General features: G+C 38.2%; 3 protein-coding genes across 3 annotated transcripts; 1 reads left to right on the top strand and 2 right to left on the bottom strand.

Annotated features, from left to right (window-relative positions):
• The first annotated feature begins 25,657 nt into the window (after window positions 1-25,657).
• Window positions 25,658-38,530, top strand: LOC100370302 (uncharacterized). Its single transcript, XM_085503983.1, has 4 exons — window positions 25,658-25,702; window positions 26,029-26,145; window positions 35,051-35,501; window positions 36,843-38,530. Exons 1-4 carry the CDS (start codon window positions 25,658-25,660, stop codon window positions 37,685-37,687), a joined length of 1,458 nt encoding a protein of 485 aa, XP_085360109.1. The 3' UTR covers window positions 37,688-38,530.
• Window positions 38,531-40,472: 1,942 nt separating this feature from the next.
• On the bottom strand, window positions 40,473-42,888 carry LOC102808000 (N-acylneuraminate cytidylyltransferase-like). Its single transcript, XM_006813670.3, has one exon. It carries the CDS (start codon window positions 42,756-42,758, stop codon window positions 41,580-41,582), a length of 1,179 nt encoding a protein of 392 aa, XP_006813733.2. The 5' UTR covers window positions 42,759-42,888; the 3' UTR covers window positions 40,473-41,579.
• A 2,323-nt stretch (window positions 42,889-45,211) lies between these two features.
• Window positions 45,212-54,649, bottom strand: LOC100370152 (doublesex and mab-3 related transcription factor 3, truncated-like). Its single transcript, XM_006813666.3, has 2 exons — window positions 54,063-54,649; window positions 45,212-46,384 (listed from the first exon to the last, which is right to left on the bottom strand). Exons 1-2 carry the CDS (start codon window positions 54,532-54,534, stop codon window positions 45,324-45,326), a joined length of 1,533 nt encoding a protein of 510 aa, XP_006813729.2. The 5' UTR covers window positions 54,535-54,649; the 3' UTR covers window positions 45,212-45,323.
• Window positions 54,650-72,089: the final 17,440 nt, after the last annotated feature.

Below are 72,089 nucleotides of genomic sequence, written 5' to 3'. Positions count from 1 at the left end.
GTATTCATATGGAGACTGTAAACCACACACCTGTATTAATATGGATATTGTAAACCACACACTTGTAGTCATATAGAGACTGTAAACCACACATTTGTATTCATATGGAGACTGTAAACCAAACACTTGTATTCACCTGGAGACTGTAAACCACACACTGTTATTCACCTGGAGACTGTAAACCACACACTTGTATTCATATGGAGACTGTAAACCACACACTTGTATTCGTATGGAGACTGTAAACCACACACCTGTATTTATATGGATATTGTAAACCACACACTTATAGTCATATAGAGACTGTAAACCACACATTTGTATATATATGAAGACTGTAAATCACACACTTGTATTGACCTGGAGACTGTAAATCACACACTTGTATTCATTTGGATATTGTAAACCACACTTGTACTCATATGGTGACTGTAAACCACACACTTGTATTCATATGAAGACTGTAAATCACACACTTGTTTTGACCTGGAGACTGTAAACACACTTGTATTCATATGGAGACTGTAAATCACACACTTGTATTCACCTGGAGACGGTAAACCACACACTTGTATTCATATGAAGACTGTAAATCACACACTTGTATTTACCTGGAGACTGTAAACCACACACTTGTATTCACCTGGAGACTGTAAACCACACTTGTATTCATATGGAGACTGTAAACCACACACCTGTATTTATATGGATATTGTAAACCACACACTTGTAGTCATATAGAGACTGTAAACCACACATTTGTATTCATATGGAAACTGTAAACAAAACACTTGTATTCACCTGGAGAGGTAAACCACACATCTGTATTTATATGGATATTGTAAACCACACATTTGTAGTCATATAGAGACTGTAAACCACACATTTGTATTCATATGGAGACTGTAAACCACACACTTGTATTCATGTGGAGACTGTAAGCCACACACTTGTATTCACCTGGAGACTGTAAACCACACACTTGTATTCATATGGTGACTGTAAACCACACACTTGTATTCACCTGGAGACTGTCAACCACACACTTGAATTCATATCGAAACTGTAAACCACACACTTGTATTCACCTGGAGACTGTAAACCACACACTTGTATTTACCTAGAGTCTGTGAACCACACATCTGTATTCACATGGAGACTGTAAAACTCATTTGTATTCATATATATATTGTAAACCACACACTTGTATTCATAGGATATTGTAAACCACACACTTGTAATCATTTGGATATTGTAAACCACGCCTGTATTCATATGGTGACTGTAAACCACACATTTGTATTCGTATGGAGACTTTAAACCACACACTTGCATTCACCTGGAGACTGTAAACCACACACTTGTATTCACCTGGAGACTGTAAACCACACACTTGTATTCACCTGGAGACTGTAAACCACACACTTGTATTCATATGGATATTGTAAACCACACACTTGTATTCATATGGATATTGTAAACCACACACTTGTATTCACCTGGAGAATGTAAACCACACACTTGTATTCACCTGGAGAATGTAAACTACACACATGTATTCACCTGGAGACTGTAAACCACGCTTGTATTCATATGAAAACTGTAAATCACTCACTTGTATTGACCTGGAGACTGTAAACCACACATTTGTATTCACCTGGAGACTGTTAATCACACACTTGTATTCACCTGGAGACTGTACATCACACACCAGTATTAACCTGGAGACTGTAAACCACACACTTTTATTCATATGAAGACTGTAAATGACACACTTGTATTGACCTGGAGACTGTAAACACACTTGTATTCATATGGAGACTGTAAATCACACACTTGTATTCACCTGGAGACGGTAAACCACACACTTGTATTCATATGAAGATTGTAAATCACACACTTGTATTTACCTGGAGACTGTAAACCACACTTGTATTCATTTGGAGACTGTAAACCACACACCTGTATTTATATGGATATTGTAAACCACACACTTGTAGTCATATAGAGACTGTAAACCACACATTTGTATTCATATGGAAACTGTAAACCAAACACTTGTATTCACCTGGAGACGGTAAACCACACATCTGTATTTATATGGATATTGTAAACCACACATTTGTAGTCATATAGAGACTGTAAACCAAACACTTATATTCACCTGGAGACTGTAAACCACACTTGTATTCATATGGAGACTGTAAATCACACACTTGTATTTACCTGGAGACTGTAAACCACACACTTGTATTCTTTTGAATATTGTAAACAACACTTGTATTCATATGGTGACTGTAAACCACACACATGTATTCATAGAGTGACTGTAAACCACACACTTGTATCCATATGAAGACTGTAAATCACACACTTGTATTGACCTGGAGACTGTAAATCACACACTTGTATTTACCTGGAGACTGTAAACCACACTTGTATTCATATGGAGACTGTAAACCACACACCTGTATTAATATGGATATTGTAAACCACACACTTGTAGTCATATAGAGACTGTAAACCACACATTTGTATCCATATGGAGACTGTAAACCAAACACTTGTATTCACCTGGAGACTGTAAACCACACACTGTTATTCACCTGGAGACTGTAAACCACACACTTGTATTCATATGGAGACTGTAAACCACACACTTGTATTCGTATGGAGACTGTAAACCACACACCTGTATTTATATGGATATTGTAAACCACACACTTATAGTCATATAGAGACTGTAAACCACACATTTGTATATATATGAAGACTGTAAATCACACACTTGTATTGACCTGGAGACTGTAAATCACACACTTGTATTCATTTGGATATTGTAAACCACACTTGTACTCATATGGTGACTGTAAACCACACACTTGTATTCATATGAAGACTGTAAATCACACACTTGTTTTGACCTGGAGACTGTAAACACACTTGTATTCATATGGAGACTGAAAATCACACACTTGTATTCACCTGGAGACGGTAAACCACACACTTGTATTCATATGAAGACTGTAAATCACACACTTGTATTTACCTGGAGACTGTAAACCACACACTTGTATTCACCTGGAGACTGTAAACCACACTTGTATTCATATGGAGACTGTAAACCACACACCTGTATTTATATGGATATTGTAAACCACACACTTGTAGTCATATAGAGACTGTAAACCACACATTTGTATTCATATGGAAACTGTAAACAAAACACTTGTATTCACCTGGAGAGGTAAACCACACATCTGTATTTATATGGATATTGTAAACCACACATTTGTAGTCATATAGAGACTGTAAACCACACATTTGTATTCATATGGAGACTGTAAACCACACACTTGTATTCATGTGGAGACTGTAAGCCACACACTTGTATTCACCTGGAGACTGTAAACCACACACTTGTATTCATATGGTGACTGTAAACCACACATTTGTATTCACCTGGAGACTGTCAACCACACACTTGAATTCATATCGAAACTGTAAACCACACACTTGTATTCACCCGGAGACTGTAAACCACACACTTGTATTCATATGGTGACTGTAAACCACACACTTGTATTCACCTGGAGACTGTCAACCACACACTTGAATTCATATCGAAACTGTAAACCAAACACTTGTATTCACCTGGAGACGGTAAACCGCACATCTGTATTTATATGGATATTGTAAACCACACATTTGTAGTCATATAGAGACTGTAAACCAAACACTTATATTCACCTGGAGACTGTAAACCACACTTGTATTCATATGGAGACTGTAAATCACACACTTGTATTTACCTGGAGACTGTAAACCACACACTTGTATTCTTTTGAATATTGCAAACAACACTTGTATTCATATGGTGACTGTAAACCACACACATGTATTCATAGAGTGACTGTAAACCACACACTTGTATCCATATGAAGACTGTAAATCACACACTTGTATTGACCTGGAGACTGTAAATCACACACTTGTATTTACCTGGACACTGTAAACCACACTTGTATTCATATGGAGACTGTAAACCACACACCTGTATTAATATGGATATTGTAAACCACACACTTGTAGTCATATAGAGACTGTAAACCACACATTTGTATTCATATGGAGACTGTAAACCAAACACTTGTATTCACCTGGAGACTGTAAACCACACACTGTTATTCACCTGGAGACTGTAAACCACACACTTGTATTCATATGGAGACTGTAAACCACACACTTGTATTCGTATGGAGACTGTAAACCACACACCTGTATTTATATGGATATTGTAAACCACACACTTATAGTCATATAGAGACTGTAAACCACACATTTGTATATATATGAAGACTGAAAATCACACACTTGTATTGACCTGGAGACTGTAAATCAAACACTTGTATTCATTTGGATATTGTAAACCACACTTGTACTCATATGGTGACTGTAAACCACACACTTGTATTCATATGAAGACTGTAAATCACACACTTGTTTTGACCTGGAGACTGTAAACACACTTGTATTCATATGGAGACTGTAAATCACACACTTGTATTCACCTGGAGACGGTAAACCACACACTTGTATTCATATGAAGACTGTAAATCACACACTTGTATTTACCTGGAGACTGTAAACCACACACTTGTATTCACCTGGAGACTGTAAACCACACTTGTATTCATATGGAGACTGTAAACCACACACCTGTATTTATATGGATATTGTAAACCACACACTTGTAGTCATATAGAGACTGTAAACCACACATTTGTATTCATATGGAAACTGTAAACAAAACACTTGTATTCACCTGGAGAGGTAAACCACACATCTGTATTTATATGGATATTTTAAACCACACATTTGTAGTCATATAGAGACTGTAAACCACACATTTGTATTCATATGGAGACTGTAAACCACACACTTGTATTCATGTGGAGACTGTAAGCCACACACTTGTATTCACCTGGAGACTGTAAACCACACACTTGTATTCATATGGTGACTGTAAACCACACACTTGTATTCACCTGGAGACTGTCAACCACACACTTGAATTCATATCGAAACTGTAAACCACACACTTGTATTCACCTGGAGACTGTAAACCACACACTTGTATTCATATGGTGACTGTAAACCACACACTTGTATTCACCTGGAGACTGTCAACCACACACTTGAATTCATATCGAAACTGTAAACCAAACACTTGTATTCACCTGGAGACGGTAAACCGCACATCTGTATTTATATGGATATTGTAAACCACACATTTGTAGTCATATAGAGACTGTAAACCAAACACTTATATTCACCTGGAGACTGTAAACCACACTTGTATTCATATGGAGACTGTAAATCACACACTTGTATTTACCTGGAGACTGTAAACCACACACTTGTATTCTTTTGAATATTGTAAACAACACTTGTATTCATATGGTGACTGTAAACCACACACATGTATTCATATAGTGACTGTAAACCACACAATTGTATCCATATGAAGACTGTAAATCACACACTTGTATTGACCTGGAGACTGTAAATCACACACTTGTATTTACCTGGAGACTGTAAACCACACTTGTATTCATATGGAGACTGTAAACCACACACCTGTATTAATATGGATATTGTAAACCACACACTTGTAGTCATATAGAGACTGTAAACCACACATTTGTATTCATATGGAGACTGTAAACCAAACACTTGTATTCACCTGGAGACTGTAAACCACACACTGTTATTCACCTGGAGACTGTAAACCACACACTTGTATTCGTATGGAGACTGTAAACCACACACCTGTATTTATATGGATATTGTAAACCACACACTTATAGTCATATAGAGACTGTAAACCACACATTTGTATATATATGAAGACTGTAAATCACACACTTGTATTGACCTGGAGACTGTAAATCACACACTTGTATTCATTTGGATATTGTAAACCACACTTGTACTCATATGGTGACTGTAAACCACACACTTGTATTCATATGAAGACTGTAAATCACACACTTGTTTTGACCTGGAGACTGTAAACACACTTGTATTCATATGGAGACTGTAAATCACACACTTGTATTCACCTGGAGACGGTAAACCACACACTTGTATTCATATGAAGACTGTAAATCACACACTTGTATTTACCTGGAGACTGTAAACCACACACTTGTATTCACCTGGAGACTGTAAACCACACTTGTATTCATATGGAGACTGTAAACCACACACCTGTATTTATATGGATATTGTAAACCACACACTTGTAGTCATATAGAGACTGTAAACCACACATTTGTATTCATATGGAAACTGTAAACAAAACACTTGTATTCACCTGGAGAGGTAAACCACACATCTGTATTTATATGGATATTGTAAACCACACATTTGTAGTCATATAGAGACTGTAAACCACACATTTGTATTCATATGGAGACTGTAAACCACACACTTGTATTCATGTGGAGACTGTAAGCCACACACTTGTATTCACCTGGAGACTGTAAACCACACACTTGTATTCATATGGTGACTGTAAACCACACACTTGTATTCACCTGGAGACTGTCAACCACACACTTGAATTCATATCGAAACTGTAAACCACACACTTGTATTCACCTGGAGACTGTAAACCACACACTTGTATTTACCTAGAGTCTGTGAACCACACATCTGTATTCACATGGAGACTGTAAAACTCATTTGTATTCATATATATATTGTAAACCACACACTTGTATTCATAGGATATTGTAAACCACACACTTGTAATCATTTGGATATTGTAAACCACGCCTGTATTCATATGGTGACTGTAAACCACACATTTGTATTCGTATGGAGACTTTAAACCACACACTTGCATTCACCTGGAGACTGTAAACCACACACTTGTATTCACCTGGAGACTGTAAACCACACACTTGTATTCACCTGGAGACTGTAAACCACACACTTGTATTCATATGGATATTGTAAACCACACACTTGTATTCATATGGATATTGTAAACCACACACTTGTATTCACCTGGAGAATGTAAACCACACACTTGTATTCACCTGGAGAATGTAAACTACACACATGTATTCACCTGGAGACTGTAAACCACGCTTGTATTCATATGAAAACTGTAAATCACTCACTTGTATTGACCTGGAGACTGTAAACCACACATTTGTATTCACCTGGAGACTGTTAATCACACACTTGTATTCACCTGGAGACTGTACATCACACACCAGTATTAACCTGGAGACTGTAAACCACACACTTTTATTCATATGAAGACTGTAAATGACACACTTGTATTGACCTGGAGACTGTAAACACACTTGTATTCATATGGAGACTGTAAATCACACACTTGTATTCACCTGGAGACGGTAAACCACACACTTGTATTCATATGAAGATTGTAAATCACACACTTGTATTTACCTGGAGACTGTAAACCACACTTGTATTCATTTGGAGACTGTAAACCACACACCTGTATTTATATGGATATTGTAAACCACACACTTGTAGTCATATAGAGACTGTAAACCACACATTTGTATTCATATGGAAACTGTAAACCAAACACTTGTATTCACCTGGAGACGGTAAACCACACATCTGTATTTATATGGATATTGTAAACCACACATTTGTAGTCATATAGAGACTGTAAACCAAACACTTATATTCACCTGGAGACTGTAAACCACACTTGTATTCATATGGAGACTGTAAATCACACACTTGTATTTACCTGGAGACTGTAAACCACACACTTGTATTCTTTTGAATATTGTAAACAACACTTGTATTCATATGGTGACTGTAAACCACACACATGTATTCATAGAGTGACTGTAAACCACACACTTGTATCCATATGAAGACTGTAAATCACACACTTGTATTGACCTGGAGACTGTAAATCACACACTTGTATTTACCTGGAGACTGTAAACCACACTTGTATTCATATGGAGACTGTAAACCACACACCTGTATTAATATGGATATTGTAAACCACACACTTGTAGTCATATAGAGACTGTAAACCACACATTTGTATTCATATGGAGACTGTAAACCAAACACTTGTATTCACCTGGAGACTGTAAACCACACACTGTTATTCACCTGGAGACTGTAAACCACACACTTGTATTCATATGGAGACTGTAAACCACACACTTGTATTCGTATGGAGACTGTAAACCACACACCTGTATTTATATGGATATTGTAAACCACACACTTATAGTCATATAGAGACTGTAAACCACACATTTGTATATATATGAAGACTGTAAATCACACACTTGTATTGACCTGGAGACTGTAAATCACACACTTGTATTCATTTGGATATTGTAAACCACACTTGTACTCATATGGTGACTGTAAACCACACACTTGTATTCATATGAAGACTGTAAATCACACACTTGTTTTGACCTGGAGACTGTAAACACACTTGTATTCATATGGAGACTGTAAATCACACACTTGTATTCACCTGGAGACGGTAAACCACACACTTGTATTCATATGAAGACTGTAAATCACACACTTGTATTTACCTGGAGACTGTAAACCACACACTTGTATTCACCTGGAGACTGTAAACCACACTTGTATTCATATGGAGACTGTAAACCACACACCTGTATTTATATGGATATTGTAAACCACACACTTGTAGTCATATAGAGACTGTAAACCACACATTTGTATTCATATGGAAACTGTAAACAAAACACTTGTATTCACCTGGAGAGGTAAACCACACATCTGTATTTATATGGATATTGTAAACCACACATTTGTAGTCATATAGAGACTGTAAACCACACATTTGTATTCATATGGAGACTGTAAACCACACACTTGTATTCATGTGGAGACTGTAAGCCACACACTTGTATTCACCTGGAGACTGTAAACCACACACTTGTATTCATATGGTGACTGTAAACCACACACTTGTATTCACCTGGAGACTGTCAACCACACACTTGAATTCATATCGAAACTGTAAACCACACACTTGTATTCACCTGGAGACTGTAAACCACACACTTGTATTTACCTAGAGTCTGTGAACCACACATCTGTATTCACATGGAGACTGTAAAACTCATTTGTATTCATATATATATTGTAAACCACACACTTGTATTCATAGGATATTGTAAACCACACACTTGTAATCATTTGGATATTGTAAACCACGCCTGTATTCATATGGTGACTGTAAACCACACATTTGTATTCGTATGGAGACTTTAAACCACACACTTGCATTCACCTGGAGACTGTAAACCACACACTTGTATTCACCTGGAGACTGTAAACCACACACTTGTATTCACCTGGAGACTGTAAACCACACACTTGTATTCATATGGATATTGTAAACCACACACTTGTATTCATATGGATATTGTAAACCACACACTTGTATTCACCTGGAGAATGTAAACCACACACTTGTATTCACCTGGAGAATGTAAACTACACACATGTATTCACCTGGAGACTGTAAACCACGCTTGTATTCATATGAAAACTGTAAATCACTCACTTGTATTGACCTGGAGACTGTAAACCACACATTTGTATTCACCTGGAGACTGTTAATCACACACTTGTATTCACCTGGAGACTGTACATCACACACCAGTATTAACCTGGAGACTGTAAACCACACACTTTTATTCATATGAAGACTGTAAATGACACACTTGTATTGACCTGGAGACTGTAAACACACTTGTATTCATATGGAGACTGTAAATCATACACTTGTATTCACCTGGAGACGGTAAACCACACACTTGTATTCATATGAAGATTGTAAATCACACACTTGTATTTACCTGGAGACTGTAAACCACACTTGTATTCATTTGGAGACTGTAAACCACACACCTGTATTTATATGGATATTGTAAACCACACACTTGTAGTCATATAGAGACTGTAAACCACACATTTGTATTCATATGGAAACTGTAAACCAAACACTTGTATTCACCTGGAGACGGTAAACCACACATCTGTATTTATATGGATATTGTAAACCACACATTTGTAGTCATATAGAGACTGTAAACCAAACACTTATATTCACCTGGAGACTGTAAACCACACTTGTATTCATATGGAGACTGTAAATCACACACTTGTATTTACCTGGAGACTGTAAACCACACACTTGTATTCTTTTGAATATTGTAAACAACACTTGTATTCATATGGTGACTGTAAACCACACACATGTATTCATAGAGTGACTGTAAACCACACACTTGTATCCATATGAAGACTGTAAATCACACACTTGTATTGACCTGGAGACTGTAAATCACACACTTGTATTTACCTGGAGACTGTAAACCACACTTGTATTCATATGGAGACTGTAAACCACACACCTGTATTAATATGGATATTGTAAACCACACACTTGTAGTCATATAGAGACTGTAAACCACACATTTGTATTCATATGGAGACTGTAAACCAAACACTTGTATTCACCTGGAGACTGTAAACCACACACTGTTATTCACCTGGAGACTGTAAACCACACACTTGTATTCATATGGAGACTGTAAACCACACACTTGTATTCGTATGGAGACTGTAAACCACACACCTGTATTTATATGGATATTGTAAACCACACACTTATAGTCATATAGAGACTGTAAACCACACATTTGTATATATATGAAGACTGTAAATCACACACTTGTATTGACCTGGAGACTGTAAATCACACACTTGTATTCATTTGGATATTGTAAACCACACTTGTACTCATATGGTGACTGTAAACCACACACTTGTATTCATATGAAGACTGTAAATCACACACTTGTTTTGACCTGGAGACTGTAAACACACTTGTATTCATATGGAGACTGTAAATCACACACTTGTATTCACCTGGAGACGGTAAACCACACACTTGTATTCATATGAAGACTGTAAATCACACACTTGTATTTACCTGGAGACTGTAAACCACACACTTGTATTCACCTGGAGACTGTAAACCACACTTGTATTCATATGGAGACTGTAAACCACACACCTGTATTTATATGGATATTGTAAACCACACACTTGTAGTCATATAGAGACTGTAAACCACACATTTGTATTCATATGGAAACTGTAAACAAAACACTTGTATTCACCTGGAGAGGTAAACCACACATCTGTATTTATATGGATATTGTAAACCACACATTTGTAGTCATATAGAGACTGTAAACCACACATTTGTATTCATATGGAGACTGTAAACCACACACTTGTATTCATGTGGAGACTGTAAGCCACACACTTGTATTCACCTGGAGACTGTAAACCACACACTTGTATTCATATGGTGACTGTAAACCACACACTTGTATTCACCTGGAGACTGTCAACCACACACTTGAATTCATATCGAAACTGTAAACCACACACTTGTATTCACCTGGAGACTGTAAACCACACACTTGTATTCATATGGTGACTGTAAACCACACACTTGTATTCACCTGGAGACTGTCAACCACACACTTGAATTCATATCGAAACTGTAAACCAAACACTTGTATTCACCTGGAGACGGTAAACCGCACATCTGTATTTATATCGATATTGTAAACCACACATTTGTAGTCATATAGAGACTGTAAACCAAACACTTATATTCACCTGGAGACTGTAAACCACACTTGTATTCATATGGAGACTGTAAATCACACACTTGTATTTACCTGGAGACTGTAAACCACACACTTGTATTCTTTTGAATATTGTAAACAACACTTGTATTCATATGGTGACTGTAAACCACACACATGTATTCATATAGTGACTGTAAACCACACACTTGTATCCATATGAAGACTGTAAATCACACACTTGTATTGACCTGGAGACTGTAAATCACACTTGTATTCATATGGAGACTGTAAACCACACACCTGTATTAATATGGATATTGTAAACCACACACTTGTAGTCATATAGAGACTGTAAACCACACATTTGTATTCATATGGAGACTGTAAACCAAACACTTGTATTCACCTGGAGACTGTAAACCACACACTGTTATTCACCTGGAGACTGTAAACCACACACTTGTATTCATATGGAGACTGTAAACCACACACTTGTATTCGTATGGAGACTGTAAACCACACACCTGTATATATATGGATATTGTAAACAACACACTTATAGTCATATAGAGACTGTAAACCACACATTTGTATATATATGAAGACTGTAAATCACACACTTGTATTGACCTGGAGACTGTAAATCACACACTTGTATTCATTTGGATATTGTAAACCACACTTGTACTCATATGGTGACTGTAAACCACACACTTGTATTCATATGAAGACTGTAAATCACACACTTGTATTTACCTGGAGACTGTAAACCACACACTTGTATTCACCTGGAGACTGTAAACCACACTTGTATTCATATGGAGACTGTAAACCACACACCTGTATTTATATGGATATTGTAAACCACACACTTGTAGTCATATAGAGACTGTAAACCACACATTTGTATTCATATGGAAACTGTAAACAAAACACTTGTATTCACCTGGAGAGGTAAACCACACATCTGTATTTATATGGATATTGTAAACCACACATTTGTAGTCATATAGAGACTGTAAACCACACATTTGTATTCATATGTAGACTGTAAACCACACACTTGTATTCATGTGGAGACTGTAAGCCACACACTTGTATTCACCTGGAGACTGTAAACCACACACTTGTATTCATATGGTGACTGTAAACCACACACGTGTATTCACCTGGAGACTGTCAACCACACACTTGAATTCATATCGAAACTGTAAACCACACACTTGTATTCACCTGGAGACTGTAAACCACACACTTGTATTTACCTAGAGTCTGTGAACCACACATCTGTATTCACATGGAGACTGTAAAACTCATTTGTATTCATATATATATTGTAAACCACACACTTGTATTCATAGGATATTGTAAACCACACACTTGTAATCATTTGGATATTGTAAACCACGCCTGTATTCATATGGTGACTGTAAACCACACATTTGTATTCGTATGGAGACTTTAAACCACACACTTGCATTCACCTGGAGACTGTAAACCACACACTTGTATTCACCTGGAGACTGTAAACCACACACTTGTATTCACCTGGAGACTGTAAACCACACACTTGTATTCATATGGATATTGTAAACCACACACTTGTATTCATATGGATATTGTAAACCACACACTTGTATTCACCTGGAGAATGTAAACCACACACTTGTATTCACCTGGAGAATGTAAACTACACACATGTATTCACCTGGAGACTGTAAACCACGCTTGTATTCATATGAAAACTGTAAATCACTCACTTGTATTGACCTGGAGACTGTAAACCACACATTTGTATTCACCTGGAGACTGTTAATCACACACTTGTATTCACCTGGAGACTGTACATCACACACCAGTATTAACCTGGAGACTGTAAACCACACACTTTTATTCATATGAAGACTGTAAATGACACACTTGTATTGACCTGGAGACTGTAAACACACTTGTATTCATATGGAGACTGTAAATCACACACTTGTATTCACCTGGAGACGGTAAACCACACACTTGTATTCATATGAAGATTGTAAATCACACACTTGTATTTACCTGGAGACTGTAAACCACACTTGTATTCATTTGGAGACTGTAAACCACACACCTGTATTTATATGGATATTGTAAACCACACACTTGTAGTCATATAGAGACTGTAAACCACACACTTGTATTCACCTGGAGAATGTAAACCACACACTTGTATTCACCTGGAGAATGTAAACTACACACATGTATTCACCTGGAGACTGTAAACCACGCTTGTATTCATATGAAAACTGTAAATCACTCACTTGTATTGACCTGGAGACTGTAAACCACACATTTGTATTCACCTGGAGACTGTTAATCACACACTTGTATTCACCTGGAGACTGTACATCACACACCAGTATTAACCTGGAGACTGTAAACCACACACTTTTATTCATATGAAGACTGTAAATGACACACTTGTATTGACCTGGAGACTGTAAACACACTTGTATTCATATGGAGACTGTAAATCACACACTTGTATTCACCTGGAGACGGTAAACCACACACTTGTATTCATATGAAGATTGTAAATCACACACTTGTATTTACCTGGAGACTGTAAACCACACTTGTATTCATTTGGAGACTGTAAACCACACACCTGTATTTATATGGATATTGTAAACCACACACTTGTAGTCATATAGAGACGGTAAACCACACATTTGTATTCATATGGAAACTGTAAACCAAACACTTGTATTCACCTGGAGACGGTAAACCACACATCTGTATTTATATGGATATTGTAAACCACACATTTGTAGTCATATAGAGACTGTAAACCAAACACTTATATTCACCTGGAGACTGTAAACCACACTTGTATTCATATGGAGACTGTAAATCACACACTTGTATTTACCTGGAGACTGTAAACCACACACTTGTATTCTTTTGAATATTGTAAACAACACTTGTATTCATATGGTGACTGTAAACCACACACATGTATTCATAGAGTGACTGTAAACCACACACTTGTATCCATATGAAGACTGTAAATCACACACTTGTATTGACCTGGAGACTGTAAATCACACACTTGTATTTACCTGGAGACTGTAAACCACACTTGTATTCATATGGAGACTGTAAACCACACACCTGTATTAATATGGATATTGTAAACCACACACTTGTAGTCATATAGAGACTGTAAACCACACATTTGTATTCATATGGAGACTGTAAACCAAACACTTGTATTCACCTGGAGACTGTAAACCACACACTGTTATTCACCTGGAGACTGTAAACCACACACTTGTATTCATATGGAGACTGTAAACCACACACTTGTATTCGTATGGAGACTGTAAACCACACACCTGTATTTATATGGATATTGTAAACCACACACTTATAGTCATATAGAGACTGTAAACCACACATTTGTATATATATGAAGACTGTAAATCACACACTTGTATTGACCTGGAGACTGTAAATCACACACTTGTATTCATTTGGATATTGTAAACCACACTTGTACTCATATGGTGACTGTAAACCACACACTTGTATTCATATGAAGACTGTAAATCACACACTTGTTTTGACCTGGAGACTGTAAACACACTTGTATTCATATGGAGACTGTAAACCACACACTTGTATTCACCTGGAGACTGTAAACCACACTTGTATTCATATGGAGACTGTAAACCACACACCTGTATTTATATGGATATTGTAAACCACACACTTGTAGTCATATAGAGACTGTAAACCACACATTTGTATTCATATGGAAACTGTAAACAAAACACTTGTATTCCCCTGGAGAGGTAAACCACACATCTGTATTTATATGGATATTGTAAACCACACATTTGTAGTCATATAGAGACTGTAAACCACACATTTGTATTCATATGGAGACTGTAAACCACACACTTGTATTCATGTGGAGACTGTAAGCCACACACTTGTATTCACCTGGAGACTGTAAACCACACACTTGTATTCATATGGTGACTGTAAACCACACACTTGTATTCACCTGGAGACTGTCAACCACACACTTGAATTCATATCGAAACTGTAAACCACACACTTGTATTCACCTGGAGACTGTAAACCACACACTTGTATTTACCTAGAGTCTGTGAACCACACATCTGTATTCACATGGAGACTGTAAAACTCATTTGTATTCATATATATATTGTAAACCACACACTTGTATTCATAGGATATTGTAAACCACACACTTGTAATCATTTGGATATTGTAAACCACGCCTGTATTCATATGGTGACTGTAAACCACACATTTGTATTCGTATGGAGACTTTAAACCACACACTTGCATTCACCTGGAGACTGTAAATCACACACTTGTATTCACCTGGAGACTGTAAACCACACACTGGTATTCACCTGGAGACTGTAAACCACACACTTGTATTCATATGGATATTGTAAACCACACACTTGTATTCATATGGATATTGTAAACCACACACTTGTATTCACCTGGAGAATGTAAACCACACACTTGTATTCACCTGGAGAATGTAAACTACACACATGTATTCACCTGGAGACTGTAAACCACGCTTGTATTCATATGAAAACTGTAAATCACTCACTTGTATTGACCTGGAGACTGTAAACCACACATTTGTATTCACCTGGAGACTGTTAATCACACACTTGTATTCACCTGGAGACTGTACATCACACACCAGTATTAACCTGGAGACTGTAAACCACACACGTGTATTCATATGAAGACTGTAAATGACACACTTGTATTCACCTGGAAACTGTACATCACACACTTGTATTCACCTGGCGACTGTAAATCACACACTTGTATTCATATGAATACTGTAAATCACACACTTGTATTCACCTGGAGACTGTACATCACACACTTGTATTCACCTGGAGACTGTACATCACACACTTGTATTCACCTGGAGACTGTAAACCACACACTTGTATTCATATGAAGACTGTAAACCACACACTTGTATTCACCTGGAGACTGTACATCACACACTTGTATTCACCTGGAGACTGTAAACCAAACACTTGTATTCATATGAAGACTGTAAATCACACATTTGTATTCACCTGGAGACTGTACATCACACACTTGTATTCACCTGGAGACTGTAAACCACACACTTGTATTTACTTGGAGACTGTAAACCACAGACTTGTATTCACCTGGAGAATGTAAACCACACACTTGTATTCACCCGGAGACTGTAAACCACACACTTGTATTCGTATGGAGACTGTAAACCACACACCTGTATTTATATGGATATTGTAAACCACACACTTATAGTCATATAGAGACTGTAAACCACACATTTGTATGCATATGAAGACTGTAAATCACACACTTGTATTGACCTGGAGACTGTAAATCACACACTTGTATTCATTTGGATATTGTAAACCACACTTGTACTCATATGATGACTGTAAACCACACACTTGTATTCATATGAAGACTGTAAATCACACACTTGTATTGACCTGGAGACTCTAAACACACTTGTATTCATATGGAGACTGTAAACCACACACTTGTATTCATATAGTGACTGTAAACCACACACTTGTATTCATATGAAGACTGTAAATCGCACACTTGTATTGACCTGGAGACTGTAAATCACACACTTGTATTTACCTGGAGACTGTAAACCACACTTGTATTCATATGGAGACTGTAAACCACACACCTGTATTAATATGGATATTGTAAACCACACACTTGTAGTCATATAGAGACTGTAAACCACACATTTGTATTCATATGGAGACTGTAAACCAAACACTTGTAATCACCTGGAGACTGTAAACCACACACTGTTATTCACCTGGAGACTGTAAACCACACACTTGTATTCATATGGAGACTGTAAACTACACACTTGTATTCATATGAAGACTGTAAACCACTCACTTTCATTCACCTGGAGACTGTAAACCACACACTTGTATTCATATGGAGACTGTAAACTACATACTTGTATTCATATGAAGACTGTAAACCACGCACTTGTATTTACCTGGAGACTGTGAACAACACAAATGTATTCACCCGGAGACTGTAAACAAGGCACTTGTATTTACCTGGAGTCTGTGAACCACACATCTGTATTCATATTGAGACTGTAAACCACACATTTGTATTCATATGGATATTGCGAACCACACACTTGTATTCATAGGATATTGTAAAACACACTCTTGTCATCATTTGGATATTGTAAACCACATTTGTATTCATATGGTGACTGTAAACCATACATTTGTATTCGTATGTAGACTGTAAACCACACACTTGTATTCAGTTTGAGACTGTAAACCACACACTTGTATTCACCTGGAGTCTGTAAACCACACACTTGTATTCACATAGAGACTGTAAACAACACACTTGTATTCTTATGGAGACTGTAAACCAGGAGCTTGTATTCGTGTGGTGATTGTAAACCACACACTTGTATTCAGATGGGGACTGTAAACCACACACTTGTATTCATGTGGAGACTGTAAGCCACACACTTGTATTCACCTGGAGACTGTAAACCACACACTTGTATTCATATGGTGACTGTAAACCACACACTTGTATTCACCTGGAGACAGTCAACCACACACTTGAATTCATATCGAGACTGTAAACCACACACTTGTATTCACCTGGAGACTGTAAACCACACACTTGTATTCACCTGGAGACTGTAAACCACACACTTGTATTCACCTGGAGACTGTGAACCACACACTTGTATTCATATGGAGACTGTAAACCACACACTTGTATTCATATGAAGACTGTAAACCACGCACTTGTATTTACCTGGAGTCTGTGAACCACACATCTGTATTCACATGGAGACTGTAAAACTCATTTGTATTCATATAGATATTGTAAACCACACACTTGTATTCATAGGATATTGTAAACCACACACTTGTAATCATTTGGATATTGTAAACCACGCTTGTATTCATATGGTGACTGTAAACCACACATTTGTATTCATATGGAGACTGTAAACCACACACTTGTATTCACCTGGAGACTGTAAACCACACACTTGTATTCACCTGGAGACTGTAAACCACACACTTGTATTCACCTGGAGACTGTAAACCACACACTTGTATTCACCTGGAGACTGTAAACCACACACTTGTCTTCATATGGATATTGTAAGCCACACACTTGTATTCACCTGGAGAATGTAAACCACACACTTGTATTCACCTGCAGACTGTAAACCACACACATGTATTCACCTGGAGACTGTAAACCACGCTTGTATTCATATGAAAACTGTAAATCACACACTTGTATTGACCTGGAGACTGTAACCCACACATTTGTATTCACCTGGAGACTGTAAATCACACACTTGTATTCACCTGGAGACGGTAAACCACACACTTGTATTCATATGAAGACTGTAAATCACACACTTGTATTTACCTGAAGACTGTAAACCACACACTTGTATTCACCTGGAGACTGTAAACCACACTTGTATTCATATGGAGACTGTAAACCACACACCTGTATTTATATGGATATTGTAAACCACACACTTGTAGTCATATAGAGACTGTAAACCACACATTTGTATTCATATGGAAACTGTAAACCAAACACTTGTATTCACCTGGAGATGGTAAACCACACATCTGTATTTATATGGATATTGTAAACCACACATTTGTAGTCATATAGAGACTGTAAACCACACATTTGTATTCATATGGAGACTGTAAACCAAACACTTATATTCACCTGGAGACTGTAAACCACACTTGTATTCATATGGAGACTGTAAATCACACACTTGTATTTACCTGGAGACTGTAAACCACACACTTGTATTCTTTTGAATATTGTAAACAACACTTGTATTCATATGGTGACTGTAAACCACACACTTGTATTCATATAGTGACTGTAAACCACACACTTGTATTCATATGAAGACTGTAAATCACACACTTGTATTGACCTGGAGACTGTAAATCACACACTTGTATTTACCTGGAGACTGTAAACCACACTTGTATTCATATGGAGACTGTAAACCACACACCTGTATTAATATGGATATTGTAAACCACACACTTGTAGTCATATAGAGACTGTAAACCACACATTTGTATTCATATGGAGACTGTAAACCAAACACTTGTATTCACCTGGAGACTGTAAACCACACACTGTTATTCACCTGGAGACTGTAAACCACACACTTGTATTCATATGGAGACTGTAAACTACACACTTGTATTCATATGAAGACTGTAAACCACTCACTTTTATTCACCTGGAGACTGTAAACCACACACTTGTATTCATATGGAGACTGTAAACTACGCACTTGTATTCATATGAAGACTGTAAACCACGCACTTGTATTTACCTGGAGACTGTGAACAACACAAGTGTATTCACCCGGAGACTGTAAACAAGGCACTTGTATTTACCTGGAGTCTGTGAACCACACATCTGTATTCATATTGAGACTGTAAACCACACATTTGTATTCACATGGAGACTGTAAGCCATACACTTGTATTCATATGGAGACTGTAAACTAAACACTCGTATTCATACGAACAATGTAAACCACACACTTGTATTCACATAGAGACTGTAAACCACACACTTGTATTCTTATGGAGACTGTGAACCAAACAATTGTATTCATATGGAGATCGTAAACCACACACTTGTATTCATATAGAGACTGTAAACCAGGAGCTTGTATTTGTGTGGTGATTGTAAACCACACACTTTTATTCATATGGCAGAGGTTTGAATAACCAGGGACACTAAATATGCAGATTCTGTAAACCACACACTCGTATTAATATGGATATTTTAAACCTTATACTTGTATTCACTTAGAAACTGCAAACCGTAAATTTGTATTAACATGGAGATTGTAAGCCACAGACTTGTGTTCATACGTAGATTGTAACAAACGTGTGTTCATATGGAGACCTTAAGTCACATACGTGTGTTCATATGGATATTGTTAACATGCACACTTGTATTTCCACGAATACATTCTTCTCACAAAATTACACAGTGTTTGTGTAGACTGGCCTATACACCCCACACTCTTACATTTGTATTCACATAGAGATCTATGGGACCTTAAACTACATACAAATGTACATTAAATTACATTGTATTAAATTCCATGAAATTACATTACATTCCGTTGAATAACATTGTTTTTCTTTCTTTTCCTCCACTTAATACTGTACGCCATTTCCCCCTTTTCTATTGTTTTCTGTGTCTGCATCATGTAATGCTAACGTTACGTATGAAGTATTCTAGCATGCGTATAGCCAGGATTCGGCATTTTGAATGGACAATGATGCGTTTGTTGTGAGAGTCGTGATGGGAACCCTCAGTGAGAATTGGACGGAGTTTTTGCATGGGGCGGAGTTTAGCATCATAAAATATTCAATATATAAATTTGTTGAATTCTGTAATTTGACTGCGATTCGCTCTAAAATAAAATTAATTGTCACTTTTAATAAATGATGTTCGATTTATATCGAATAAAGTTGCTGCACCAAGTAATTTGCCGTTTAGCGGCTCGGGGTGTTGCACTGCATCCTCCACCGAGTGCATGCTACGCTACAAAAATATTTCTACAAGTATATTTCTATAAAAAGTTTGGTCAGATCTCAATAATGAAATTAAACAGTTTGGTACTTCGTAGTAATTCAACCGAAACAGTAATTCCCACCATGACTCTAGACAACCCAATGAATACCTGAGAATATGACAACTTCCATTATTTGAAATATCACATATACATGCCATCCATTTTGTTAGACACGCCCTTCTTTGTACGCATGTGTAGATTTCCACAGATTATATTGACTGATGACAAACGGATCAATGTTATGTCATACGTGAAATTTATTGTATGTACAATACAAACTATTTTGGTCGCCAAAATTTACGAATCTACACCTTTCCGTAAATTGGTAATTTTCTACCTGTTGCCAAAGTAAAGACTGTGCATGAAGATGTACGCACGTAGGGATGGTAGAGCAAGTCTTGTATTTAGTTGGTAACCGTGAATACATATAAACGTAAATCACTCGATTAAAATGAGACACGCTTTCATTTCTATTGATAAAATACTAGTAGATTTTGAACGATTCAATAGAGCAATAGAGACTCTAGACTTGTTTCTGTCCCCCTCAATAGTCTTCCACTTTCAGTCTGTCTCGACATCGCATTCTCTCAACTACGTAGCCATGATAACAGGAAACTGAGAAACAAATCTCGTGGCTTTCTCGTACTCAGCGAGATATCGGAGGTCATTTCCGTCTGAGGTCATTTATTTACAGCGAGGCTGCAAAAATTTATAAACGCACATAATTATTTATATTTATTTTATATTTAGAGACTTTAAACCTAACAATTTTGCTCATATTTGTTTTAAACTTCACATTTTTTAATATATTAAGGTAAAAATACGTGTATTCTGTAAAAAAAAAAGTTCTTGACATGCGTTTGGATCTGATAACTCTACTCGCAGAGTATCGAATTATTAGGATATGTAAGTAATTATTGATGACGAATATAGTTTTCTACTGAGCTGCTTATGGGGGGCGATTACACCGAGAAACAGAGTAACATTAGACAGTAGACGAGGCCATCCAATCTCGATACATTTTATAAGAAGTATTAAATTCAACAAGCCATTAAGGTTACCTAATTCCCAGGCAGGACAATGTTGCCACCCATCGGACTGAAGTAAATGAAAATGTCATCGAAGTAATTGTATTGCTTTCATTTTACACATAAACATTTGTCACCGATATCACATTATATACTTTTGATTTAGCATGTAGTGTCTGTTAACAGAGATTCTGGTATGTTTATGGTCCAGTTCGGAACCGCACGCCTTCGTGTGTTCGGCTCACAACGTCATTATTAAGGGTGTATCCATATAAATGCTTGTCTCCGGATTAGGAGAGTTGTCACCGTGAAGATATCAGTGCGGTAATGTTTGGATGTGCATAACTATTTCACATGATGAGTTTGTTTCTAATATGGCATATCTATTTTCTTCCGATATCATGTTAATTTATTTTCGAACCGGGTGTGTACAACGGATACACTCATTGGGTAAGCATTTGTGGTTATAATGTAAACCCTCAAACCGCTATCTTCTATTCATCTTCCATTTAAAATGACGCTGACGTATTATTGAGGTACATTGAATTCTGTATAGCCTGGATTGTGTGAGAGGTACCCCGGGGTTCTTACGTCAGACGCTAATAGTATTATAGTATGTAACAGTAGCAGTAACATGAACAAATTTTGTTCTGTAAATTGTTACTTTAATACCAGGATGATCAAGCTATTGTGTTTTTTTTTGTAAGTGAGATTCCAGAATTAAAAATTTCGTAAACTTTTAAAGTGTAGTTCTCTTTGCGGCTTACAATTTATTATTTATTCGATGGAATTGTAAACTTCGCAATACGCATGCCCATTGGATTACTGGTACGTACTAATAATTCGAATTACATGCGCAAATGTTTAGTTTATTGTTTTTTGAATACTGGATTTTAAATTGCATTGCAGGTTACCAGATGATATACAAGGTCTTTCGAAAATGCGAGGATTTTTCAATAAATCGGGAAAGGGTACGAACAGAGTTTATTTACATTGCGCAAAAAAGTCCCCCTTTTCTAATTACTGTCTTCCAATCAGAGCACTTTCGCGACGTTTGGTGAATGACAAATAAGGCGAGCATTTTACCGGTGTGGAAATGCGCATGAATTTATTCTGATTGTAAAAAAAATAAATTATACAGATACCAGGTCACCACGTGGTTATTTTTGCATTACGGTCGAAACAGGTGCGAATCATAGTTCCATCAATATTTGATTGGCTCCACGTGCGGCTGATACAGCCATAATTCTCAAATCAATATTAGAACTACACATATAATCATTATAATTTACCATGCTTGTTTAAATGCTAACACTTTTTTGTAGATAATCAAGAGCAATCGCCATGGTGACAGGAAACGCCAATTAACATACCGTTGTAGTTATATACGTCGACGGTTAATAACTGCAAGAAACCACCCCGCGTTGAAATCGACTATCAATCGTTTCTTTTATTAGTTAAAAATTAACATTCTGCCATTTATCCATGTCAATTGCAATGCGACTGTAATACGAGCCAGTGACATTATGTCATATGTTGTGTACGGATCTCACGGGTGAAGATCCCGCCAAGACGGGGCGATATTTAATATCTAATGATATATCCCCTCTCAGTGGGAGGAGAGTCGTTTGTTTTCCTACACACTACCAGTATTTCTCGTAGTCCTAATTGAATTCTGTACTAGATTTTGAGTTGGGCGTATCGACTTACGCATACCGGCACACGCCGTTGAAACACGACGTCATTGATAGCCCACACTGACATTTTTATGATAATTACACGCTTTGTATTGTGGGTAATAGCTTCGGAAGCTCAGTGTGAGATTATTTGATTAGTTGCATTAAAACCAATTATTGTAAGTCGGTCCAACTTTGCCTCCTTATAAAAACGCTTGTTATCACGTGAGCGAAATCATAAAAATTACATCTCTTTATTTCTCATATTTCTTTTTTTCTCAATCCCGAATTACGTCGTGACCCGGGCGGGGCAGACGTGGTAAAATACATCGTTTTTATGATTTCTTCAGTTTCAGTCTCGTTTTCCGTGGAAATGTTCAAATACAAGTTAACTCAAATAAAACAACAATGATGGCAAGGAATTAACTTGAACAATCCCCACACTGGTCAGAAAAGTGTCACTAGAATGTCAAGTGCTCTAAACTTATACACAATTAACTGTACTCACATGATTCTATTTTCGTTTCGTTGCATCGCACATTTTTACTTTGTTCCGTTGTATCTATCACGCCCCCCCCCCATTCAAATGAATAATTTCTCATAAAATTTGAACTCCACTTGTAATGATATCTCAGAAAAGCTATTTTTGCAGTCCCCAATCCCGTAATCGTCCTTATATTCCAGGAGAATATGATATATTTCGTAGTATGGGGTCACTATCTCTTCAATACATCGGAATGAAATAACAATTAAGTAAATATTGGATTACAAATACTATTAAGACATTCGCGGACTGTTCGCACGTATGTGGAGGCAATGATACACATTGGGAAATTGCGAACAATGTCAAATCAATCATAATAATCTCCGACCTCAACGAAAACAATTACTGGAGACGTTCTCCGTGTATTCGAGGTAAATGTTGGCGAGTTTCCACGAGACATCGATGTTTATATGGCCAATCTGTTAGTACAAATACTTCACATCATACTAACGGACATCAACATGTTGTGGCGGGTGGTATATTGGACAGAATTCAACGCGATTTTGTAGTTAGTGACGCAAATCGACCATATGGTTCTAAGTGATGTCAGACAACAACAAAACGACGGGTGGCAAAATAATAATGTCGATAGTTGTTTGTATTCACATTTTAATCGGAGAAGTCAAAACTGAAATTAATTTTTAAATTACTGCATTGTGCGGTTTAACAGTCGAGTATTTTCCACTCGCATCGTATCGTTGCAAATTGGTTCGTCTCCTCCAAGCATGTACGATAAATTTGCCAACCAGCAACTTATTGAAGTACAGCAAATATATATCCTTGCATATGCCACGCCCAGACAAGACACCCACTTGGGAATGACGAGCTGTGATCTGCCGAAATTATAGTTAAGAATTCGCCCGAGCACAAATGAAAATAAAAAGAGAATCGAATTAAACAAAGCTATGCACAGTCAGCCAGCATCTAAATGTCCCAGAGCTACGATGATTGAATCGAAATTACAAGGACGCATCAGTGCTGATTGTTTGGTACCTCCCAGCTACAAACAACACCACTTTTCACGGCGTTCCTTCTGGGATGGTGGTAGCAGTCGGGGCACATCAAAGAACAATCAACTCCAATATTGCTATTTTCATTTCAAATCGGATATGGGATAAATATCAAAGTCATCAATTTGTGTTCGAAAGCTGATTATATTGAGGACGAGACGGCGATGGAGACAGCTGCAACAGATGATTGTATTACCTAGTGCGTAATGGGAGTTTTAATAAAGATGTTGAAACTGAAAAGTTGGTGTAAGTTTCAATGTCTTCATAAGGGAAAATTACCGGGCTGCTCATGAAGGTGGTGGTAGTGCTGCTCCGATGATGATGATAATAATGATGATGATGATGATGATGATGATGATGATGATGATGATGATGATGATGATGATGATGATGATGATGATGATGATGATGACGATGACGAGGCAAATTAAAACGACCACTTACATGATGAATACAGTTTCGCACGGATTACAACTATTAAAACTACCTACACAGGAAAAAAGAACCCAAGAAGATATTTTTTCACATATCGTGTTAGTTTTGGATGCATGTCGCTGCGTTTCTCTCTCCCGTTCTGTTTTTAGTTTTCAGGATCGAGTTCCCCAGTACGTGTGTTTGGTACATAGTATTGGTCTCATCCCTTCGGTGCCTCGACAGTAAACAGAAACCACCGACTGACGATATTTGCTCAATTTCTATTTCCTCGCCGAGTATCATTTGCCGCGACGACAATATCAATTCAATGAGAACCAGATCCGATAATTAAAAGTTTAATTGGGAGTGTCAATTTCTAGTGATACTTTTAATTACGTGTAGGTACGATTTCGAACTGAGGTCATTTAAGGTAAAATGGGATTAATCACATTTACTTGCTTCCGAAGACAGCTGTTAGTATAGATCATCGCGAAAGATGGTTCCTGATTCGGATAGCGGCGTCAACTTTTTATTTGAAATCCAGTGAGATGTATCACTGACTTGTAGAATTATATTTACTATACTGAAATGTGTTGCAAAAATGAAGTTGGCGTTCTCTTTTTCTTCTTCGTCACCTGTCCCAAATAATTTCGGGTTAGATCGGCGCTATTCCTTCTAATCATAATAGTTATGTTTGTGGAGAAAACACGTAAAAGACAACATTTTCGACCAACCCAAACCCAGTAAATGCAAAGAAAGGAACCTAAGCTTGTTTAGGTGTGCTAACTAGCCTAATGTAACATTTCTTAATTTGATTACTTTGTTGGAGCTTTTCGTGTATTGTTGTAATTTTTAGAAATTTGGCTCGATGATAGCATCTTGTGGAAGATGTTCTTCTCGCAAAATGTCATAATTAGAAAGAAACTAACAAAAAATAGTGTTCGTCATCTTTGCATACATTACACAATGTTTAAGAAGCATTTACGTTACGCTGTTCACACACTTCAATATCAAAGGAGAGCGTAAAGCACCGAAAGCGGACAAAAGCGGACACGTGCGTTTTCGGCTGAAGCACGCAGTTTGTGTTCGAAAGCGGTGACGTTACTCTTGTTTCGAATTATGAGAGAAAATCGCATTGTTTACTATTTCCGGTGATCTCATGAAATTAAAATAGTTTTTAGTGAAAGTGAACCACGTGTGCCTTCCCAGAGAATCTAAATTACATAGCATAATATACAATTGTTTTGTATTGATTCGCGTCGAATACAATGTTTTAAGTGAAAGTACACACGGCTGTAGACCGATGATTAGAGGTGGTTGTATGTACCCATCTGAGTCCAAAATGCTTGATGCTGTTTGTAGTTTTCTTAAATATGTCTTCAGTTTAAATAAGCAAGTCGTGTGTACATTTATATTAATATTCACATAAAATATCATCAAACGTGTTTTAATCAGATGGGTAAATAAAACCAATCGTAGGCTTTGGTCTATTACATTCCCCAATGACCAACAACTCATATTTCAGAAGCATAATTTTAAATTTTATAAAACCAGAAAATGTTATTTATACTGACAACAATTTAGCTTAGAGTATTAAAACACTGCAGTCGAGTTATAAACGTCTGAATAACGTTTTTGTTTGTTTTTATTTAATAGTGTTCTCATTTTAGTTCCTGAGTCCGTGCGACATAGTAATGTGGCGTACAACTGAGCTGGTTGTTTATACTTCAAAGCCAATCTCATCCGTATTTGCACTTTGATTTTATCAGTATAATTAATACTGTAATTGTCTTTGTTTAGACACTCCCGCACCGACGAACTCAACCAAACGTTGATGTGTAAGATACAAAGGGCTGACCATTAGAAACTCGGGGCGATGACAGAATTTACAGCAAATTCATTGCAGACAAAAATAGTACAAAACTTAGTAAAGGAAAACAAATATATTGCACAATTTTTTCTGCCATCATCCCACCGAGAGTTTCTAAAGGTCCACGCGTTCGTACTTCGTGGTTGCTTCTACTCAACTTGCGCTTCTCATTGTCTCTGGATCTACCATACAAAGCTGCTTGTCAATTTCTCCCCGCGTGGTGAGATTTATGCAGCTTTCACGCTCCAAAGAGATATATAACAAGATAGCGTGAACCGTCAAAACGAAACGATTGGAGAGGGGGGTATTTAGTTATGGAGAGGGATGTTGCTAGCAATAAGAATAGGTCCCATGTCTTTTGCATGATGGGGAAACGCTTGTATATAATTGAGTTTTCGGGCTGATTTGTGATTTCATTAAAAATCGATTGCTAAATTATTTCCTATAACTTTCTAATTGTAAGTCTAAAGAAAACAAATTGAAGTATCCTATTAGATTTTCAATGTCTGTATTTTGACCACTTTGAAATGGTTCCAATTTAAGTTGTGAGGAAATCGCAAAGTTATTGTTTCCATAGAAACAAGTTCGGGTTCCACAATTTTCATTTTTTTTTGTCATTTAATGGTGATAACATTCACTCGGTAAAAAATCAAAAGCGTGTATCGTTTTTAAATATTCCACATTTTCACTATTTAACCGCGTCCACATGATAACAGACTGAAAGATATTGTGACTTCATCGACGACACATGAGATACATGTGTATGAGTAAGGACTTAGGGGCACGGCCCTCGTAATCCACAAACACTATTTTGACCACTTTGAAATGGTTCCAATTTAAGTTGTGAGGAAATCGCAAAGTTATTGTTTCCATAGAAACAAGTTCGGGTTCCACAATTTTCATTTTTTTTTGTCATTTAATGGTGATAACATTCACTCGGTAAAAAATCAAAAGCGTGTATCGTTTTTAAATATTCCACATTTTCACTATTTAACCGCGTCCACATGATAACAGACTGAAAGATATTGTGACTTCATCGACGACACATGAGATACATGTGTATGAGTAAGGACTTAGGGGCACGGCCCTCGTAATCCACAAACACTAGCATGCACAACGATACTTATGAAATAGAATGTATTTTTTAATTCGTAAGTAATTTCTGCAACAAAAGTTACAGTCGCATTTTCACTACCAGGAATCACATACGTTGCGGGGCACTTATGTATTAACGATAATAAGTTACATACGATTCGTTCAAGAACTCGGCGCTTTGCACTAGCGGACTAAAATCTACCAACCCAGCACATCAACCAAAGTGGCCTGTCGGGGTTTTTTATCGCGATTTTCAATATACTGAACAGGCAGCAAGTCGCGTTCATAGAACGGACAAATGGGATAAGTCTAGAACACAGCGATATTGTAGTACAGAGAGTGGAATAAAGAGCCGCAACGTTCTGGAGTTGCAGACACACCTCTCCTTTTGGACTCGCCGATTAACCGATTAAATTCTCACTTACGTGACCACACGGACTTTTAATGTGACGAGATGATAAATTAAATGAAAATGAAACTCCATATGCGAAAAGGTATATTCCATTTAAAATGAAAATCGTTAATCATTAACTCTGATCACTTTCTTTTCAGTCCGCGAACACCGAGCGATTCGACGTGGATATAATGAATACCCTCGATGCCATTACCCGTATAACAAGCGTGTGGTATCTTTAGAAGCCGTATTACTATCAGACAGTCTAACTTCAATTATTTCTCTGCCTATATTGTTACAATTCTCTCTGATATCACTGACGTTCCACGCGTTTTCTGTGTCGGTAGGCCAATTTTCAACCTCGCAGTATTTCAAACATGCATTGCCGCTCCATACTCTGGGTATCGAATTCGGGGTCGGTATAACTCTAAGCAGACCTCGGAGCGCAGCGCTCGTAATAAACCGCGGCAGTTTTCGACCATGTCTCGTCGCGTTGTAATGATGAAACGATGGAAACATGTTACGTATACCGCCTGCAGTGAGAGCGTTGATCTTGTTTTACACTTATGTGTTCCTTATTTAAAGTCAGTATGTAAGAAATAGCGAATATTGAAAACGCCAAAGTCGTCGTGTCGCGTCGTGTTCGGTGCGGGTCCCATATGACACATACAACACGTGTAAAATACGTTTGTCAGTTTTACATATTATCGCAAGAACACGAAATATCAACGCGACCGGGAAATTCACGGTGACCCGTTGCTAGTTTCAAGTTAGCTGCAGCACTTTTTACGTTTACAGATACACGTATTAAATCAACTTACTACTATTGGCATATAAACTCGGAATTCTCCAATCATTTCTTGCATTTAAAGATGAGACTCATGTTCGAGCAAAATTTACTTTTTGTACTTCTCGAAATCTACATTCAGTCAGCCTTCTTCATTGTCTAAAATAGCAGATATCCTATGAAACACGTACAAAAAATAGGTCCAAATCATCTAAAAATGTGGAAAGATTTTGCTTAATTTGTGTATTTGCATATAATTTGCATAATTAATGACAATCAACAAACGTACACACACTCTGTGGAATCATTCTGTACATTTAACTTTTTTGCAGACCATTAATCTACTAATGCTACTGTTGTTATTGCCATTTGAAAACACAGTATGTAATGACTGACGTAGACAATTGTGCACATTAGAATTTTCTGACCTTTCTGATCTCCAATAATTAAGAAAATTTACAATAATTTAAGAGCAGCAATGAATTGTCAGAAATTGTCGCACATGATTTTTTATACATATTCGCTAATATACGCCTCAAATATTGTATAACAATTCTAAGACAAAAGAAATTGTGCATCAATGACAAAGTCCGTAATTTTATAAAATCTGAAATCGAAAATTTGATTGACTATAACTGATAAACGAAGAAAAATTAAAATATTCTGAGACCGAAGTGTTTATAATGTAAACAGTGACAATTTCTTCTTTTAATTAAAACGTTAAATTCTTTTAAGTGAAAAATCCAAATATGAACACTGAGTTAAGGAAAAAATAAACAAACAAGAAATACGTGGTTCTATTCGAAAATAAATATAGTTTTGAGAAACTTGAATTATAATGCTGAAAGAATATAGGTTTGAATGAAGCGTTATCCTCGAATCCAGCCTTGAGTTTCAACACTACTACTCAGTGACTACTACTATTCTTTCTCAACAACCCCGCCTCCTTTTGATAACAGCACCGCGCTCCTCTTCCATCAGGGGTAGTTCCAGGATTGCCGGTTATCGATTTCCGTGCGAAGTACAAATCTCTCTGCAGTTCAATGTTCTCAATATGTTAACATGACGAAATACAGTCAGTCACTCGCGGCGTGGCGCATGGTGCATTTTGCCACCAGAGCAAATTGTCATGTCGCGGGTGCGTGACCCTCTCAGCATTATCCTTCCGAAATCTTAAAGTAGTCCATACTCTGGGTATCAAATTCACTACACAGTAACGTATTCCAGACAACGGCATCGTAATTAACTCTCTCTCTCTCTTTCCAAATGTTCCTGTGAAACCAATGCTAAGTAATGGGCCCCTTACTATCAAGATTTCAGCGCCGGCCGCTAATCGTATACAGCCTTCGACGTACACATTGGCGTGCCGGACGACTTACAAATCACGACACAGTACACTAGAACATACAAGCATTTATGCTGTTTTAAACATCAACGATCTTCTAATTTGTTTGGCCGGCGTGTTCGATTTTCAGTAAATATCAACACACAAGATTCTAGGCTGTTTTACTACCACGATTTCAACATGACTTTGCATATTCATATTAAAGTATGACCTGTATTCCATAGCTCTCGAATACTTTTATATCATTCACAGTTCCGACTCGCTCCAACTAATATACAACTTCAAACGTTTATTGACAAAATGTATTCTTTTTAATACTAAAAACGAAAATATCGAAGTTAAAATTTTAGAAGTTCGTTCTTTCGTACATATTAGGCGCGATAACACAATTTCTCCCGATATTCTGTGACGGAGCTAGTACTAAGCAGAAACAGACGTGAAACTGAAGACACAGTGTCTCATGGGAAACGCGAAAATAAATAAACCATATTTTATTAGGGGGAGTTCACTTTAGATTATCAGCACGTGACTGACAAATAATACGATGTTGCGTTTAATTGGCCGGTGAAATATTCAAATGTTTAGCGGAATGTCGAATTTCTAAATAGAAAAGCTGAAAGATGGAAAGAGAGGCTTCTGCAACAGATTCTCTCAGCCAATGAGAACGCCCGATGAGGGGGTGTATCGTGGAGACGCGACAAGTCGGGTCGTTGGGAATTCTAGCTGATTTTGCGGATATACCTCATAACGAACCGCATCGTGTGATTAACTGTGGTATAGTAAGCGTCGGACGCTAGTGTTAAGATTATTGGTGAGGACGTTTCTCCCCCTACAGTATAGCGGCGTTAAAAGGTTTGTGAATTGTTGTTCAACACTCAGCGTTTTTTGTGTTTCTAAATGTACAGTATAACTGTAGCTTTTTATGCACGGTGTTTACAGGAACGGTCAAGACCTGCGTGCCCGTACATCAAGGTCTAAAACTTCCTCGCCCGGTAGAGTATCACTTTGAAATCATGGTTGTGTCCATGAAGGACACGCTTCCATGCGTTCAAACGGGGGGAATTGACACCGTGATGTGGATTTGTTTATACACCAGACAGTTACAGTAGCAAGCTTACCGTCTCGGGGAAGTGGTTCCCCCTAAGGCTACGTGTCCAAGTTGAGAGTTATATGTTTAATGCACTAGTTTGGCTGAGTGGTGCGGATACTCAACCAGTCAGGTATAGAATCTGGCGAGCATAAATAAAGTATCTTACAGGTTTTGAAACGTTTCGCCGCAATGGGCGGAATTATTGGCCATTTCCACAAAACACGACCAGATGCAATTTCATCGATAGAAATTAATCTATGTTTACACAGGTTCACAGCTGGACCTGTTGTTGGCGTTGTGAAATATGGCCTAGTGTTGAAGATTATGGGTCACGCATATGCATGCAATATATGCAAACACTAGGTCAAATCGGTGAAGGCGGACCATACCGTCTACGTCAACGGTAAAATAACTAAAGCATGGCTTTTTTAAATAAAAAATGGTTCACTGCACAATCTCAAAGTAACACTTATATAATTGTGTACATTTTGGACAAGCATCGTGAACAGGGTAGAGAAGGCAACAACCGTGTCACTAATAATTTTGAGTACGACGACATGTCTCTTTGAGCGTAATGCCCTGTTCGAGAAATGCCAATAAATTAAAACTCATAATTTTGCAGCTGTAATCCGATGATTTCTTCAATTTAGACGATACCCTATCAAACCGACCCACCAAATGTTCTCTCGGTGATTGTTATCCTTATTTTATTTACCTCCCGATGCGCTGACCGACGGAGCCGGCTGTGATCACCAATTCGTGGGCTGTTCACTCATCTGTGTTCTACGGTTGGTCAATAATCACATAAAAGCCCCGAACATTAAAACGCAAAACGCGGGTGTTGTTTTAGCTTATTTGTTGAATGGTCCAAATATGCTAGGGACATGTTCGTACTTCGGCGTACGGATGGATGCCTCGAACCCTTTACGTGCCACGTTTTCTTCTTGTTCTAGCTTGGAGACACGTTTCGCGTTCTTTTTCTGAGATGTGTTATACTGAAATGCCCGTAACGTTTTGTAATCAACGCATCGCCCGATCTCCTGCTGCCAACTTGAAATGCCACTGACTTGTTCTTGTTTAATCGATCGATTTCACGATTGAGATATCATTGAAATATCAAACCGAAAAACTTCTAGCGGAAAAATTGACGGAATTCCTACGTATTTGGGCGCTGTAGTTAATAGTATTATAAGGAACGTGTGTTCAGACATTAACGTTGAATGTGTATAGCCACGGTCGTCGCGCCGCGTTCTGTTAGATACAGGACCCATAGCGACGTACACCGTGACAACGCGTGTAAAATACATTGTTTGTTTACATGAATTTCGAACACGCGCTGCGCGACGACCACCGCGCTTTAAGAACAAACAAGAGTAATTTTGTTCGTAATAATTGTTGGTGATAACGATAACATTAGCATGTACGACTATTCTCAGATCGAATACGTATGGCAATCATCACCACCGTGACTAGAAAACGCAGTTAGTCAAAATTATATTTCAAATATGTTTAAATTTATTTAAGGCGACGATATAACTAATAAATTTAACAATAAGTTTGCTTTTGTAAGATATATAACCCAGTAGTTTAGATGGGAGACTTCCTCCGTTTTTTTTTTTTTGGGGGGGGAGGGGGCAAATTAACGCCTTCACCAAGTATTAACCGCTCATTGTATCCAATGATAACTGAGAAGTTAGTGGATTTATCTGATAAATTTAACCGTGTTTTTATTCTCCGTTTACTCCAGGGTCCAGGGTGGTCTTCAAGCCTGGAGGGGTCAGAGTGACTGATTACAGTTGCATACCGCGTTTCAACGCGCCTGGTTTGACACAACCTCCAATATTAGTGTTGGCTCATCTAAGACAGGGAGAGCAACTTAGAGTAGTTCGTTGAACGTATTGACAACGCAATTTTAGGACTACATGCAAGCTGACTTACCACCGTGTATTTGGTTTGTGGACATAGAAGAAGTTTCGTCGAAACGAACTGTGCTGTTGAAGACTCGTTTGCATACTGCTGAACTGGCGTGCATATAGGACAATATATTATTTGGCTCACCGAAATAAGCGAATACTAAAGTGCGTCACGTAAGAGACCTGTTTAGCTAATGTGGAAATAGAAAGCAATACATATTGCAGCGAGAACTGTGGATTATAAATTGATACTTGTAAAATCACAGAGGATCAAAGAAACATCAGTTTGGCATTTAGTGCATTTGACTTAGAAGGCGGTTACACAAACGATAAACTGTTCGCGTCACCAGCACAGTCACCAGGCAACACATCGCGGAAGTCGGTCGATACTGGGGTAAATCAACTCGACATTATACATCTTTCCCATGTTCAGTGCGATGACAAGTGTGGGACTTCAGGGAACTGCGTACAAAATAGTTCCGACCGAATTTGAAAACGCGAAAAAGAAAAACGAGAACTCAAATAGCGGCATGTCCGTCTCCGGTACCAATAACGACCATGGCAGTGGTACCGTGATTCATCGCCGGCTTCTCCGAACACCGAAGTGTGCTCGATGTCGTAATCACGGCGTCGTCTCCTGCTTGAAAGGACATAAGCGGTACTGTCGTTGGAGGGACTGTCAGTGCGCCAATTGTTTGCTGGTCGTGGAACGGCAACGCGTAATGGCAGCGCAGGTAGCGCTCAGAAGACAGCAAGCTACGGAAGTCAGCAAAGGAACGAAAACCAAGTCATCGAATTCGGCCGCCAAGAGAGTATACCAACGCATCGGCAAGCAGCAAAGCGCTACAAATGCGAAGGAAATACTTGAAGGTAAGCGAAGGACGACAGCATCGATTTTTAGAATGTCGTTTGCTATTATTTGGGTGCATATATTGTAATATTTGGTTACATTAGCGCTACAGTATAAAATACATTGTTTGTTAACGCGAAATTGGAAGAGTAGCGCTTTAAAATATGTACCGTTGTGTTTATTTCATTTATCAGACTGACAATAAAAATGATCACTGAACTGGCTTTTTTTCGTACTAAACATGGGTCAAATATCCATGAAAAGGAACTATCGAAAATGATCCTTTTTCGCATTTGCCCGCGGTCGACTACAATTTAGCTGAATATAAACAAGAAAAAGGAAGCAAAGTTAGCATTGATGTCATACACATAGCATGCGATGAGTATAGTCCAGCAATTTTGATGCCGAGACTTAAAATAAATAACCGATAATAAAAAACATTCGTATTTTCGTAACTCAATCCTGTTTACATAACGTTACGGAACATATTTGATTTCCGAGTATTGAATTCCCATACGTGACCTTAAGAATACGATACAAGTATCACCGAATGCCGAAAAAGTTCGTCTATTATTAATACTCTTACTTGATGTAGTGATTTGTCGGTGTCATCCCGTGGAACAACGCTTGACGCTTCGGGAGCAGAATTCATCTACCGAAGTAGCGTCTATTTGAGTCATTAGCGCCAATTGGGAGTCTTTAACAGGCGACGTCACTTGGCGACGACACGTGCTGTCCACGCCCCTGATGTGAGACGCAACTTTAAATTAGCGGTTTTCCCACGATTTTATCCGTTCCCGATTTCAAAAATTGGGAGATATTCTGTCATTTATCGCCGCAAGTAGAGCGAAGTTTGAATTTGGTTGCGGTTCCCCGCCTTTGACGTAGTTTGGATGTGTTATAATGCGATTGCAAGTGCACAAGATCTGACAAGATGCCGGTGTTTACGTGTCGACAAGGTTAACTGTGTCGGTGATAGGTTGTTTCCTGGTCCCTTTAATTAAACGATCTCCCACAGTAAAACACAACATTACCCAACAAGTAAACCTATCGTGCTCGCGCCTCAGATAAGACAATTTGATCCGCTGATGGCTGCTAATTTGGGATAGTGTTTTTGTAAATTGAATGCTGTGGGTTTCACTATGATGTAAAATTAATTGCTTTGATATGCATATCTTTATGACATATACCAAATCGAGAGGTGGCATATGGAACGGGGGCTTAAAATACTCTGATTTATTTTCGTTTCGACTCATGGTATATTTACACTAACTTATCACCGGGTTCAGAAGGTTACGTACACACTTACGCATTTATTGGTCGAAACTTTCTAATTCTCGTTCTGTTTCTTTTGATAACAGGTTACCGGGCCCGAGCCAATCGACTGATGTCGAATATTGCATCGAATAACAGCAACAACAACAACTACCCAGGGCTTTACCTGCCAACACCTTTAAGTGAGCGCCTGAGAAAGCGGCGCTGTTTCGCGGATAAAGAACTAGACACCACCATATTGTTGGATCGCGAACGGCAGTTTCGATTTCTTCAGAGTGTTAGCGGTGCCGCTCCGAGCCTGATCAATTCACAATACTCGGGAACGCCGATGGTTTTACGAACGTTGCCGAAGGTGAACATCGCGCCCAAAGAATTCCTCACGCGCATATTTCCCGATCAAAGCCCGAGTGTGCTGGAGCTGGTCTTGCAAGGATGTGGTGGCAATTTAGAGAAAGCGATAGAGCAGGTCGTCGGCACAATGCGACAGTCTGCAGCCATGAATATTCAGAATATGACGTCGTGGCCGTTTATTAGCAACCAGTTTAATTCATATTCTAGCGAACAGCTACCGTTTCATATATCGCGTTATTTGGCGAGTCAGGCAAGTGTAGGGAAATTGGCCAATCGCTTGTTCGCGGCACAGTCACGTGTGTACATGGCATCGTCATCGGCATCAGTGACCAATCATCTCCTCCGAGAAAAGTCAGCCTTTTCACCACCGGATAAACTCGCCAGCAAGAGAATATCACCACAGAGTAAACCGTTTCGTGACGACGACTCAACAACCAGTAGCATGGAAAGTGATGCAAGTGACGACGATGATATGTCGCAAAACACTCCGGGTGATGCGAAAGATAAACTTCGGGAGACCGGTGTCGTTTCCGCTCGTGCTTTGGCGTTTTCTGTTGAGTCCCTTATCGGCAAGCATTGAACGGGTTATAAAAACAGCCAATACGATTCAAAGACAATTATATTTAATGTTTATTTAGGAATAATTGTGCCCAAATATTCTTCGTCAATTTCAGAACTGTTACTGACCGAAATGGGAATCCAAGTTTTGTACAAGGTTTGATGTAAACAATTTACATTTTCACTGTATATAACGAACAGAAACTATTTTTTAGATGGCGTTTCTCTTTTTCGTGGATGTGAATTAATTTAGTGCAAAATAAACAAATCATCATCACTACACCTTTATATGAATTGGTGTACTTCTCGGCATTTTCAGTGGCTGATTTGCATAGTTGTCATGACGACGCGTCTTATTGTAAAATAATACAACGTACTGTAGTGTAACATCATCGTCAAAATCATGGAAACTTATTAATATCGTATAAACGGATATATTTTTGACGATCAATTTATTTTAATAACACCTGCAAATCGCAGTGTAGCGCCACTACTGTTTATAATTCTACACTCACTTCACACGTGATTTGTGGTGTGTTTGGGCATACTATAAGAGTGGATTGTTTGTTCGCTTTTGGGGTTTGTTTGTTTGTCAGTACGTTGTCACCTAGAGGTTCGCTTACTGTAAAATACTTTATTTTAGCTGGAATTCATTTTCACTGATTTTTGACGAGTTGAATGTAAAATAAAAAAAGGTATACATTCGCCGGATTTTATTTTCACCTTTAGCGAAAATGGCTTAATTAATTCCAAGTGAAGATAAAGTATTCCACAGGTATATGCATTCATTGTTTGATATTCACTGTTAATGTATGTATAGAGAAATTGATAAAATATAACTATTATATATATAACAAGTATAGAATACATGTCCATGTCCGTGTTACTGAATTTTTAGGCTGTTAGCCGATGGATTGTTTTCAACGAGAACGCCGGAACATGGCCTCGTTCGGTGGCTCTATACTTTGCCAACTCGCAGCTCTTCTAGCAAATATAAGCAAGAGAGTTCAAGTTGAAACTCGCCGTCTGACACAATTGTGTTTCTATACGCAACCTTATCAGTGTATAGAAAGCAGTACAGACAGGCCAGTTGCGAGTATCAGTGTTATGTTAGGGTGTCCCAGTACGTTATCAAATCCACCATTGTTGTACATCTTCGTTCTCGCCCAGTCGTGGTCACGGTATATTCACTAAAGAAAGTCTGCGGGAATATGGATCATCACGTGCCAATGGCCGTATGCGTTCTCTTATATAACTTCACAAAACGTTGTAAAAGATTGGCCCAGGTTGTTGTCCCCTACTTACTATCACCTTTCGTATAAATGTTATTGTTTTCAATATAACGAGGCTGAATTAAATACACCATGCCAGGCATATGATTTAAATCATTTAGTGATATCAATAGTCAGGGCGGTGACAGAATAAGAACATTCATCATTGACAATCGGGTATAGAACTTTATCTAAATATCATCAATTTAAATTATTATTGGTCAGAGTGCAGATCTATTTGTTGTTGAAAATAAATGTTTTAGAAATGCATTCTTTATGGATAGAGAATATTTATCTATAATTATTATAATAATAATTATTATAATAATAATTATTATTATATATATTTATAACGCAATTGGCCGTCGGGAACTCGATGAAAACGAGAGAACTACTAGGACTCGTTTTGTCCCTTGAGAGTGGATTATTCTCAGCCGTCGCGGCGTCCATTGTTCCTTTGGCCTATGTTACCAATGTGTTTGTAACGGCGGAGGATGCCAAATAAAAGGCTCGTGGTTATCTCGCGGTTCGCCGTCAACGAGATATAGGCGGCAATTTGCTTCTAAGGTTCATTTCTACACACATTTACGATGACTGATCTCATTCGCTATACCGACATGCTAATTGTATGCAAGTAGCATACTAGTCACCCACGTGAGATAAATTCACAATTTACTATACATCAGCTGAATCACGTGACACAGTGTCGTGAGATACCATGGTGATCCGACAAAGGAATCAACTTTCTTCTGTTCCGCGCCAACTTGAACCAGTCTATAGTAGCATCGCTTACGTACAATGTTGCTCACATTCTGCAAAATCAATTTCACGTGGAAAATTACATCACATCCTACTCGTACAAATACGATGCCAAATGTATAGTTTGAAAGGGTTTACAGAAGAGTTCCGAAAATTGAATGTGACGTATCTGAACCAAATTGTGTCGATATCAGGTTGACCTCTACCAGTTCCACCATGATGCAGTGGGACCAGATTTCAATTTACAAGCGTCTGTCGTCTGTTTATTTATTCTGACCAAGACATGTTTTACGTTACTTTTCCAATCTTGATCTAATTACCTGTAACGTGATAGGTAGAGTATTGGAAAACGTGATGACATTGGTAGTGGCTTTAATCGCCTACATACGCACTGTTCTTAATTTGTGATACTGTACAATTCCACTGCGCATGATCATAACACATGCCGGGATTGGATGAAATTCGAAGACGGGCGAAATATTCGAACAAATCGAGCTTTTTCAAAGATGCAATACTAGTATGAAAACATTTATATATATTTCTTAATATTGTTGATACTCCATACTGTAGAACGAATCAGATTCTGATTTATCATCACAAAACTGTGTTTGTTAGATGAAAAATAACAATTACGTGTGCATGGACTGTTATAATTGTACATGCCAAAACAACCAGTTCACATGCGTATTAGAAAATTTGTTTCATCGACCGAACACTCAGATTCGTGTCACAACAACAAAGCCCAGTGCAGTCATTAACATAGCAACAATATTAAAATTTACATGTAACATTGAATCTTTAATATATTCACAACCATACATATTCCACAATGAACGTGATGGTAACACAAATTCTGTTCTGCAAACAGCGTACATAGCGTTGTTACAGTTCGATCGTGGCCATGTATCGGCTCAGCTTCAGTGAATCGCACACGCGGCGGATAACATGCATTATAAATTTTAGCGTCTCCTAGTAACTAGTTGAATGCCAGTATATTTACGGCAGTGCCTGTCACCACATCTGCCGTGAAATCGAATGTGCAGTAATGTATATTCTAAATATGTTTTTTGTTGTTGTATACATCTCATTATCGAGAGATTACTTATACCATGCCTACGCACAAAGCCGGCGGTCGTCGTACCACGCATGCGCGGTATTTATGTTGATAAATATGGATTTTCCAACAAATTATAAATACGCTCTCCCATGAGCAAGCACGAACGCAAGTTTTGATGTGGAGGTAATGGGCACTAAATACCAATTTTAGAATATTCGTTTACGCGTTCCAAACATCCCTGGCATTTCTTAGTTAAACCTTGACAACGTATTTTTGGTACTTAAAGCGCGGTGGTCGTCGCGCAGCGCGTGTTCGAATTTTATGTAAATAAACAATGTATTTTACACGCGCTGTGTACGTCGCTATGAGTTCCATATCGAACAGGACGCTGCACGACAGCTGCCGCCCTTTAATCTGCGCAACACTCAAAGTCGTTATCTGTGTTCGAATGTCTCGCGCATGCGTGTGGCGCGACGACCACCGTCTTGTCATGCGTACTGAGGAATAGCAATTATAAACAAATAAACGATCCACTTTCTACACTATGTGCAAATATATATTGGACTGGGCAAGAAAGGATTCGACCATACTAGAAAGAGTATGCCATCCCTCCGTAACCAATGACAACCACGAATTGCCTTTTATATATTAAATGTAATTTTATAATACCAATAAATTACATGTTGATTAATAACTATTTCCCATAATTACATACGAATCTTTTGAGGTACAATCCCGTCCTTCTTCATTAGCGTATCGTACCCCCCCCCCCACTCTTAACACCGAATTGATCCAACACTGTAGTAATCGATCAGCGATCAATGCGTTTATTTGGTGGAAATCAGATGCATTATGTGGTCACACAACTGCCGGACAGCTCCGCGGCCGCCACGATCTGTCGCATTGAACCGGGCAGCATATCGTGCTTCTGTTCGGGCGTCTGCGGGCGCTGCGCTGAGTCCACATTTTCTCATCGCCGGCACGTCGCTGATATCGTTGCCCATGTACGCGACCTGCGACCACTCGAGCCCGAGCTCACCCACCCACTTGCCGAGAACACTACACTTGTTCTTGGCTCCATTTTCCAGCAAGCACCCCATCTTCTCGCTGATGAGCTTCATGTCGGCCATGCTGGTGTCTTGGGATAGCAGGCGTACGATGATTCCGGTTTCTTTCAATTGCTTAACTCCTTCCAAGTCGCAGCGGTTGTACGAACGAAATTCTTCTCCCTTCTCGTTTATGTGAACTTGGTTGTCGGTGATCACGCCATCGACGTCGAAAACCACCATCTTAATATCTTTCTTACTCTCCACGCCGAAATAGCCATACTTAGTGACACGTTGCTCGGCAATTGGCCAATCGATTTCACTGTCAATATCAACGCTGTATTCCGGTCCGACTTCGAAGTAACCAACCTTTCCGCCTTGTAACAAACCCTGATCAAGCAGCTGGCGGCTGAACATATAAAATTGTCCGTTTTCATAAAGTTCTCCGTCCCAGTCCTGACGCCTCGGTCGGTTATTAGGGTCTAAGTTATCAGCACCTACCAACTCGCCTGCCGTATTCGGCGACGGTTTCCATCTGAAAAGATGCTTCCTGGTCACAGAGAAAACGGAATCGAACCCACGTTCACGCATCATTGCTGACGGTTCTTGTAGCATCCATGGGTGCGTGATAGGGGAAGTGCATTGTACCAAACCTATGACATCGACCTCGGGGTGGTGTAGCGCGAACTCCTTAATGGTATCCAGAGATGACGACGAGTCCCGCGACACATCGGCAGACCTGCGGTGAACCTGCCCTCCCCATTCAGTAGCGACGCGAGCAATCTCGTCATGGTCGGTGGAAACCCATACACTATCAAAACATTTAGAGTCAATGGCAGCCCGAAGCGACCACGAAAGTAATGGCTGGCCAGCCAGGATTTTGATATTTTTTAGTGGTATCCCTTTGCTTCCTCCTCTTGCCAAAATGAGTGCGGCGAAGTGTCTTTTATCTGTATCCATGATATCTTGTCAATGATGGCAGTAGAGTGAAAACAGTGAAATAAGAACTATACCTGCACGCAATGCTGATAGTGACAACCTGTAGCAACACGATTCCCGTCAATGGACGAAACCATTTCAATTAACGGGTGGGATCTTATTTATAGTGATTTCACATTAATTGGAACATGTTTTTTTTTCAGTATGAAAATAAACCTGTGTGGCAGTAGAGTCAATGTTTATTCAATGGAATTGAAGGTACATGCCGTATTAAACTGTGATAAGCAGACGCCCCAAAACACCGTATTGTTAGACCCCGAACTGATGACGTGTGCGAGTTTCATTGAAACGTGGCGTCCACATACCGGCATTTTAGAGAAAGAGAACCACGCCTTTACACAGTGTTTGAACATATTGCCAAGGTATTTACATGAACTGACATCTGGTTGACCCCCATTTCTCGGGCACTGCGCATGCGCCGTTAATAATAGGTCTCTGGCGTCAGTTGTATTGAACGAGAAGCAGTGTATTTTATGTAGGTTTATGCTACCATATTTTATCACTGAGGTAAAATGTGATGTTCATAATGCTGCCAGCAGTCGATATCGCGCACTATGGCGTTATTCTTTATGATGCCGTACTCTGGGAGTCGAATGCCAGTCAGCTCTTTTACGCATTATACAGATGATACACTGCTAAAATACTTACCAAATTGTCAACCATCATACACGGTTTTCATCAATGGAATAAATCGATAAATGTGTGCAGCATACGGCGAATTCCCGGAAGTTAACATTTTAACCGTATACCCTAAATTAAATGTTTAATGAGATGAACCGCTGGGGGCGCTGTGAAAGAAAAATTGAGAAGTCGACTGACTCGGATAACGGTCTTATAGAGCAGGGAGCTATAATGAGATACATGGACTCGGCTCGTATGTGTTCAAATGCTTATAGAGGGAAAGATGCGACGAGTAGTCATGAATCGTGTATATCAATAGTATGTATATTCCCTTGTCTTTAAGGCCTCATTGACAGTGTCCCAAGCTCGGGCGTCACAAACAATTTGCATATTTCTGGAATTAACGTAGTTCACTCAGTGATAATATTATTGGCTCAGTATCTATCTTCACGCTACACTTCATATGACGCAGTACAGGATAACGGGACAAGAATAATGTTTATATACTAAATTCTTTATTAGAGCAACAGATTAGAAAAATAAAGCATGATACAACTTTAATTTTTTTTAAATAAAAAGCGTCCAGCAATGATCATAAAATCAATTAGACTGTTCAGAGACTTATTTATTAATTTAGGGAAGCTCACCCTTTCAAAGTCTGGACGAGGATAGCTTTACTTTTATGTCTAGGCACTGTCTGAATATGGACTGTGGTTTACCGGACACTTATCTAAGTAGTAGTCAGCTCTCGTTATCACATCGAGTATCATGGGTTAAAACGCACATCTGAATTGCTTAAAGCGAGAGGGTCGTCACCTTCGCACGTGCGGGAATTGAGTCCCAAGCGACGATAACAACACACGCTAAAAACGCAAAGGCTCATAGGTAGACGCTTGTTTGTGAACAGCGACACGCTATGACCATCTGACGCATGCGCAGGTGACGACGCTACCGCTTTAACTACGCAAGTACATGCAAATACAAACAGTACATATGCCCACATGCAAACAAGTTCAGCCCATGGATGTATCAAAGCCGTGTGGCATAAACATGTTCCGTTTATTGTGACGTCAAAGCTCCTCAGTCATCGCAACGCGTATCTTTTATATGGGTCTCATGCAACGCATAAAACGCGATTGTATTATACGCATACGCGCGCGTTGCGTGGCTTAAACAACGCAATATAGACGAAAACATATATTTATATTTCTAAATATTGTTCGACACTCCAGTCTTAATGTAGACCGAATCAGATTGTGATTTATCTTATCATTTTGCAGAATACGCAGCAGTATTAGCTACAAATACAGCGTAGTCTAATTTATCAACATACACCATCAAACAACAGTACTAACAATTGTTCTTGTTCAGATTGCATTTTAAACAGACACTTTATTCCGTGTTTTTGGTTCCACTGTCTTCTTCAAAAAAAAAATCACGCGGCTCTAGAACCGGTGTAAAGTCTAAATGACTTCTATTTTTGTCAATTTTTACTTTAGTTTCCTGCGATTTTGTTAAGTTTCTTTTACTTGGCAAAACAGTTCCGACATTTTTGAAATTATACTCCAGAGACTATACGATTTTCCGCATAAACTAATGAACAAATGGCTCAATATCTGCAAGTTCCGCTGCATCATATCCAATAGGCACTACTGTTTTTATAAAAAATGACAAACTTGATGACGTGTGTTAAGTCGGTTAACTGCGAGGCCTATTTCCATTAGTGGCGACACACCACTGGTATGACGTTATTCCAAATTTAGTCAACCTTATTGGTCCAGCCGTTTACCCATATTTGACCTATCACAAGTTGCGTTATACTTGAAAATATTCATTCATGACAGTTTCCAAGAGTCGTTTGTTACGTAACATGCATTTCATTCAAATGTGCATATTTCATATGGTTTAACTCAGAATGTGTCGCACTTTATGCCCAGTTTTTGAATCGCTATTCGATTTCTCGTGTCTCCTCCCCATTTCCGGTATGTCGGCTGCTCCGTTCAATATTTTACTCCCACTGGTGGGCGTGTCGACAGAATGATGTCTATTATTCAATGCACTTCGCAGATGCAGACCTTCTTCTAGCGGACTTTGGGGCCCAACCATCGGTGGGGGGAATCTGCCGTTCGGAATGGCGAGCAGAGGATTGAAGTAGTCGTACGGTAAGTGTGGTAGCTGCGCTCGGCCGTGGCGCGGATCTAGCGAGGCCATGTCGATGTTTGGTGGGGAAGAATACGGTGACGGTCGGTAGGGTTGGAAACGATTCAGCGATCGCGACGAGAAGCCGTGCTGTAGTGGTGACGTTATTGGTAGACTGGCGTAATACGGGTGACTTCCGCTGCTCGTTGACGGCTGCAACGACCGGAAAGCGGAATTACGTTCTTTCTCGTCGTCTAATCGCGTGAGGGCGCTCTCCATAGAAATCATGTCTCTGCCCGGCTCCGACGGGTGGCCACTCGGGGTGGAATCCTTGTTTCTGGCGATGTTGTACTGCACACACGTTCTACTTGACAGCAACAGTTCAATTGCGCTGATGAGATCCCCGTTACAGCCTTTCAAAATAAGTTCTAAAATTTCAAGTTTATGGGTGGGGAAGATTTTCTTCAAGATCTCAAGTGGCGGTCGTTTTGATTTTTTTTCCGAGTCCGTTGCTAGCAGCGCGGACGACGACGAAGACGGTGATACCGGTGGTGACGTTTCACGCTCTTTCACGCTCGTCCTCGATGACTCAGTTTTCTCGGCTATTTTGTCAACTGTTTTGATTGTCGGTGGCGGGGATGTCGCTACTTTGGTCGAATAATTAACCTCTCCCGGTGGAGCCTGTGATATGTCTGTTGGTTTGCAGGATTTCTCGTGCGTATACTGCTCCCCTTCATCACTCTGCTCATCGGTGTTCCCATAGTCGTCGTAACTATCGTTGTCGTCGCAAGGGCTTGTGGGACACGCATCTTTTTCATCTTTAATACCTAAAAGTAATACAAAGAATAAAACATTGGTGGTTATTAAGTACCAATTGCAAAACGATGTCGTGTAGTGTTGCGGGGGGATATAATTGACAACAGCGGGTTTGTAGAACTTCAAATCCTAGTTAAATTTGGGAACAGACCATTTTAAATTTAGGGGTCTGAAATTTCTTATTTCTTGAGATTTTTTTTAAATTTCTAATGTAACTGGTTTTCTTTCACATTAGTTAGATTTTAAATGTTATTTATTTTAATTCTCCACCTCTCACGTGTGAAACACAAAACAAACAGACAAACAATCAAATAAAATGTTCTGGTTAGTTGAATACTGTACAAAGGAATACCACAAAGGCAACTCGTGATTCGTTCTATTGCAGTATGGACATCTCTAGCAACGAATGGCTTCTTTGTAGTATTTTAGGGAAGGTTTAGTTTACATGGCCATGCAGAGAGAAGCAGTGTCTAACATAATAACATTGTGAATAATCATTGGCAGAAGGCCATCTGTACCCACACCATATCTTCCATGCGTCCCATTATGGCATGGAGTAAATATCCATTCAGTGAGAACGCATTTTTGTATCTCCATTATGGGTCGGCAACAAACAAGTTTACTTACATTCATACGTACTTTTACAAACGAATATAAACACCGTGTCCCTGAACCGTTATAAAAAAATATACCCAAATCACTCAAAAGAAAACTATTTTTCTATAGATTACGGCGAAAATGAAACGACAACGGGATAGTGTCATTAACACCAACAATACACTCGTGGATATGGAGAAAGCTATAGACACTGTAACCGGCGATCTATGAAGGCGGATACGGGTACGTGCTCTACTCTGCACGATCTACACTGTTTTACTGATTGATATTACTTTAGTATGACAAATAACAATTTTGACGGCGTTGACATATATTGTGAATGCTATTTCCACATTGCGACACATGCAACGTTTAATCCGTGAATGAAAACCGCCCTTTTCACTTGTATCCTCCACGTCGATACTTTCCTCATATACATACAACTTTGAAAGGTGTCTATTTTCACAACTGGATTAACTCCAAAAGGGGAAGCAAACAGAGTGTAACTGCGATACAAATTGCCAAGCAGACACCTCATTATCGTGGCTTCAACGAGCATTACGTACGCTAAATAGATAATTGGCGCGCTAGCCAATTCGTCGATACTTACGTATTGTGTCGAACTTTTCTTTAAAAGTCTCCCCACAAAGGCGCATTTACGTTTAGCGGACAAATCAACAAGGTATTGAAGAGTGTCATGTTTTGTTCATGTGTGCCTCTGCCCCGAGGGGTGGGCGGCAACGACGCCTGTGAGCTCTTTGCTCTCTAACCCAACACTATCGACGAGATATGGAGCGACATCTAAATTAAGTCTACTTTGAGAGCATTGACTCATGTGGCAAGTTGTCTATTTCAATCCCATCGCGCCCATCAACTCTCTAATAAAGTACGCCCTGTTTGTTTTATGCGTTGTCCATTACCAATCCGCTGTGCGCCTAACTAACTAAGTTGAAAATACACGCCCTCTGTATTTTGATGGCCACGTTGTGTCTTATATTTTGGCCAACTGGTCTGTACCATGTCTCATTGAAAATAGGATAGAACAAAGAAAAGGGAGAAAACGTTACTTAAATCACAGTCCCTCAACACCTCGTGTGAAGGGACTGTGCTCAAAGTTAAGTTATGCTTTTAAAACTGAATCGCTTCTGTTTTCCCCTTGAAGTTTGCCCGAAATTTTTTTCCTACGTTTATCTAGCTTAACAGCTAAGTTTCTATACGGACGCGTCACAATGTCTCGTGCGAGCACGACGACGTTGTTTGCGTCGCTCGGCAGGATCACTTTGGTCGTGGTTAATAGGGCTAAAGGTGAATGACGGGTTGAACGCTAGCGATACCTCGACTCCACAAAATCGTGATCGGATTACTAATCTGGCGAGCAAGCCACGGCACAAACACTGGTCTTTATTTAATAGGATAGACATTTCACTTCCACTTTTTAAGGAGATATCCGGGAATGGGATACTTTTCCAGGTGGAGTGCAGCGGTGGTATAGGTGTGAAATATGAAGTATATACCGAATACCTGATGCTTTGGGAACTTGATATACGGCAAAGTGGTGTAAAACAATGCCGGTAGTCGGTAGCTGAATTGCCGCCCTAATCGCTGTATTTGAAACATATAAGAGCTATCGGACTCAGACTTAGTCTCCGAGCTTAGGAATATCGCATATACACACAATGTATTTAGGACCTTGTTGCTGAACAAAGTCAATGATTTATTAGCCATTATTACCCGCCCGTTGAACTGCACGTGTCACTTGGACCTTTCGGTATTGTTCCTTTGGACCCAGGACCAACTTATTAGTAAATGGCTGATCGTCGTTAAATATTACGCCAATCTGGCAACTGTTTAGCCTAACTTTGACATAATATTCCTTCTCGCCAACTTAAGTTAATTTCGAGTGAAAAACTTGATCTTAACGTAACATCGCGTTTGATATATCGACACAATACACAATGGTTTGATATAACGACTTTGATATAGATACAAATGCATAGTTCATAAACTTGAGATAATATCGCGCGATGTATCAACTCGAAATACTATCACGCGAGTATCGACTTTTGATAATATCGACCCAGAACATCGGACCTGAGACAATACACTGTATAATTAGTATTAATTATTACCCATAGTTTCAAAATATTAGTGTGATTTTTAAATATTCATATTATGAAATCTCGAGTGTCACCGAATATGTTGATGTGAACTTACACCAAATTAGTCATAGCACAACGACTTTGAACTTGGCACACTATAGTTACGCGCAGTTTATTGAGTAAACACAGCAATGACCTCCAGTACTTTCACTTGCAGGAACTTCTCGCGAATTATGGGCGATACAACTTGTTATGGCCACCAGCCATAAAGAAACCAAGACGCGATCCTTGTAGTACCATAAAAATCTTACACACATGTTTGCTTTCGAGTCTCTTAATCCGTGTCAACAAACCATAAGTCGGCAGCGTCATGCATAGGATAGCATAGGATTCAAAAACTTCAAGTGTTTATGTTTGAAAGTAAAATGCTGTGATATGTACAAAACCATTCGGTGAATACTCTAGCTATTCCTCTCATGGTGCGTACAATTCACGGCAACCCACCTACATACTAACCCATAAGCCTCTGGATAGATCTGTATACTTTGTAAATCGTTACACGATATACCTTAAGATGAAAGAACAAGTATTTTAAGGGATTCATTGTGCGTCACTAAAGCACTTCTTTGACGACTATATTACAGAGCTCTTGTGGATACGTGTGCTCGCAAATATTCCCGAATAAATCACTTGGATTTTCTTTTAGCGAGCGGTCTCCACAAAGGCATCGCGATTAAAATAAAAGTTCTCGAGTGGACGGCTAAAAAGTTGACTTTACGTCTAAAATGAACCTCATTGGTTGTAATTCGTGATCTTTATTTCGTGTAATCCCGTGTGAGTATAATGCGTAAGTGACCCGGATATCCATGTATCCGTGGTATTTATGTAATGTATATTAATACATATTAACATAGATATGTCGTGTGACTGTGAATTGATGATGAGAGGGAAGGGGGGGGGGGCTATGTTTAGATATGAAATAGTGTGCGCAGACTGATGTATTGCAGTATTCGACTTATAATTTTCTCGTTATTAGTTAGTTTTACGTAGAATGAAATACTATCTCTGAAACCTACATTAATAAATGTACACCAGCAACCACTAGACTACAACAGCTCCTCGATCGCACATGCCAGGTGACAACCAAGTAGTTGGCATTGGAGTACTATCCCCGAGTACCATGCCATGGCTCATGAGCGCACATAATAATGCGACAACAAGACATGTCAGCAGTTGAAGGCAGAATGAAATGACAGATAAACTACCAACTATTGATAAGGATCAGCTGACGTCTGTCAATGACAGCTATGCCACGCAAACATCTGCCCCCATAAGATCCTTGGATCTACTCATCAAGGATAACAACATGCTAATTGAACTCAAATTAAGATATGCTCATTTTCAGCGGACCGAGTAGACTATAATGGATCCCACTGTTGACGGCGCGATGGCAAAGACGCGACGAGCAATGCAACTTGTTGATTCGACCCACTATTACAATATTTGACAAAAAAACATATCGCCGTATATGTGCGACGAGGGGGGGGGGAGTCAATTAGGGTTCAATCTGGCGGGAAATTCTAATATTTGATCATAGTTGAATGACATTAGACCACCCTACCTCCGACGACATTTAGCGAAAAACAGTTTAAATTACGAAACACAGTATGAAGACCGTTATCAAGATTCTCTGAAATGGTCTCAAAACGTACGTCATTTCTCGGTGAATCAGACCAACGTGTCATTGGCTACACGATACAGGGTAGTGGACTAAAACAGCAAGTAGAAAAATAAGCATAGACTGCCACGACCATTAAAATCGAGAAGAGTTAATTAGCGGAAAGTGTTGGCAGTTAAGTACCGGCAAAGTCTGTGTAGAAATCTCCACCTTTTCATTCGTCTGAACAAAAGTTTTAGACATCCAACGCCCATCAACAGAACAAAAGAACCTTTTGGTTACTAAAAGTATGCTTGAAATTTTGTCTTTCATCCGCAAATAAGCCGGTTGTTTTGAGTCGCCACCAGCTCCAAAATGTGCCCACGATTTGTATAGCGAGTGACTGTCCCTAAAAAAAACAGTCAATAGGACATTCTGCCTCTCTTCGACAAAGGCTAATGATTCGATCTGATGGGGAGGTTACGAACTTCGCTTCAATGCCTATTATGGCAGCTAAGAAAAATAGCTCACAAAACAACTAGCTTCCACTGCTTTGTAAAACGCACTGGGTATAAAGAATCAATTTGGTTTACTGATAATAATCTAAGGTACCTCATATATATATATATAGTAAATTGACCTGTTGGCGCAAAGAATGGGAGAAAGAATCTGTCAAACCATGAAGGCTTAAAAAAACGACACCCCGCTATACGTTTTATCGGACGGCGGTAGTGGTGTACCGACAGTGCAAAGTGTATCCAAGGGTGGAGTCTGGGTGGTGGTATCTAACGGCGACGAGAAAGGAATACACGTCGATTGCGATGTTAGATGGACCGCCTTGCAGTTCAAAAGTGAACTTGAGTTTACAAAACCTGATGGACGCACTCGAAATAAACAAAGGATGTGTTGATATATGATGTGATTATCTTTACTATGCTTCAGGAGTTTTTTTCATCACGAGGAATTTCTATTTAAAAGATAAAAAGGCGAAAAAGCATACGCTTGAAGGAACATAAAATGACGGAAATTTAAAAAAAAAATGAAAGCTCCAAAAGAACTTAGGTATAACTTGTCTGAGCATATACATGCCATTGTTTAGGTTGTTTTTTTAAAAAAAATAATAATTTGATTCCCACCCATGGTCGCCTGCTGTGCTACTAGTTTACCGAAATCAAAAAAGTAAATTGCAAAGCACAATCAGTTGTACGATTCACCTGAAGTGAATGTCTGAAGTCCAATAGATGAACTTTCCACTTGTTGGTCATTGCATTGGTATAGAGTATGTGACCATGGATTGTAATACAGTCAATGCGGTGGTGTGATAGACTATATACAACTAAATGCGATGCACGCATCGAATGGGCGAATACACTAACTATTGGTATATATTTTATCGAAATGAATATAGATTCTTAAGATACGTTAATTAGTGGTATAGATCCGTCATTTATGGGGGATACATCGGAATAGTTCTAATATTTGAAGAAACGATTGAGCGCCCATGAGGGCGGTTAAACATAAGCGCCGTTGCGTATCATCATCGTATCGATGCTCACCATTTGTGCCTACGTGATTTAATTAGGACGCGAAGTACCCTATAAGCGTTGTTTAGAAGACCGCAGCGTTGGCAGTGCACACAACAGTAACCCACCCCCTCCGCTTGTCAACTGGAAACAGCGTTTCGTTCCGTTTCTCAGATCTAGCCCAAATCAATGTTAGCATGTTTGGCCTTCGCTAGAAATTTTATTACATACACATGCCGTTTGTGAATTCATACGCAACCCATCATAGTCTGAGTTCCGCGAAATTTCCAAATATCTGTATATCTCTCTCCATTTCAAGGCTTCAAGCGAGATCGATCCGTTGCTATATAAGTTTGGTTAGAAAAAAATGACCGTCGCAAATAAACAAGAAGCCGAATTTTCGTCGATGAATTACGAAAACTGTCTTGTTAACAATCGGTAATATATTTCCGACATACTAAAAACGTCAATTCATTATTGTTACTGTGAACCGCACGCAGTGGCGGGAGGATGGGAATAGTGGTTTGAATCTCATACATTCTTTTATAAGGGCAACATATGCGTTCTTAATGGTGTTTACCGGAATCAAACTATGTCGCAAACTGATTGGTCAATAGATGGTGTTGTTCGAAATCCATTTTGTGTTGCGTTTCGACGGCATTGTTGCCGTCATTCCAGTGAGCCCTCTGTGGTATTAAATTGCTACATCTTTATGCAGCCAAATGTAAAAGAAACTCTTAAAAAAATGTGTCCTCTTGGGGTTCGAGAAAATTACTTGTAAGTGAGCACCGAACGCTTCGCGATTTGTCATTCTTAAAATTATCTTTAATGAGTGGATAAGAACTTCAAACTCATATAACAAAATGGCGGCATTCCAACGTGGTTTAGAACTTCAACATAATAAAACCCGACGATGATACAACTTTTTGGAGAATGTTTACTGATGATAAGATCACATGTTTGCTCACGGAACCCCAAACTGACACACGTGTTCATTTCACCAACCACTCCTGGATCAATTTCACGTATATAACAAACTCGCCCGTTAAGTGTTTCCAGATTTCTCTCATTTGCGCCGTGTTTGTTTAAAGTTACTTAGCTTCTATGTATCCCCTATAAGAAAGCATTTCAACAATTTCGAGACTCTGCGTTCTGGAGTAGAGTAGATGTCCCACGGGAAGACATCTTTAAAAAGATGAAGGAAATTGGATCATAATGGTAAGGGTGCTAACGTCGATTAAGTTACTAGGTAGATAATAATAAGATGGAATACCACAGACACAACAATGTCAGGATTTCGCTCCAAGTAGGTCTGTACATAGCTAATGTTGTTTTTAAGGTCGCAGTGCGTTTTCACCGCGATGACCAGCTAGTAACATTGTACGTAAAATACAACGTCATACACGAATAGATTGTGTCTCAAGTTCAAGTAATTTGTCTTGCGTTTTAAAAATATTTAGTTATATAAAATGGTGGTTACAACCGCCAACTGATTTTGCTTCAAAACTATGATAGACGAATATTGTGTGTTAGTTTTTTTTGTCAGTAACTCATAAAACTAGATAAATCAGAGTAAATGCGTGTATATATTGTCAAAATAAAATAAAATAAAATAAAATAAAATAAAATAAAATAAAATAAAATAAAATAAAATAAAATAAAATAAAATAAAATAAAATAAAATAAAATAAAATAAAATAAAATAAAATAAAATAAAATTATTTTCTTCTTCATAGTTATCTGCGACAAGGTTATGAAGAATAATCCTTACTATTCAATATTTAGGAAATTTTATTCAATAATGGTACACTACCTGGAATTTTATTTCCGTTTTCTTTCGATGTTTCGTTCTGCGTCACTGAGTGTTTCTCTGTGTCCTTCTTTTCCGTGGTGCTGGTATCCAAACTCTCACCCGAGTCGCTGTGAACATGTTCTTCTTCGCCGCCAGCCTTCTCGGACGATTCCGAATCACCGCCCGCCAGACTACGAGCCATTTGGTACTGGTACAGTATGCTTTGCTCGTGGGCCTGCTGTCTCCTAAGAGCTACCTGAGCCGCCATGACCCGCTGCCGTTCCGCTATTAGGATGCACTTCTCGCACATGCATTCCTTGAACCGACAGTAACGCTTGTGTCCCTTCAACCATGAGAGCACACCGTGGTTTCGACATCGGGCGCACTTGGGTTGCCGCTGCTGGACCCGCTGCCCTCCCCCCGCTGTAGGGGGTGGTTGCATGAACACATACGGCTGCGTAGCCTGGGGGAACGGACTGAGGCCGGTCTCCATCCTCCTCTGCAAATATTTTGACAGTTATGTCAATCTAAACCGTAATGTCTAGAGGCGATGAAACACACTCTTTAAGCAGCCACCCAACTAACTAACTAACAAACTTGCGTATTACATTGTATGTGTGTGTGTACCTGGAAGATATCGCATTGTAATCCGGGGCATTTCGTTCCAGGGATTGGGCGAGACTATTATTTCACAGGCGGGGAAACTGAACACACGGTGTGCGTTTATGAGATTGTGGCTAATAATTTGAAATCATACAATTTCCTGATTGTCCCAAAAATGTACATTTAATACGTGCTGCGGCCATTTGCTGATCTGCACCTTGTGTGCGTGCGCGTATGCATGTGTGTGATATACACCCGCCCAGTAGAAAGGAACGTATTCATTGGATTTCATTTTAGCAGATTTGTTACTTGCTGGGTGTTCCTAAATTGATCTAAATTTGTGCACTTTGCTGTCAGTGAAATAAGCGAAAATAAAACTAGGCAATAACTAAGACATATAAATAGTAATGCCTCGTATATCCCACCATGGAGCTAAAAAAAGTTTAGCTCCATGATCCCACGCAACTGAGCTAACACACCACCCATATAAAATAATAGTAGAGTCCTGGACAGTTAGACATCCTCATTTGTAAGGTGAGGTGAGTTAGCATTGTACTGAACACAAAATGAGGATCATTTAGTCGACAAAACAGCACTATTTAGTACAGCAGTGAATAAGTAACAATCACCATCGCTGAGATCGGTCGGCGTGGAGAGAATGAACACATACAGGTGACCCCCTGCAGAGGCGCCCCATCAAGCGGGCTAATTGAGGCCATTCTCGGGCAGCACACTGTTTCGTCTTCACTGATACACAGTAATTCTTTTGGCCCGGGAGAGGCAATTAGCGTGCTAAGGAATTTCAACTTTTTATTGATTTCCTGCCCGGTTTCAGATCCACTGACAAGGGAGGAGGTATCTACCACACCTTCAAAACATCTCACGTTGATATCACAACAAAATTCGATGACAAGTCTTAGTTAAACCCCGTTTTTTTTGGTAACAAACAACTACTGTATGCAGGAATGACGAATTGTTAAAAGTTCGATACACACCCCAGTATGCTTTTGAAATCAAAATCCAATTACCGTTATTGTTGTATTTTAAGGTCGCCAAACGCGGTCAACATTTTGGATTTTATAAAAAGACAAATGTCAACTGGGAGGATACATCCATCGACGATTTCAACTGTCTTTTATAGACTGTAAATGCCAAACGATCCTGCTTGAGATTGATGAAAAGACGGGTCCGAGACAAAAATACCGATATGTAATCACGACGCTGCGGTAAACAGGCAACTCCCTACATTAAAATTGACAAGAGCGTTTTATTACTAACAATATTTAAAAACTTAATATTTCAAATATTTGCGAGCTTTACCAGTGCCAACCATCACTCCATTCATAATTTCAGCTCAAATACGAACCAAGGAGCTACGATATTTGTTGAAATAACACTAAACATTTAAAGTTGATTTCTTATTTTTTCATCATCTCTTGAATCATAATCGTCAATCTACCAGCGAACAATATATAAATGTATAAAATCACAAATATCCAGGAACGTTTACTCTCTTGCATATATTTATTTACACATAAACTATTAAATTAGTTTCACCGCCATATACCTCCATCGCCATTCCTTCACTCCAACGCACGTGTATCTAAGCAGCTACTGGGCGACAACTGTATTTTGTTAATAAAGACACAAGATTTGTTTTACAAACAATGAAAGGCATTGTTTTTACTCTCGAATGGGCTGTGTTTGTTTACACTACCAGACACTTACGCTGACTGCGATTGCTTATTCAAATTAGTTACTTAAATATACACAGAATCGCACACACATCATTGTTATATGTTTATTTCATACAAATGATGATCCATGGTGACTGTATTCAACGTTTGTGTTTCAACATGTATTGCTTGTTCTCTATTTCTGATCAGTTACAGTGTGAACATATGGGCGCAAGAGAGGCATTGTTGATGCCACGTAATATATAAACTGTTGTCACTGTTTTAACACTTGATACAGGAATATAATGAACTTATTTTGGCTCATGCCGCGACAAAAACCATGTAGGAAACTAGAATGCAAATGACATCCGATGAAAAACAAAAATCAAGAAACAAAAACAAAATACTTTTAAACACTCAAATCAATAAATACAGCAGTGCATGGACTCGTGGTGGGAATTCAAGGTGAAGTCGACTCCCCGCTGTGCAAAGGTAAGGTCGCGGACTTCACTTTTTTCACATACGGACGGCGTACTATGCAAATAGAAGGAGATCACCTGGCAAACCCCCCACTGCGAAATGCGGGTGCATTCTTTCCTTTTTTTTGAAACTGTCAAAAAAGTTTCCTTAATTCTACTATACTGTCAAGTTTCGTTGTTTGGAGGTGAATGTCAGCCTCAGGCAATTTTGGGATACCTCGCTCCATGACGATCACACAATGTAGGATACATCTTTTGAGAGGGAGACAGCTATGCCCTGTGGCGTGTTTTGAACACTCGAGAGGTTGCTTTGAGACCATTTATAGATGTTCATTTATTTCGTCCAGTGTCATATCATACTCATTGGTTGAAATAATTTCAAGTCATGAGCTCAATGAGTGTCCTTTTCTTCGAAAAAAAAATTATATCATACGCTAGGGGATTTAGCGAAAAGCTAGGCTTCTGGTATTATAATTTCGCACGTAACTACTGACCCCCCAGTTCCCTAAGATGTATGTTAGTCAGTTCGGTTGATCGCCTTTGATATAACAATCTAACAGCAATGTTTGTTTTTTTAATGTGGGAGAATGTGTCTAAACCAGGAGCTACTAATTATAACAAGCCGGAAGGCTTGTTAGCGATCCGCTCCGCTCAAAAAACAAACATCATGTTTTCGGCTGTTTCCATGGTAGGACATGAACGTGATGCTAACGTCGGTTCATAACTGAAACCGGGCCCGTAAACAAAGTTCGCCAAAAAACATTCAGTATTTGGAAGTCACTTTACTTTATTACTAGCACGTATTCTGCTGTTATAATTATTACTTCCGACCGTTTTGCGGCTGCATTTTCTAGATTCCTTGATTGAAGGCAGCATTGAAGTTGCGTTGGGATTACGTTGATACAGCGTAACAATGTCAGCGCCGGTGATCTTTGCAACGTAGCCAAAATAAAAAGCTTGATCATTTGAACACTGATATTACAAGACTGGTAGGAGAGATCACATTTTGTGCTAAATCATTCAAAAATCATTTTTTTTTCTGTTGCCATGGCAGTAATAGGCCAGGATTTTTCCAATTAGTGACGGTATGATCTGTCTTGCTAAGTATGAACACAATTTGCCAAGCCAAACAAATCACAGAAGAGTTAAATAATCGTCATTGGTGAAAAGTTACCTCAACTTTGAGTTCAAATTTCTCGGTAATGAAAAAATATATCAAAAAAAGTAGCTTTGTGTCCACACTCAAGCTGAATAGAATGAGCTATGTCCGAGGTGTTTAAACCTAAATTTGTAGGAGGGGATACATTTGGCGCGAAGCTATTCAAAAAAGGCTATTACTATAGCAACGGTGGACCAGAATTTGTTTCACATTTTACCTATTAACTAGAGTGAAGGTGTGACCTGCCTGCCAAGTTTGAGTGAAATCGGCCAAGCCAAAACAATTTCAAAAGAATTAATACGTGAAGACACTGGAAATCACACACACACACCCACACACACACAATGATTTTAAGAGCAATCCTAGCGGAGCGCCAACAACCGTGGAGATATAACCTCACGTTTGCCTGTGCCATCTGGTCAGATTACAGCTGCAGGTGTATAGCGTCCCCAACGCCGAAACACTATTTAACATGTGCCATTTTGGTGGACGTGTGAATTGTGAACACTCATGTGTGACATAATTTCAAATTATGTCGAACTCAATTACAGTAACATACGATGACGTCATGGTTTCATGTGATACGACGTAGCCCGATAAAAAACACGTACTCCCAAATCGTACAACCATTATATATGAATGTTTTGCCTTCTCAGTAGTCCATACTAAATATTGAATGGCGTGAACAGGCGCGACTGCCTTTATATGTGAAGCAGCAATTTATGCCTCTAAACGAGTAACTTGCTCTACCAAAATATTCACTCCTATTTGCGTGTTTTTCTAAATACGTACTTTTTTGCGTACCCGCCTTCTTGACGAGAAGCCCCAACTGACTAGTCAACTCAACCGAAAAATGTAACAACCGCAATTATCTTTAAATTTATTAACTTTTTTTTGTTAAACATGTTATACAATATTTATCTGCGATTCACTTGCGTCTCATTTAATCGTTCCGCGACGTTCACTGGTTGACACGTCATAAGTTATTCCCACGGTCAAAGTTGGCAGTGCTGCATGAAACAAACATGCATTGTCCTTGAATTTGCAAGGTTTAGACTGTGGTTTACAGGGGGGTGGGGAAAGCTCCAGTAACGCCATTCAGATGAACTAAATAGATTCGAATACTAAAAGTGACCAAAATGCGTTCAACGTTTGTCGTAGAGGGCGCAGTAAACCGCACTGCGCACGTAAACATATGTGATTGTCTTTATATATGAAAAAGGCAATTTATACCTCTAAACGAGTAACTTGCTCTACCGAAATATTTACTCCTACAGTGGTAGTGGCACCGGGAGGTCGCCCACCTGAAACAAAAATGTTGTGGGAGGGCGTCGCGTCAAAATCAAGCTGAAATTTTGGCCTTCAAAATTCTGGAAATAGCGTTTCAGAGAGTCTAGATTTCAGATCTCGCCCCTCATTCAAAATTTAGTGCCGCTGCCCCTGTCTTATTTACGTGTTTTTTACAATGTTGGTACCCGACTTCTAGACGAGAATCCTCAACTGACTAGTCAACGCAACCTAAAAAAGGTAACAATCCGTAATTACCTTTTAAATTATTTACCATTTTTTTTCTGCTAAACATGTAATAGAATATTCAACTGTGATTCACTGATGCCAGCCCTCAACGTTCACTTGTTGCCGCATCGTAGGTTATTCCCACGATCATATTTGACAGTGCTGCATGCTTTGTCAGTGAAAACACGCGATGGAAAGTTACCAAGTGAGAGGAAAAAACGCGCATTTTCCTCAGATTGGCAAAGTTTAGGGTTAGAGGGAGGTGAAGAAATGGGAGGAATCTCTAGTAACGCCAGTCACGTGAAAAAAACAAACATGTAAGTACTGTAGATACGAATACGTAACTAAAATGCGTTCATCCGTTCGTCGTAGAGGGCGCATGTTTAAAGCCTCAAACGGTGCATTCTGCGGCGATGGATGTAATAACAATCATTCCGACAACCATTACATGGCAATGGCTGGTCATCGATAAAGAGTATCTGTAGTACCGATGTTCAAAAACGCACGAATTGGGAAAAAGGGTGTGCATGCAAAAAGTATTCACTTTCCTTATACAATGACCAATGAGTATTGTGAACTGCAGGTTTTGAAAGTGTATGGAACGCCATGACTGTCTTAGGTGCTATCTCTATTACGTCACAATTATCTCACTAGGCAACGTTATACAGGTTGTAGCGTCCCGTACTATGGAACGACATTTTCCAAAAAATAATTCTAGATATTTCTACTGCATTATGTGGTGTTATTTGCTGGAAATGTGTTTTATCGCATATCACGGTAAATAGATACCAAAATGGCATAACTCTAAATTCTTGGTCATTCCCTGATTTTGATCTATTTTTCATTAGTTCGGATCTCTGAATAAAGATTAACTTATGTTAAAGAAATAATGAACAAAAAGCAGCAGTTGAAACGTCGCAGAAAAAACGAAACACGACTTTGGAACAATTATTATATAATATGTGCTTTTTCTCTCTGCAAGAAAAATCTGAATGTCAGATACTTAAGTCTAAGTGAATCATATTGGATTGTTTATCTGCATGTTCATGAAATGGTGTTATTATTGTTGTCCACGAATTATATGTACAATCTCTAAAACAATTGTTTGCTATTCAATAGATGTTCAAACATTCAGATACAACCAATAATACATTTCAAATATAGCTGCAGAGCAGCTATTAACGGCTTTCAAGCCTGAAGGGCCATAACACCATTAAATTTGTAAAAAAAAGTTTGAAGATTTGATTTGTGCAATGTATATACGTGTAGGTTACACAACGTTCTGGCCCAATGTCTTCATTATAGCGCTATTTCCATGTCTCTAACTTCAATAGTGCTCGAGATATTATAAATATGCATATTTAATGAGTTCTATGACCATATATGGTCAACGGATATGTTGGCCAATTCTCTTTTCCATTGCCTTCAATATAGCGTTGGTACCCTGTCTGTACATGCAATACTGCTTGAAATATTAGAGACATGCATATTTAATGAGTTCTATGACCATATATGGTCAACGGATATGTTGGCCAATTCTCTTTTCTATTGCCTTCAATATAGTGTTTGTTCCATGTTTGTACATGGAATAGTGCTTGAGATATTAGAGACATGCATATTAAATGAGTTCGATGACCATATATGGTCAACAGATATGTTGGCCAATTCTCTTTTCCATTGCCTTCAATATAGCGTTGGTACCCTATCTGTACATGTAATACTGCTTGAAATATTAGAGACATGCATATTTAATGAGTTCTATGACCATATATGGTCAACGGATATGTTGGCTAATTCTCTTTTCTATTGCCTTCAATATAGTGTTTGTTCCATGTTTGTACACGGAATAGTGCTTGAGATATTATAGACATGCATATTTAATGAGTTGTATGACCATATATGGTCAACGGATATGTTGGCCAATTCTCTTTTCCATTGCCTACAATATAGCGTTGGTACCCTATCTGTACATGCAATACTGCTTGAAATATTAGAGACATGCATATTAAATGAGTTCTATGACCATATATGGTCAACGGATATGTTGGCCAATTTTCTTTCCCAGTGCCTTCAATATAGCATTGGTGCCATGTTTATACATGCAATAGTGCTTGAGATATTGGAGACATGCATATTTAATGAGTTATATGACCATATATGGCCATTGAACATGTTGACAATTTCTCTTGTCCAAAGCCTTCAATATAGCAATGGTTCCATGTCTGTATGTGCAATAGTGCCTGAGATATTATAGATATGCATATTTAATGAGGTATATGACCTTATATGGTCAACGAATATGTTGGCTCATTCTCTTGACCATTACCTTCAATATAGCGTTAGTTTCACGTTTGTACATGCAATAGTGCTTGAGATATAAGAGACATGCATATTTAATGAGTTCTATGACCATAAACGGTCAATGAATATTTTGGCCAATTCTCTTGTCCGTTGCCTTTAACATACCGTTCGTTCCATGTTTGTACATGCAATAGTTTTTGAGATACAAGAGACATGCATATTTAATGAGTTTCAAGATGGCGGCCGAACCACGTGACTAATCGAAAATCTGTTTCAGTCACTTTTAATGGCATGACATGTAGAAGGTATATACAAATTTTCAGGCAAAACGGTCCAGCCGTTTCAGAGAAGAAGTCGTTTGAAGTTGGCGGAATAATAATAATAATAATAAATATAGCTGCAGAGCAGCTATTAACGGCTTTCAAGAAAAGGGACCATAACACTATTAAATTTGGAAAAAAAAGTTTGAAGATTTGATTTGTGCAATGTATATACGTGTAGGTTACATGACGTTCTGGCCCAATGCCTTCATTATAGCGCTATTTCTATGTCTCTAACTTCAATAGTGCTCAAGATATTGTATATATGCATATTGAATGAGTTCTATGACCATATATGGTCAACGGATATGTTGGCCAATTCTCTTTCCATTGCCTTCAATATAGCGTTGGTACCCTGTCTGTACATGCAATACTGCTTGAAATATTAGAGACATGCATATTTAATGAGATCTATGACCATATATGGTCAACGGATATGTTTGCCAATTCTCTTTTCTATTTCCTTCAATATAGTGTTTGTTCCATGTTTGTACATGGAATAGCGCTTGAGATATTCGAGACATGCATATTTAATGAGTTCTATGACCATATATGGTCAACGGATATGTTGGCCAATTTTCTTGTCTATTGCCTTCAATATATCATTGGTACCATGTTTATACTTGCAATGGTGCTTGAGACACTGGAGACATGCATATTTAATGAGTTCTGTGACCATATATGGTCAACGAATATGTTGGTCAATTTTCTTGTCCATTGCCTTCGGTATACTGTTAGTTCCATGTTTGTACATGCAATAGTGCTTGAGATATTGGAGACATGCATATTTAATGAGTTATATGACCATATATGGTCATGAAACACGTTGACAATTTCTCTTGTCCAAAGCCTTCAATATAGCAATGGTTCCATGTCTGTATGTGCAATAGTGCCTGAGATATTATAGGTATGCATATTTAATGAGGTATATGACCTTATATGGTCAACGAATATGTTGGCTCATTCTCGTGACCATTTCCTTCAATATAGCGTCAGTTTCACGTTTGTACATGCAATAGTGCTTGAGATATAAGAGACATGCATATTTAATGAGTTCTATGACCATATATGGTCAACGAATATTTTGGCCAATTCTCTTGTCCGTTGCCTTCAATATACCGTTAGTTCCATGTTTGTACATGCAATAGTTTTTGAGATACAAGAGACATGCATATTTAATGAGTTTCAAGATGGCGGCCGAACCACGTGACTAATCGAAAATCTGTTTCAGTCACTTTTAATGGCATGACATGTAGAAGGTATATACAAATTTTCAGGCAAAACGGTCCAGCCGTTTCAGAGAAGAAGTCGTTTGAAGTTGGCGGAAGAATAATAATAATAATAATAATAATAATAATAATAATAATAATAATAATAATAATAAACATAACAAAAACAATAGGCTTTCAAGCCTGAAGGGACTTGAAAGCCTAAATATAGCTGCAGAGCAGCTATTAACGGCTTTCAAGAAAAAAGAGCCATAACACCATTAAATTTGGAGAAAAAAAAGTTTGAAGATTTGATTTGTGCAATGTATATACGTGTAATTTACACAACGTTCTGGCCCAATGCCTTCCTTATAGCACTATTTCCATGCCTCTAACTTCAATAGTGCTCGAGATATTATATATATGCATATCTAATGAGTTCTATGACCATATATGGTCAACGGATATGTTGGCCAATTCTGTACATGCAATACTGCTTGAAATATTAGAGACATGCATATTTAATGAGTTCTATGACCATATATGGTCAACGGATATGTTGGCCAATTCTCTTTGCTATTGCCTTCAATATAGTGTTTGTTCCATGTTTGTACATGGAATAGCGCTTGAGATATTAGAGACATGCATATTGAATGAGTTCTATGACCATATATGGTCAACGGATATGTTGGCCAATTCTCTTTCCCAGTTTCCTCAATATAGCATTGGTACCATGTTTATACATGCAACAGTGCTTGAGATATTGGAGACATGCATATTTAATGAGTTCTATGACCATATATGGTCAGCGGATATGTTGGCCAATTCTCTTTGGTATTGCCTTCAATATAGCATTGGTCCCATGTTTATACATGCAATAGTGCTTGAGATATTGGAGACATGCATATTTAATGAGTTATATGACCATATATGGTCATTGAAGATGTTGACAATTTCTTTTGTCCAAAGCCTTCAATATAGCAATGGTTCCATGTCTGTATGTGCAATAGTGCCTGAGATATTATAGATATGCATATTTAATGAGGTATATGACCTTATATGGTCAACAAATATGTTGGCTCATTCTCTTGACCATTACCTTCAATATAGCGTTAGTTTCACGTTTGTACATGCAATAGTGCTTGAGATATAAGAGACATGCATATTTAATGAGTTCTATAACCATATATGGTCAACAAATATTTTGGCCAATTTTCTTTCCCAGTGCCTTCAATATAGCATTGGTAACATGTTTATACTTGCAATGATGCTTGAGATATTGGAGACATGCATATTTAATGAGTTCTATGACCATATATGGTCAACGAATATGTTGGTCAATTTTCTTGTCCATTGCCTTCGGTATACCGTTAGTTCCATGTTTGTACATGCAATAGTGCTTGAGATATTGGAGACATGCATATTTAATGAGTTATATGACCATATATGGTCATTGAAGATGTTGACAATTTCTCTTGTCCAAAGCCTTCAATATAGCATTGGTTCCATGTCTGTATGTGCAATAGTGCCTGAGATATTATAGATATGCAAATTTAATGAGTTCTATGACCATATATGGTCAACGAATATTTTAGCCAATTTATTCTCTTGTGCGTTGCCTTCAATATACCGTTAGTTCCATGTTTGTACATGCAATAGTTTTTGAGATACAAGAGACATGCATATTTAATGAGTTCCAAGATGGCGGCCGAACCACGTGACTAATCGAAAATCTGTTTCAGTCACTTTTAATGGCATGACATGTAGAATGTATATACAAATTTTCAGGCAAAATGGTCCAGCCGTTTCAGAGAAGAAGTCGTTTGAAGTTGGCGGAAGAATAATAATAATAATAATAAACATAACAAAAACAATAGGCTTTCAAGCCTGAAGGGACTTGAAAGCCTAATAATAATAAATATAGCTGCAGAGCAGCTATTAACGGCTTTCAAGAAAAAGGAGCCATAACACCATTAAATTTGGGGAAAAAAAGATTGAAGATTTGATTTGTGCAATGTATATAGGTGTAGGTTACACGAAGTTCTGGCCCAATGCCTTCATTGTAGCGCTATTTCCATGTCTCTAACTTCAATAGTGCTCGAGATATTATATGCATATTTAATGAGCTCTATGACCATATATAGTCAACGGATATGTTGGCCAATTCTCTTTTCTATTGCCTTCAATATAGTGTTTGTTCCATGTTTGTACATGGAATAGCGCTTGAGATATTAGAGACATGCATATTAAATGAGTTCTATGACCATATATGGTCAACGGATATGTTGGCCAATTTTCTTTCCCAGTGCCTTCAATATAGCATTGGTACCATGTTTACACTTGCAATGGTGCTTGAAATATTGGAGACATGCATATTTAATGTGTTCTATAACCATATATGGTCAACGAATATGTTGACAATTTCTCTTGTCCAAAGCCTTCAGTATACCGTTAGTTCCATGTTTGTACATGCAATGGTACATGAGATATTGGAGACATGCATATTTAATGAGTTATATGACCATATATAGTCATTGAACATGTTGACAATTTCTCTTGTCCAAAGCCTTCAATATAGCAATGGTTCCATGCCTGTATGTGCAATAGAGCCTGAGATATTATAGATATGCATATTTAATGAGGTATATGACCTTATATGGTCAACGAATATGGTGCCTCATTCTCTTGACCATTACCTTCAATATAGCGTAAGTTTCACGTTTGTACATGCAATAGTGCTTGAGATATAAGAGACATGCACATTTAATGAGTTCTATGACCATATATGGTCAACGAATATTTTGGCCAATTCTCTTGTCCATTGCCTTTAATATACCGTTAGTTTCACGTTTGTACATGCAATAGTGCTTGAGATATAAGAGACATGCATATTTAATGAGTTCTATGACCATATATGGACAACGAATATTTTGGCCAATTCTCTTGTCCGTTGCCTTTAATATACCGTTAGTTTCACGTTTGTACATGCAATAGTGCTTGAGATATAAGAGACATGCATATTTAATGAGTTCTATGACCATATATGGACAACGAATATTTTGGCCAATTCTCTTGTCCGTTGCCTTTAATATACCGTTAGTTTCACGTTTGTACATGCAATAGTGCTTGAGATATAAGAGACATGCATATTTAATGAGTTCTATGACCATATATGGTCAATGAATATTTTGGCCAATTCTCTTGTCCGTTGCCTTTAATATACCGTTAGTTCCATGTTCGTACATGCAATAGTTTTTGAGTTACAAGAGACATGCATATTTAATGAGTTCCAACATGGCGGCCGAACCACGTGACTAATCGAAAATCTGCTTCAGTCACTTTTAATGGCATGACATGTAGAAGGTATATACAAATTTTCAGGCAAAATGGTGCAGCCGTTTCAGAGAAGAAGTCGTTTGAAGTTGGCGGAAGAATAATAATAATAAATATAGCTGCAGAGCAGCTATTAACGGCTTTCAAGAAAAGGGACCATAACACTATTAAATTTGGAAAAAAAAGTTTGAAGATTTGATTTGTGCAATGTATATACGTGTAGGTTACATGACGTTCTGGCCCAATGCCTTCATTATAGCGCTATTTCTATGTCTCTAACTTCAATAGTGCTCAAGATATTGTATATATGCATATTGAATGAGTTCTATGACCATATATGGTCAACGGATATGTTGGCCAATTCTCTTTCCATTGCCTTCAATATAGCGTTGGTACCCTGTCTGTACATGCAATACTGCTTGAAATATTAGAGACATGCATAATTAATGAGATCTATGACCATATATGGTCAACGGATATGTTTGCCAATTCTCTTTTCTATTTCCTTCAATATAGTGTTTGTTCCATGTTTGTACATGGAATAGCGCTTGAGATATTCGAGACATGCATATTTAATGAGTTCTATGACCATATATGGTCAACGGATATGTTGGCCAATTTTCTTGTCCATTGCCTTCAATATATCATTGGTACCATGTTTATACTTGCAATGGTGCTTGAGACACTGGAGACATGCATATTTAATGAGTTCTATGACCATATATGGTCAACGAATATGTTGGTCAATTTTCTTGTCCATTGCCTTCGGTATACTGTTAGTTCCATGTTTGTACATGCAATAGTGCTTGAGATATTGGAGACATGCATATTTAATGAGTTATATGACCATATATGGTCATGAAACACGTTGACAATTTCTCTTGTCCAAAGCCTTCAATATAGCAATGGTTCCATGTCTGTATGTGCAATAGTGCCTGAGATATTATAGGTATGCATATTTAATGAGGTATATGACCTTATATGGTCAACGAATATGTTGGCTCATTCTCGTGACCATTTCCTTCAATATAGCGTCAGTTTCACGTTTGTACATGCAATAGTGCTTGAGATATAAGAGACATGCATATTTAATGAGTTCTATGACCATATATGGTCAACGAATATTTTGGCCAATTCTCTTGTCCGTTGCCTTCAATATACCGTTAGTTCCATGTTTGTACATGCAATAGTTTTTGAGATACAAGAGACATGCATATTTAATGAGTTTCAAGATGGCGGCCGAACCACGTGACTAATCGAAAATCTGTTTCAGTCACTTTTAATGGCATGACATGTAGAAGGTATATACATATTTTCAGGCAAAACGGTCCAGCCGTTTCAGAGAAGAAGTCGTTTGAAGTTGGCGGAAGAATAATAATAATAATAATAATAATAATAATAATAATAATAATAATAATAATAAACATAACAAAAACAATAGGCTTTCAAGCCTGAAGGGACTTGAAAGCCTAATAAATATAGCTGCAGAGCAGCTATTAACGGCTTTCAAGAAAAGGGACCATAACACTATTAAATTTGGAAAAAAAAGTTTGAAGATTTGATTTGTGCAATGTATATACGTGTAGGTTACATGACGTTCTGGCCCAATGCCTTCATTATAGCGGTATTTCTATGTCTCTAACTTCAATAGTGCTCGAGATATTGTATATATGCATATTGAATGAGTTCTATGACCATATATGGTCAACGGATATGTTGGCCAATTCTCTTTCCATTGCCTTCAATATAGCGTTGGTACCCTGTCTGTACATGCAATACTGCTTGAAATATTAGAGACATGCATATTTAATGAGATCTATGACCATATATGGTCAACGGATATGTTTGCCAATTCTCTTGTCCATTGCCTTCAATATATCATTGGTACCATGTTTATACTTGCAATGGTGCTTGAGATATTGGAGACATGCATATTTAATGAGTTCTATGACCATATATGGTCAACGAATATGTTGGTCAATTTTCTTGTCCATTGCCTTCGGTATACCGTTAGTTCCATGTTTGTACATGCAATAGTGCTTGAGATATTGGAGACATGCATATTTAATGAGTTATATGACCATATATGGTCATTGAAGATGTTGACAATTTCTCTTGTCCAAAGCCTTCAATATAGCAATGGTTCCATGTCTGTATGTGCAATAGTCCCTGAGATATTATAGGTATGCATATTTAATGAGGTATATGACCTTATATGGTCAACGAATATGTTGGCTCATTCTCTTGACCATTTCCTTCAATATAGCGTCAGTTTCACGTTTGTACATGCAATAGTGCTTGAGATATAAGAGACATGCATATTTAATGAGTTCTATGACCATATATGGTCAACGAATATTTTGGCCAATTCTCTTGTCCGTTGCCTTCAATATACCGTTAGTTCCATATTTGTACATGCAATAGTTTTTGAGATACAAGAGACATGCATATTTAATGAGTTCCAAGATGGCGGCCGAACCACGTGACTAATCGAAAATCTGTTTCAGTCACTTTTAATGGCATGACATGTAGAAGGTATATACAAATTTTCAGGCAAAACGGTCCAGCCGTTTCAGAGAAGAAGTTGTTTGAAGTTGGCGGAAGAATAATAATAATAATAATAATAATAATAATAATAATAATAATAATAATAAATATAGCTGCAGAGCAGCTATTAACGGCTTTCAAGCCTGAAGGGCCATAACACCACTAAATTTGGAAAAAAAAAGTTTGAAGATTTGATTTGTGCATTGTATATACGTGTAGGTTACATGACTTTCTGGCCCAATGCCTTCATTATAGTGCTATTTCTATGTCTCTAACTTCAATAGTGCTCGAGATATTGTATATATGCATATTTAATGAGTTCTATGACCATATATGGTCAACGGATATGTTGGCCAATTCTCTTTCCATTGCCTTCAATATAGCGTTGGTACCCTGTCTGTACATGCAATACTGCTTGAAATATTAGAGACATGCATATTTAATGAGTTCTATGACCATATATGGTCAACGGATATGTTGGCTAATTCTCTTTTCTATTGCCTTCAATATAGTGTTTGTTCCATGTTTGTACATGGAATAGTGCTTGAGATATTAGAGACATGCATATTAAATGAGTTCGATGACCATATATGGTCAACGGATATGTTGGCCAATTCTCTTTTCCATTGCCTTCAATATAGCGTTGGTACCCTATCTGTACATGCAATACTGCTTGAAATATTAGAGACATGCATATTTAATGAGTTCTATGACCATATATGGTCAACGGATATGTTGGCTAATTCTCTTTTCTATTGCCTTCAATATAGTGTTTGTTCCATGTTTGTACATGGAATAGTGCTTGAGATATTAGAGACATGCATATTAAATGAGTTCGATGACCATATATGGTCAACGGATATGTTGGCCAATTCTCTTTTCCATTGCCTTCAATATAGCGTTGGTACCCTATCTGTACATGCAATACTGCTTGAAATATTATAGACATGCATATTTAATGAGTTGTATGACCATATATGGTCAACGGATATGTTGGCCAATTCTCTTTTCCATTGCCTTCAATATAGCGTTGGTACCCTATCTGTACATGCAATACTGCTTGAAATATTAGAGACATGCATATTAAATGAGTTCTATGACCATATATGGTCAACGGATATGTTGGCCAATTTTCTTTCCCAGTGCCTTCAATATAGCATTGGTGCCATGTTTATACATGCAATAGTGCTTGAGATATTGGAGACATGCATATTTAATGAGTTATATGACCATATATGGCCATTGAACATGTTGACAATTTCTCTTGTCCAAAGCCTTCAATATAGCAATGGTTCCATGTCTGTATGTGCAATAGTGCCCGAGATATTATAGATATGCATATTTAATGAGGTATATGACCTTATATGGTCAACGAATATGTTGGCTCTTTTTCTTTTGACCATTACCTTCAATATAGCGTTAGTTTCGCGTTTGTACATGCAATAGTGCTTGAGATATAAGAGACATGCATATTTAATGAGTTCTATGACCATATACGGTCAACGAATATTTTGGCCAATTCTCTTGTCCGTTGCCTTTAACATACCGTTCGTTCCATGTTTGTACATGCAATAGTTTTTGAGATACAAGAGACATGCATATTTAATGAGTTCCAAGATGGCGGCCGAACCACGTGACTAATCGAAAATCTGTTTCAGTCATTTTTAATGGCATGACATGTAGAAGGTATATACAAATTTTCAGGCAAAATGGTACAGCCGTTTCAGAGAAGAAGTCGTTTGAAGTTGGCGGAAGAATAATAATAATAATAATAATAATAAATATAGCTGCAGAGCAGCTATTAACGGCTTTCAAGCCTGAAGGGCCATAACACCATTAAATTTGAAAAAAAAAGTTTGAAGATTTGATTTGTGCAATGTATATACGTGTAGGTTACACGACGTTCTGGCCCAATGTCTTCATTAAGGCGCTATTTCCATGTCTCTAACTTCAATAGTGCTCGATATATTATATATATGCATATTTAATGAGTTCTATGACCATATATGGTCAACGGATATGTTGGCCAATTCTTTTTTCCATTGCCTTCATTATAGCGTTGGTACCCTGTCTGTACATGCAATACTGCTTGAAATATTAGAGACATGCATATTTAATGAGTTCTATGACCATATATGGTCAACGGATATGTTGGCCAATTTTCTTTTCTATTGCCTTCAATATAGTGTTTGTTCCATGTTTGTACATGGAATAGCGCTTGTGATATTAGAGACATGCATATTAAATGAGTTCTATGACCATATATGGTCAACGGATGTGTTGACCAATTTTCTTGTCCATTGCCTTCAATATATCATTGGTACCATGTTTATACTTGCAATGGTGCTTGAGATATTGGAGACATGCATATTTAATGAGTTCTATGACCATATATGGTCAACGAATATGTTGGTCAATTTTCTTGTCCATTGCCTTCGGTATACCGTTAGTTCCATGTTTGTACATGCAATAGTGCTTGAGATATTGGAGACATGCATATTTAATGAGTTATATGACCATATATGGTCATTGAAGATGTTGACAATTTCTCTTGTCCAAAGCCTTCAATATAGCAATGGTTCCATGTCTGTATGTGCAATAGTGCCTGAGATATTATAGGTATGCATATTTAATGAGGTATATGACCTTATATGGTCAACGAATATGTTGGCTCATTCTCTTGACCATTTCCTTCAATATAGCGTCAGTTTCACGTTTGTACATGCAATAGTGCTTGAGATATAAGAGAAATGCATATTTAATGAGTTCTATGACCATATATGGTCAACGAATATTTTGGCCAATTCTCTTGTCCGTTGCCTTCAATATACCGTTAGTTCCATGTTTATACATGCAATAGTTTTTGAGATACAAGAGACATGCATATTTAATGAGTTCCAAGATGGC

The sequence above is a fragment of the Saccoglossus kowalevskii genome, chromosome 9, assembly GCF_978046115.1.
Source record: "Saccoglossus kowalevskii chromosome 9, keSacKowa6.1, whole genome shotgun sequence".
Classification (NCBI taxonomy): Eukaryota; Metazoa; Hemichordata; class Enteropneusta; family Harrimaniidae; genus Saccoglossus; species Saccoglossus kowalevskii.
This window is presented reverse-complemented; position numbering and strand designations above follow the sequence as displayed.

Excerpts from the sequence above, each read along its gene's own strand:
- LOC100370302 (XM_085503983.1), top strand. The coding sequence starts at position 25,658 with ATGATTGAATCGAAATTACAAGGACGCATCAGTGCTGATTGTTTG. Across the intron at positions 25,703-26,028 it reads GCATCAGTGCTGATTGTTTG|TGCTGCTCCGATGATGATGA; the intron begins GTACCTCCCAGC and ends AGGTGGTGGTAG. Across the intron at positions 26,146-35,050 it reads ATGATGATGACGATGACGAG|TTTCCCATGTTCAGTGCGAT; the intron begins GCAAATTAAAAC and ends ACATTATACATC.
- LOC102808000 (XM_006813670.3), bottom strand. The coding sequence starts at position 42,758 with ATGGATACAGATAAAAGACACTTCGCCGCACTCATTTTGGCAAGAGGA.
- LOC100370152 (XM_006813666.3), bottom strand. The coding sequence starts at position 54,534 with ATGGAGACCGGCCTCAGTCCGTTCCCCCAGGCTACGCAGCCGTATGTG. Across the intron at positions 46,385-54,062 it reads AAACGGAAATAAAATTCCAG|GTATTAAAGATGAAAAAGAT; the intron begins GTAGTGTACCAT and ends TATTACTTTTAG.